Genomic DNA, 72,089 nt, shown 5'->3' on the forward strand with positions numbered 1-72,089 from the left:
TTGTGGATCTGTCAATGGAGTCAAGCCAGTAGTAACAGCGATAGCCTAAATCACCTGTTAGGACAAAAAAAATTAGAACAATATAGTAGTATTAGCTGGTTAATTAACACTTACAGGTAACATACCCAACAACTATACCTCTGGCATTTGGTCCATTTCCAATTTTGCACAGAGGGATGAATTGCTAAGGATGTAGGCATCATGGCTCGAAGCAGGATAGCCAGTGACAACACTCATTATTTTTAGTTTTGAATCACAGACCATCTGCACATTCATGGAATATGTATGATGTCTGTTTGTAAAGATACGTGCAGTATTCCTGGGTGGTCTCAGCCCAATGTGTGTGCAATCTATATCTCCCAGAACATTAGGCATGCCTAAGAGACTACAGAAATCTACTTTAAGTTTGTACCAGTGTGACTCCTGGCTGAGAAAGCAGATGTAGGTGTTGCCGAGCGGGAATCAGTGCCCACATGACTTGGATCAGGTGCCTGCTAAAGGTAGGTTGGGAAATACCTATCACTCTACCTGAAACTGACTGAAAGGAGCTAGTAGCAAAAATGCAAAGCACACAGCAGCTTGTGCAGGCCTGATACGGCATGTGACCGTGCAGTGTCTGGCTCAAGTTGAGTCTTGATGAGGTCATACAGCATCATGATGTTGGAATGTGATGTATGATCTCACCAGCAGACAAAGCATTGAGGTTTATGACAGTGAAAGAACCTAGGCCTGCATAGGTTGCGTGGTACCTCATGAAGCTGCTGATTGATGCTACTGGGTTCTCTCAGTCAGATGGTGATTTGCATACTGCAGGTAAGTGCACAGCATAGCATAGCCGTGAGCAGCCATTATTCCTACAGCCATACTGTCCCACATGCCTTTGGGAACATTTAAAGGCATTACAATCAATTTCCAGCCAGTAGAATGGTGTTTAGAAGCTCAAATTGACTGTCTCTCATTATTCTATTCATTTAAGGATTTGAAGTTCGATTTTGAGTTCGATTTACATTTGATTTTCAAATCAAATGTTAGTAAATGAAGGGATCCTACATTCGACTATTGGAAAATTTTGATATTTTGCAGAAATTTGATTTGTAATGAAATTCAGTTTTCTGTTCAATTTGACATTCAATTTGGTCTTTAGTAAATTTCCAATATCAAAATCTAATGGAAATCGAACCCAAATTGAATGGCAAATCGAAATGAATCCAAAATCGAACTTTAGTAAATATACCCCCTGATCCTCTGGGATGAATTGGAGCGACAAGTGTATTCTAGGCCTACTCGACCTTCACCGTCGCTGCCTACTCCATTTGCCGGGCTCCGGATGAGATTTTGTTACCAGCAGGTGCTGGGCAGCTCCTTCCCTGCAGCGGCAGCTGGCGTCGGGAGCTCACTCCTGAGCTCTGCCTTTTGGCTTCAGCAGTGGGTGAAGGGAAAGATGTCATGATGTCTCTCCCAGAATGCCGAGTGCAAGGAGCAGCCGGACGGTGGCGGGTGCAGTTCGTGGGGCTTCAGGTAAGTATAGTGTTGTATGTGTCCATCTGTCATTTTGTGTAAGGGGCACTACTACTGTGGGCATTGCATAAGGGGCATTACTACAGTGGGAATTGCAAAGGGGCACTTCTACTGTGGGAATTTCATAAGGGACACTACTATTGTGAGCATTGCATAAAGGACACTACTATTGTGAGCATTGCATAAGGGGCACTAGTACAGTGGGCATTGCATAAGGGGCAGTTCTACAGTGGACATTGTATAAGGAGTACTACTACTGTGCGCATTTTATAACGGCACTGCTACTATGGGCATTGCGTAAGGGACAATTCTAGTGTGGGCAATATGTATAAGAGGCACTACTACTGTGGGCATTATGTGTATAAGTTGCACTAGAACAGTGAGGATTGTGTATAAGGGGCACTACTATGTGTCGTAAAGTGAATAAGGGACCGTACTATGGCGCTCGGTGTCCCCTTGGGCAGGGAAGGGAGCAAATTTATACTATGCAGGGTGGCGTCGAACACCCTAGCACCGGCCCTGAATGTAAACATACATGTCAAATCTCCATTGAAATCAATGGGGCTCAGTGAAATGAATAAGAAAAACATTCTCTAAAGAGTATTCTAATATCATCCAAATGGTTTAGTTATAGATTAGTCAGATATTTGAGCCACACACTGCAGGTGTCAATCTTTTCCAAATGATCCTACTTTTTGTGCTTTTCAGTACCACTAAGCTCCCCATCAGTATTAACTGACTTTTTAATCTCATTAATAGAGTTTTGGAAGTTTTATAATGAGGTCTTGATTAATTTGTTAATTACTTTGTGTGATTATGCTAAATATTGAAAGCTCCAATTATACAGATTACATTTTAGTAAGATGTTAATATTGGGCATAATGAAGGTGATAACAATTTTATTAAACACTTATTAAGAAGAATATCAATTGGAAAAAAGACAAATGAGGCTGCTGGTAATGAAAAATGCTCGATCTTTTGGAATCAACCAGATGACACCAAAAGGGTGTAGCATTATTTTCTAACTGGCAGGTTTGGATAGTAATAGAAAACGAATACCCTTTTCACACTGCCAAAATAGCCTGGGTTATTGCCAGGTCAATCCAGATGGCAGCTTGGTGTGAAAGGGTCCCTAAAAAATAATAATAAATAAAAATAAATAAATAAACTCCAAACAGGATAGAAAGCAGGTTTGGACATGGGAACAACCCATGCCTAAAATGAGCTGATTGGTGGCTGTGGAGCCATCACCACCCACTTTTTATGACCTCACAAGTTTAGCAGGGTAGACCTGAGTTCAGTGTGAACAGGGCATATCCAGGAATAACCTGGGTCAAAGATGAAAATGTAAACGGGGTTATGAATTGAGAGCTTTTGCATCTGCATACACTTTAATGAAAATATTAGAATACTATATTCCAGAGGCGTAACTAGGGACTTTGGTGCCCAGGGCAAGATGAAAAGTGGCGCTTCCCCCCAACTGTGTGCTCCCAAAAAATGGACATGGACCCATGCCACAAGGGGAGTGGTCACTGAAAAATGTCAACATGACACGCCACCATTTCTCGTCACTCTGGCAACATTCCTTTCCATTCCATATGCACCTTAATGCCCCCAGTAGTAGTGCCCCTTAAGCAGTACCCCCAGTAGTAGTGTCCATTATGCAGTGCCCTAGCACTGCCGCTTATGCAGTGCCCCCAGTAGCGCCCCTTATATAGTGCCGCTTACACATAAAAGACAGACACACACACACACAACACTATGCTTACCTGAATCCCTGCTCCAGCACCCACCGCTGTCCTACTGCTCCTCCCACTTGGCACTATGGGAGAGACATCATGACATTTCTCCCTTCACCCACTGCAGGAGCCAGAGGACAGAGCTCAGGAATGAGTTCAAGCCTCCGGCTGCCAGTGCAGGGAGGAAGCTGCCAGGAGCTCGCGGGTAAAAATCTTTCAGTGGGCACCTGGTGCAGGAAACAGGCAGCGGCACCACCTCTCCAGCCGGGTGCCAGCCTTGGGTGCAGCAGCTAATAAGAATCTGCTTGTTTCTTATTGGTTGCTGCTGGTTGCTCGCAATCGACACTTTGTACACTACTCCAGACCACATTAACCTGGACGTTGGGTGGCGGCGCCCCCACACACACACCACCGAGTTCAACACAGCGTGTGCCCCGCTCGATCCCCTCTGGTTAAGCCACTGACCCATTAATTTATTTCCTTGTACATTTGGTGATTTAATAAACTGATCATCATTTCATCTTTTGGATATTTAACATGCAGAAATTGGTGATTATGTGATTGGGATGTCTGTAGATTTCCTTTAGAAAATTTGGAAAACTGGTGATTTATAGGTTGATTTGTTTGTAGGTTATCAGGGAACTTATTTGTAAATCACTGCAAAATAATGATTTCTATCACAATTTTAACAGATTCTCATTGAGTAGATTACCCATTCCACCCTACAGAATTTTTCAATAGAATAAAAGGCAGAAAATCTGATTTACATAAAAAAATAATTCCCCAAAATGATGATATAATATGGATCTGTGCTGACAATTACGTGCAACAATTATTCTATTAATTATATCTGCTACCTGCTCTTATAGTGTGGGAAGACATATAGAAACCCAGTTATCAGAAAATATTGTAAATATCTAAACAGATAGGGGTATATTTACTAAAGTGAGAGTTTTTAGAAGTGGAGATGTTGCCCATAGCAACCAATCAGATTCTAGCTATTATCTTCTAGAAGGTGCTAGTTAAATAAGTAGAATCTGATTGGTGGCTATGGGCAACATCTCCACTTCTAAAACCCTCGCTTTAGTAAATTTGCCCGGTAGTATCATAGGAAAAACATAAGTCAGTACAAAACCTTTTGGAAAGGTTAAAAGAGCCATCTGTGTCTGTATACTATTTCCGAGTTGTTTGAAACACAATGAGGAATTTCTTGGTTGATTAATGCACTGAAATGGGAAAGATAGGCTTGTTTAGATGTCTTCACTTGCAGTGTTGTATACATGAAATGATTCTGTGTATCATACTACAGAGTATTATCTTGACCACGAAACACACTTTTGTATAACAAGAAAATTCTGTATATACAAAATAAATAAATTAACTTTGATTAGCATTCAGTACCAAATATATTTTACTGTCATTTCTAGCATAGTAATTTTTACACATTGGAAGTTAGATAACAAAATTATGTTACTTTTCATTTGAATCTGCAAATAAAACTATTAATAGATATAGAATTTATTGGGAAAAAAATAATTTTTAATAACAAACAGGAGGGACAAATTGTTCAAAGTATCTGTCATGTGACAGACATTCACAGAACAAGCTCAATATTTAATCTGTGTATCAATATACTGTACAAGCAATTAGTGAAAATTGCTCTGTATTTTAATTCATACTGATCAATGTTTTTATCTATACATAAAATCAAGTACTGATAAAAAATATCAGTTAATAGCAGTTGATGTGAACTATGACCCCTTCCACATGTGTCAGTGATGTCACTACCAGAGAGTTCCAACATACCATATATCTACAGTCTCCTATATAACTTATCTAGGATATTTAGGAATTATAAATAAATTAAACATTTACATTTTTTTTTATAATGGATCTTATTTATCAAAGTTTGTAGAAAGACAAAGTGGAGAGAGATAAAGTACCAACCAAGCAACTCCTAACTACTTTATCTCTCTCCACTTTATCTCTCTCCACTTTATCTCTCTCCAATCTTTGATGAATCTTACATTGCAATTACTTCAATTATTTTCAAACAGGTATAGCAACAAGCTTATACAGTGGATTGTGGCAAACTGTATTTCCAGGAGTTTAGTTTATAATCCGTAAACAAACATTCCTGTTCTTACCTTACTTGGGTGAGGGATTCAATTAGATGCAAAAAGTTTAAGTTTTCACACCCTTCACCCGAATGTGCCACTTTTCGCCGCTATCGCATATGCAGGTTTTCTGGCAATTCTATTACAAAAGACGCAAAGCGGCATTCACCCCCAAAAAATACGTGCATAAAATGGGGAAATGTGCCTGTACCCCCCCAAAAGGTAAACTAACATTTGGTAATAGAAGTGTATTATTGGGCAACATCAAAGGGTTTGGGGTTTTTAAATTGTGTAAACAAACAGCCCTCCAAAATACCTACCACACTATTTTAAACCCACTTTTCAACACTTCTTACATCTTGATCCCAAAAATTACATTTCATTATAAGGGGGAATTAAGTTAAATAAAAAATTATTTTCGACTAATTAGTCATTGGCAAGGAGGGGTTCTGAACCAAGTCCCCACATTTTAAGCCCAAAATAGGGGTTTACACATTTCTTCATCTGCACTTAGATGGTGAAAACAGTTTGCTGCTTTTAGTTGGGCAAAGTTTGCATGTGCGAAAAGCCGCTGCTAATATGATAGCATGATACGCATTTTTTTCGCCGACTTTTTGCCAAAACGTGGCTTTTCACAGCTAATGGAATGCGTCCCTTGATCATCAAACACCACCTCATGGTGAAAACAAAGACACTCCTGAACATCCAAACTTTGGGCCTGATTCAGACCTGATCGCACGGCTGCATTCGCAAACAGCCTGTCGATGCGAAAATATGCTAATGACCCCATACGCAATGTAACCGCAGCACAATAAGTAGGCACCCAACAATACATAATGCCGCCTGCTTCCCTTTACTTACGTTCTTGCAAGACAGCAAAAACATCGGTAACATAGAGAACCATTGGACCTACATGCACAAGTTGTGGTTGACCTGACCCTACTGCAGACATTGCTAATGTTTGTGTGTGTAACTAGACATTAGGATGCATATGCTGTCGCTCGGGCTTAAGGCAGCACAGACGGTGTAATGGTTAACGTTACTGCCTCACAGCACTGAGGTCGTGTGTTCGATTCCCACCACGGCCCTAACTGTGTGGAGTTTGTATATTCTCCCTGTGCTTGCGTAGGTTTCCTCCGGGTACTCTGGTTTCCTCCCACTCTCCAAAAATATACTGGTAGGTTAATTGCTGGTAGGTTAATTGGCTCCAAAACATAAAATTAACCCTAGTGTGTATGTGTGTGCGCATGTGATAGGGAACATAGATTGTAAGCTCCACTGGGGCAGGGACTGATGTGAATGGCCAACTATTCTCTCTGTAAAGCGCTGCGGAATATGTGTGCGCTATATAAATAACTGGTAATAATAATAATAATAATAATAATAATAATAATAATTATGCACGCCTCTGAAATAGAGTTTATACGCCCAGGCATGCGTTTCTCTGACATCACCCTCAAATGGTCAGGTCTTGTCAATCACTGTATGGAGGCTCTGTGTTCTCGCTGTTGTCGATTCCCGATTGCAGCAGCCGGTTCGCACATGTGCACTGCGATGCATACGCATGTGCAGAATGCAAACATCGACAGTCTGTGTGTGAACGCAGCTGTGCGATCAGGTCTGGATCAGGCCCATTATCCATGAAGATCATGAACTTATCACGGATCCTATGTTTTTGAGTTAATTATCCTATTTGCTCATCCGAACAAATAGGATAGGGTGAAAAAACAGTGATAAATGGGGATTATCTGTGAAAAATCAATTATTTGCCCATGAAAAAAATATCAGGGCTAATTGGATACTGCCATCAGTCTTCATAATTGAGGGCTACACCTCTCTTAGTCTCCATCAAATCTCTCAATTCTAAATGTTCCCACTTAGAAATATTAGATTTTTCTGGAGATTTTCTCTCTTAAAGTTGTTCAAAGTTTTCTAGAGTAATTTTATAGAGACATAAACTATTTTGTGGTCAGAAAATAATTCTGATTTAATTTTAAACTTAGTTTTGGGTTGATAAATGTTGATGGGATGTTACATTTCCCTCTTCCCAGAGTTCTTTTAACATGGGTCTTCCCGCCAAGTTCGGTTTTCATAATGAGGTAAAATGTAGTTTTGCCAGAAATGTCAGATCTCATGTGGTTTCAGGTGGTTTTAGGGACAGAGACATTTTATTACAAGCTTAACTGACCAATAAGTAGTGTGCTGTGTCTGAGTGAGCTGCCCCCCAAAGGAGAATTTTGTTTTGAGTGTAAAAAAAAAATGTCTACTTATTCAGTTTAGATATTTAAAGGGAAACCTGTGTGTTTTTGAGATGCGGCATAAATAACTGTACTTACTGTGTGTTGTGGCCTCGTAGGCTGCACCATAAAATAATAAAACTTGAAAATATATATTTTTTGTGGTTTAAAAAAATGATCAAGTGGTTTAATTCAATATAGATATTTATGTGTTTTTAAAAGGCAGCATATATTACTATAATTACTGGGTTTGATGTCCCTTTAGCTGCACCCCAAAATAATAAAAGTGGAAAATAGAATTATTTTTGTGATTAGAAAAATCTCAAGTCTTTTGTAATTCAATTTAAATATTTAAAACACTGTGTGTTTATGAGATGCAGCATAAATTACTGTACTACTAGGTGTTCTGGCCTCATCAAGTGCATCCCAAATAATAAAGGTTTAATAAAACTGCAGTAATAGATAACAGTCCCGAATTTACCTATCTCATTGTATGTTCACTTGGTGTGGTAGGTACACGTTCAAGTACTGTTGCCTTGTCCTGGTATAAATCAATCATGAACCACTCTATAGAAGAACGGGAGCAACCAAGTACTAGTGCTGGCTGTTATAGTACTTTTTCAACATCTACTTTTAATGAAGGTCAACGCACTCCAAAAGGCACTCCAAATCCAAACAATGTTTGGCAATCTGTAAAAAAAATGACATCTAACTATGAAGTTACCACTGAAAAATTAAAAATTGCCAACATGCCTTACACCACATGCAGTGACAAGGAATGGCTCAGACTCAGACCGTGGCCTTTTTTTGTGAGTTGTCGTCCTGTTATTGCTCTTTTATGCATTAGAATGCCTATTGCAAAAGTCAGGGTATAAAAACAGTCAGGCATCTTCTGTAACTTTACATGAATCAAAAAGTCTAGATGTGTCACCTCTACAACAGGCAAATCAGTGCACAAAAAGAGCACTAAGGTTGAGGAACAAATTGTGTGTTCACAAACTTCATGAATTCCCGAGGAGAGTCTAAGGGTGTCCATGAGTGCTATGTGTAAGTCTGACATTTCTAAATTCTGACACTGTAAGCCTAGAGAAGCCTCATTTCACCATTTCTGAACCCTCTGCACATGTGAGTAGTAGTAAAAGTAATGATGATGGTTTAGACATAGAAATTGAGGATGCTATTTTGGAAGTGCAACAGGATGAGGGGATAATTGTGTATCTGATACAAATGAGGATGAGGATGATGATGTGTTGGACAAGAACAAGTTAATAAAATTCAGAAGAATGATGCTGTTTGTGTTGAAGTAAGATAGCCACTAGTGGTAGTACTTCATGCTAGTGATACCAAGCACATTGTCATGCATGGGAAAAAGACTGAAAAAGTCACCTCTTACATGTGTAAACATTTTTACCAAAATCCTGAAAACATTTGTCATGGTATCTGTATCATTTGTAGTACCAAAGTAAGCAGAGGTAGGGATGTTAACCATCTGGGCACCTCCTCCATTGTACATTATTTGCAGCAAGTTCAGTCAAGTTGTTTATCAAAATCTGGAAAAACATGTATAATAACAAAAAGTCCAGCATCATCAACCAGCAACATGGATAAATACAAGCACATGCAGTCTCCATCGCCAATACCTTCATCATTAACCTCCTAATTAGCAATCAGATGTAGCCCTGCATCCAATTTACAAATGCAAACTGACTCCCCTAAAGCAATCCATGATTCCCAAAAAGAATCTTTGCGCACTAGGGCTGCTGCTGCTGGGGTTGAATCTTCATCACAAAAGGGGACCAAGAAGACTAGTAGTTTTGAACAACAATTGACTGTGAATTAATCATTGTAAGAGGAATCAAGTATGACAAGCACCATTCTGTTGCACAGCAGATCACTGAAACTATGAAGGTTATGTTAGCATTAGATATGCATTAGATATGCAACCAATATCCACCATCAATACATCTGGTTTTAGCCGATTAGCTAAGATTATGTGTCCATGCTATCAAATTACATCTTGATTTTATTTTATCAGAACAGCAATCCCTCACCTATATATGAACATTAAAAAAAGCCATTGTACCAAATATCAACTACTGATATGTAGACAATCAGTATTGGTCAAACCAAAGATTACATGACCATGACAGCCCACTGTATATCACCTTCAGCAGCAGTATTTTAGTACACAATGCCAGCTCACGCACAGCCAGGCAATTCTCTGTATCACTGGCTTCTCTAAAGACATAATGGTGTCAATGTGTTGGAAAATCTCATGCTTACCCTGCTAAGACTCTACGTAAGATTTATTATTTCTGATAATGCAAATACCATTGTATGATAATTACAACTGAGTGAATTTCAACAAGTGCAATGTTTTGTACACACAATACACTTGGTGGTTCAGAATTTTTTTTTAAATTACAAGTCTATTCAGAAGATGCTGGCTGTGGCATTCTCGGAATTCATCAACCATATGTAGAACATTGCAGCTACTGCAAGAAAACTTCCATTTGCCATGCCACCAACTGAAACCAGAGGTAGTAAACAGGTGAAATCTACCCTTTATATGCTTCAGCAACTGGAAGAACAGCAACAAGCCATCATAACATAGACATCAAGCCATGAGATAGGAAGAGGAGGGACAATTTACCACCTTACTGCAGCACACTGGAGAATACTCTGTTTTATGCAAGCTTCTGAAACCATTTGGAATTGTAACCAATGAAGTGAGTTCAGACATTGCCAGCCTGAATCAGGTCATACCCTCAATTAAACTGCTGGTAAATCAACTTGAGAAGCTTAACAAGAAGTTGAAAAGAAGCAATGCCACTAAGTTTGTTGGGTTTGTAGGTAAAGTTTTTTTTTTTCACTTTGCCAGGACCAAAGGGTATACAACCTGTTACAATTGGATTAGTATATTTTGGCTTTCTTTTCAACTGATAAAGATCTTAAGAGATGCAGAGTGCTCCTTGAAAAAGTTGGTTAGGTGTGTGGGACACCGTTTTAGTTGGACAGACAAGTTGGTCATTTAGATATTTGGAGGACAATTGGTGTTATGTTTGGCCAGCTTTATTGGAAAGGTGATCAAAGTTTCATAGCCTTCAAATCTAAAGCTGGCCATACACCAGACCAGCTTTCCTCAAACCATCCAACCGTGCAGCTTGTCTGTCCAAATAAAATGCTGCTCCACATGCCAAACCAACTTTTTATCAGACCAGCAGACCAGCCAAATTCTCTCCAACTTGTAATGTCACAGAAGTAGGCAGACAGTGTCTGTCTACTTCTGTATGTTTTGAATACATAGGATATAGGTGGGTGTGGTTAGGGTACAGAGAGAGAAGTCAGGAAGAGGTGGGTGAGGTTAGGGTACAGAAAGAGGTCAGAAGGAGGTGGGTGGGGTTAGGGCACAGATAGAGAGGTCAGGAGGAGGTGGGTGAGGTTAGGTTGTAGTGATAGAGGTAAAGGGGAGGTGCAGTATTGCTTGTACTGGAGAGGGGGGCCTGAGGTACAGTACAGTTGCAGAGTAGTAAGGGCAGTATAGTACAATACAGGGCAAAATAATGAAAAGTGATTAGGTCAGCACAGTACAGTATAATATTGGTTAGGGCATTACAATACAACTCAGCTGCCACTGATCCCAGGTTGACAGGGGCAGCCTGGTAGTGTGGACTTCCGCAGCCTGCCCTTCATCCCCCACCTGCTGTACCACCACTGCTACTGCCAGGAATCATGGGCTAGTAGGATCAAACTGGAAGTGATGGACTTCTGCAGCCTGCCCCTGACCCTCCACCTGCTGTACCATGGCTGCTGCTGCCAGGACCCACTGCTGATAAAAGATGAGTGTGACAAAAGTAGGTGGAGACTGCCGGCCAGTGTTCGCCTACTTATCGTTTAGTTGGGAGGAAAGTTCCCCCTACACTAGAATGATTAGTTGGGAAGAATCAACCTTGCTTGATTTTCCCAACCAGTTGGAATTACCGTTTTTTGCCAATTTTTAGGCGTGTGGGAGCAAATGAATGATTATCATTTGCTCCCACACATTAAATGTTAATCATTGCAACTAGCCAACTAGTTGGCTGGTCGGGACGATATCATTCTAGTGTATGGCCAGTTTAAGATTACCTGGTACTCATATCACTAAGGAAGACCCTGAGACAAATTATGATTTATGGAAGGGGAACATGAACGAGTAGGGTTAATTTGTTAGTATGCAAGTAGTCAATTAAGAAGATAAAGGGTTGGGATTGGTTAGTATCTCTTGGATAGCATTATGTGCTTTGGAATATAGACATGTTAGAAATTATCTGAGAAGGCAGTTTGCAGTGTGACAAGCATCTACCAAGTTTCTGTACTTTGGAATAACCTGGTGCTGGGAAAATTAATATTATCCAAATTCCTTTATGTTACAGAAAAAGTGTGTTGGTTCCAGAGAGTATTAGTGATAAGGAAGCCCCCAGTGTTATGGAAATATAATACAAACAAAGGAAATGGGTTGAAAAAGAGAATAATAATAGAAGAGCTTTACCCAAATACTCTTATAGAGTGGATGATGGTTTTTTGTATGACGGACCTCCGGAGCTTAAAATCTGCACTTCTGAGAGACAGACAATAGTTGCAAATACTTGCTGAACTCAGGAGACATCACACACTTGTGGGGTCAGTTAGGTGAGGAGAAATGGGGCTAAATGTTTAGTGGTTTATAGACATATATTTACATGTTATGATCAAGGTGGGATAGTTCAGTGATATGCAATATTTATGTTATTATGATACAGAATGCTACTTGCCTTCTCCATTTATATAACTTTTGTGGCCAATGTAAATATAAGCAAGTGTTAGTATCAGTTAATGGAAACTTCACAACTATACATTGAAGTTTATCAAAATACTGTAATTCCTCAGGATAACGGCACAGTAGCGTTTTCTGTGCTCAGCATATTTCAGCCACAGGATCAGGCAGCATAGTACTGTACTTTCCTCTCCATGTACTTGCACATTACAAACACAGGCGGCAGTTCTGTGAGGTGTGCTTTGCTGGTAATTGGATTATGAGCACAGCAGACCACAAGCTAGAATAACATACTGCATCCCTCAGGGATTTATTAGTAAGGAGTTTTTCACCTGACTAATTCTCGAAAGACTTGTATTAAGTTTTAGATTTCTAGGAAATATTGCTGTAAACTGGATTAATAATAACCAGTACTAAAATATTTTCTGTGATTAGAGTCCTGATATTGGGCTCCGTGTCTATTATTGATACAAATAAGAGTTAGATTACTTCACATTATATAATGTTTTATTTATACATTGTTTTTATTTGTTTGATGTGCAAATATTTTGTTATTTTAGTGTGCCCTGCATGTTTTTGGTTCAAATTGTTATAGTATCTGTTTTTTAAAGTTAGTCTTGAGTACATTTTACATTATAAAGCAATGAGTTTTATCATATATTGATTTCTGTCTGATGCAGAACTCTACACTCAAGCCTGGCTTAGGGCCTTTATCAGTTCACAGATCACAAAGGAGACAAGCAATATTAGTTTGTGTTCGGGGACATGATGGGGAGAAGCACATATCAGAATTATTATGATCCTTCTCCAGATCATTACTATAATTCTTCTATGGAACCTCTTCTACCAGCAGAGATTCCGGAACTGCTGCCCTCCTGCCCATGTGGGGAATCACAGTACAGAACGTCAAACACTGGGCCTGATTCACTACGAAACGGAATTCTGCTTATACACATTCACCGCAGTTGCTAATATCAGTGGTGCTATTTAAATGTGTGCATTCACATTATGAACATAGCCAGACATAAGGCCGCCCACTTCCCCTTACATCCGTATACTAGGGAAACATAGCAAAACGATCGGCAACATCGGACCCATATGTTACAGACACAAGCCCTGACCTTACTCAGAAATTGCTATCAGCCACGCACACTATCAGTGCTATGGCTGCCTATGGCCAAGCAGTGGATAATTTATGCACGTTCCTGCAACGGCATTGAAACGCACTGGCACGCCTGCGTTAGCCTGACCACCCCCCTGTAACCACCCACAAACGGCACTTCTTGCCATTCACTCTGCTCTGGGTCTGCATAGCAGTTCCCATCACAATTGCTAGTTCGCATACCCATACACATGTGCAGAACGCAACAATTGACCGATTGCGTGCGTCTTTGCAACTGCGATCCGTGATGAATCAGGCCCACTGTCAGGTACTTTTTTCTCTTGCTGCTGTTAACCCTGCCAATATATTTCTGTGAGTGGTCTCTGTGGTACCTTGACTTGGAGAAGAAGATCGTCAGCCACCAATCTGTAGGCAATTTATTTTACTGGTGGTAAAGTTCGGGGACCTTACTGATTACTTTCAGTTTCACTCTGTATGCATTCTGGCTGGGAGCAGGCAGGGACAGAGCATGCAGCAGCTCCAACATGTTATCCAGCAGTGAGAGGTGTGCGCTGCCCCAGGACCAGCACATGGTGGAAGAAGAGGAGGATTTTTCTTACAGAAGATGAGAAGTCTCAGCACAATGAGAAGGTGAATTAGGTAAGGTAGTGTCACATATCTAGCTTCCCTGTTGTGGAATTACACTTTGAATAACTCTTACCAGGGCATGGCTGCACTTGTAGTTCCATTGCAGGTGGAGAGACACAGGTTGCCTAAGCTGAGTATTCTAAATCAAGGGAAGACAATGTGTGGGGGATGCAGTCAATATCCTGACAGTCTGGATGCCGGCCCTTAGAATACCGGCAGTGGAATCCTAACATCTATCATAATCCCTGCACCAGCATCCTGACCGCCAGCATCCTGATGGTAAGTACTGGGGTTCGTGGGAGGGTTAAGGGTTACGGCTAGGCTAATCAGAGCCAGTCCTGGTTGCAAAATACAGGGGACAAATGATATAGGGGTCCCCTAAAAAAACTGAATTCTCCCATAGAAAACTCCCGAGGGGGGCATGGTGTTTAAGAGGCTACACCTCAAACGCTATTGGAGGTACCAAGCTGAAATTTGGCCTGGGCAGGTAGAACTGTCGCTTGGTGCTGCATGCCAAATTTCAGGGAAAAAAATAAAGAGGATTTGGGAGTAATCTAAAGTTCCAACTGTCAGTATTTTCTGACACTCAATTAGGACCACTATTCTGCTGTTCTCTATTGGGGATTTTTGGGAAAGCATAACTCAGGGTATGAGGTGAATTAAAGTTAAATGTGCCTATCCATTAGGCGACCTGAAAGACTGAACATCTAGAATTCAGTCCTTCAGGTCGCCGGGTGCGGTGCCCGCACTGAACTGCATTCACTGAACATCTTTCAGTGCCCCGACCTCCTTTCTCGGAACATGGGGAACCTGACAAGTGTCGTCAGGTTGACCAGCATGTTCTGTAGATAGTCGGGGTCGGCAAGGACACAGCGTGCATGTGCATCGCTAGTCCTTGCCGGGTACTCATTACACGACTTTGTGAACAATGCGACCAAAACCTCCTGGTTTTGGTCGGATTGTTCAAAAGTTATGTAATGGATAGGCCCCTTTAGACTTGGGGTTTGTTTTATAGGTAGCTATTGTTCCAGGGTAGGTGCTTTTGGGGTTTAGGTAATTGAGAATGTTACACTTTTTAAACTATTACCTCACGAATCCGCCAATATAGAGATAGGTGGATGGCATTGCGGGTGGTGGTGGTGCGGGCTGCAGGCCCTGGGGAGGTAACAGTTTAGAGAATGACACAAGTATTGTTTTTCACAAAGTCTGCTGCTTCAGTTTTTATGATGGCAATTTGAAGAGTGATCAGATGAATTGCAATTAATTGTAAAGTCCCTCTTTGCCATGACAATGAAATGTGGGCCTGATTCAGACCCGGTAGCAAGCGCTGAGCGCTCGCAACCGGGTTGATGGTGGCCCAGAGCACATGCGCATGACGGAGCCGGCTCCGTCGTGCGCATGCGTGAGACCAGGATAGCGATGGCCAATCCGTCGCTCCGGGTCTTGCACCAAAGGGGGCGTGCTGTCGATGTTGAGTGACAGCACGCCCCCTTTGGTGGGCGGGCCAGGGGGTGGCTGCCCAGAAGGAGGTGTTCCCATGAGAACGCCTACTATCCGGGGGCAACCCCAATCTGTTAGAGCCGAAAGCTCTCTGGGGCTTGCGGCCACAAGACCCTACCTCAAGGGTCTCATCGCAAGCCTGATGGTCTTGACCATTGCGACCATCATCCTGGCCGCTCGCATTAGCTGTGGGTGGCAACCCACAGCAATGTGAGCGGCCAGGAGGCCGCTCCATAAAAACAAAATAAGACGCCCTGATTCAGAACGAGCGCTCTGTCAGAGCGTCCGGCTCTGGATCAGGGCCTTGATCCCAAAAACAACATTTCCAATTCATTTTAGCCCTGCCACAAAAGGACCAGCTGACATCATGTCAGTGATTCTCTCGTTAACACAGGTGAGTGTTGACAGGGACAAGCTTGGAGAGCACTCTGTCATGCTGATTGAGTTAGAATAACAGACTGGAAGCTTTAAAAGGAGGGTGGAGCTAGAAATCATTGTTTTTCCTCTGTTAACCATGGTAACCAGCAAGGAAATACGTGCAGTCATCATTGCTTGGCACAAAGAGGGCTTCACAGGCAAGGATATTGCTGCTAGTAAGATTGAACCTAAATCAACCATTTATCGGATCAAGAACTTCAAGGAGAGAGGTTCAATAGTTGTGAAGAAGGCTTCAGGGCACCCAAGAACGTCCTCAAGCGCCAGGACCATCTCCTAAAGTTAATTCAGCTATGGGATCGGGGCACCACCAGTGCAGAGCTTATTCAGGAATGGCAGCAGGCAGGTGTGAGTGCATCTTCACACACAGTGTGGTGAAGACATTTGGAGGATTTTCTGGTGTCAAGAAGGGCAGCAAAGAAGACACTTCTCTCCAGGAAAAACTTCAGGGACAGACTGATACTCTGCAAAAGGTACAGGGTTTGGACTGGTGAGGATTGGGGTAAAATTATTTTCTCTGATGAATCCCCTTTCAGATTGTTTGGGGCATCTGGAAAAATGCTTGCCGGAGAAGAAAAGGTGAGCGCTACCATCAGTCCTGTGTCATGCCAACAGTAAAGCATCCTAAATCCATTCATGTGTGCAGTTGCTTTTCAGCCAAGGGAGTGGGCTCACACAGAATTTTGCCCAAAAACACAGCCATGAATAAAGAATGGTACCAAAACATCCTCCAAGAGCAACATCTGCCAACCATCCAAGAACAGTTTGGTGACGAACAATGCCTTTGCCAGCATGATGGAGCACTTTGCCAGAAGGCAAAAATGATAACTAAGTGGCTCGTGGAACAAAGAATTGAAATTTTGAGTCCATGGTCAGAAAACTCCCCAAACCTTAATCCTATTGAGAACTTGTGGTCAATCCTCAAGAGGCGGGTGGACAAACAAAAACCCACAATTTCTGACAAACTCTAAGCATTGATTAGGCAAGAATGGACGTCAGTCAGTATGTGGCCCAGAAGTTGATTGACAGCATGCCAGGGCGAATTGCAGAGGTCTTGAAAAAGAAGGGTCAACACTGCAAATATTGACTCTTTGTATAAACGTAATGTAATTGTCAATAAAAACCATTGACGCTTATGAAATGCTTGTAATTTTACTTCAGTATACCATAGTAACATCTGACAAAAAGGTCTAGAAACACTGTAGCAGCTATCAGGGTACAGCATTACCTACAGAAATGCTCAGGCGCACGGCTATGACCCTGTGGTTCTCTGTCTGATGTTAAGTACATGTTTTCATTATTGGAGCTGTTCATTGATGTTTTCTGGCCTTTTTAATAAGGCACATTAAAGTTTACTGGAATTTTTTGCATCTAATAATGGAGTGCTGGCCTGTCTCTATGGTTTGGAGATCACACATGCATGTCTAAATATTTGACCTGGCACCTTAACACTATTTTGGAAGTGTGTGCAGTTCTTTTTCCTTCTATATCTATCTATCTATCTATCTATCTATCTATCTATCTATCTATCTATCTATCTATATATCTATGTAAATATATAAAAAAAACACACACATGCAAGGAAACCCCGTAATACAATCCCTGTGTTTGCCCCTGGCTGCACACTGTTGAGGGGGAATACTGAGCGGTGACACACCCCACAATCACCACTGTACTGTACCTGCTGGCATCGACAACTGTGGGCTAACTGAGGGGGAAGCATGGAGGACACACACACTGTGTATCTTGAATACATAAACATATATATCAGCTTCCTAGCTGTGAACAAAAGAGGAATAAGAAATATAGAAATTGGAATAATCCATGTGGCCATTAAACCCCCTTTCCCCCCTTAAATGAAAAGGATAGATCCACCACTGGCAGGAACTGCACTCCCTCCTCATGTTACGTTGTCAAGTGCACGAGAGACATTCCCCTCCTATTTATTTTTGAGAACTTCTGTGAGTTGCTTTGGTACCCGCGTGAATACTTTTTCTTGTACCCCAGTTGCTCATGAATGATGTTGTGCACAGCACCCACTGAGATGTTCAAGTTCATCAACAATATCACTAACTTGAATGTGTCTATCCTCCTGAATCAAAAGACCTTCAAAGCAACACAAATTGTCATCTGTCGCTGACATATATAGGCCCAATTGGGTCTTTATCAATCGAGTTGAAACGCATCGGCACCAGTAGTTGAAGGTGGTCATGCATAGCAGTGGGATCACTGATTCGTTATTGCACCAAGGAAAGCTACAACTTCAAAATTTGCCCTATTTAGAGAGAGGAGGAGAATTACAGCCGGGTGGTAATTTTGTGAGGCGGCAATAAAGTGGAACCACAGTCATGGGTTTTAAACATCATGCCAGCTCAATTTAATATAGCCGAACACTTGCAAATGTCCAGTAATCTGACCTGCTCCTGTTTTGTGATAGGAAAAAAGACACCGATTTTTTTTATGAATGACTGAGCTCCATGTATAAGAGAGAAAAGCAGAGGTTTTTCAAGATTTAACTCTTAAGGGCTGGATTCAATTAGAGGCGAAAAGCAGTGATCGATAAAAAAGTTTTGCCTATTGACGCTTTTTGCCTGTTTGCGTCTTATCTCCAAATTCAATTCCGAGACCAATTCGCCTTAAAAACCTTAGTACACCCCAAAAAAGACATGTAATTTCTTTTGGGGGTGAAAATGAAAAAAGGATAAAAAGTAGCAAAATAGGTTTCTTGGGGGGCTGTATGGATGGGCCAGGTGTAATTAGGATTGCAGGTACATGCAGTAGGTGGATTTTTCAAATTTTGTAAAAGTGCACTTTATAGACACAAAATGATGCTTGCGCCCATTTTCAAGTATCCCAAATTTGGCTGGACTGTTTATTTTCCAAAAAATACTGTTTTCTATCATTCTTCACCCCTTTTATAAATATGCTTCTAGAAAGCTTTCAACACAACTTAAGGACACAAAGTACGTTTATAAGGGCTAATAGTACACATCTGTAATGATTTCCTGTGTCCGTGCATCTTATTTTGGGGTACAGACTGATTGCCCCAATCTATTCAGTACTTTCCGCCTGTCACTCATTTGCATATTTGCGTTTTCACCTGTTCTGTAATTGAATAGGGTGAATCGCGAGGACGTGCATGCTGCGCAATTGGGGCTCAAACAGACGTATGCGGCAAAAAGTACAATATGCGAAAAGTTTCTGACTTTTCGCATCTAATTGAATACAGGCCCAAGTATGTTTTTTATTTAACTTTTTATTGGGAATTTCTGGATTTTGAAAAAATTATATTCCCCGTTGTGTGGCACTTGGATTTGTGTGATGTATCAATATATTTGATGGTACAAATGAGGTTTATTCAACCCAAATAGATCCTCATATGCAACAATACAATTGAAATTGAAGAGACACTGGGGTATATTTACTAAAGTGCTGGTTTTTAGAAGTGGAGATGTTGCCCATAGTAACCAATCAGATTCTACTTAACATTTATCTAGCACCTTCTAGAAGATAATAGCTAGAATCTGATTGGTTACTATGGGCAACCTCTCCACTTCTAAAAACCCTCACTTTAGTAAATATACCCCGCTAAGGTTTGTTTTAAGTAAAGGATTAATTTGTTTCCATCATGATCTTGAGAACATTCTCAGCACTGGATGCAGGATGCCTCATATTTTTTTCATGTACCATTAAATGAAAGGTAGTAAGAATAGATGGGTTAGTATGGGGTCTTTTGCAGAGGAGTGTGGAGCGCCCAAGTAGGAGAACTGTGGATTTTCATTTCTCATTTAATGGTGTCTGTGACTTTACTTCACTTTAAGGGGCCTATTCATGATCACAAATCATTCCGTTACACATGCAGGAACTCTAGTTTGTGCATGTTTTAATTAATGAGCCCATTCATTATTAGGGGTTTGATAGGGCCCCTAATAGTCAGCAAACTCCGAAAACTGAAGCAGTGTTACTGAGTGCTTTTGGAATAGCTGTCCCCAGCCTGAAGCAATACTGAATCATTTCTGTAATTAAGTATCCACCACCACAAGTCGTGGTGAGTTGGATACTTAACCATCGGGGGCCGGCCGTCCCCTGATGATGAATAGGCCCCTAAAAAAAGTAGGTTGCAGCACTTAAGCCAGGGATGGGGAATGTCATGCCCAGGGGCCGTATAAAGCCCGCGGAATCATTTGGTCTGGCCCCCTGAGCTTTTTTCTGCTAGCCTCATCTGGCTAGCAGGGTGCCTATAATGGCACCCTGCAGCCAAAATCTATGCAGCAGTGCCACCTTGATAGAAAAAAAGTGGCTCTTTATAGAAAAAAGGTTCTCCACCCTTGACTTAAGCAATTAAAAATGTCTCCTGGTAACTCGTGCTACAAATTATGCTGTAGATTAAAATGCAACCATAAATACTTGTATTATATCAAAAGTTTACACTTGCATCAAAATATGCATTAAAAAAGTCTGAGTCTATGCATAATTGGTTAAATACAGTATAACTTAATCGCTTAGGGGGGCATATATCATTCTATATTTGTGGCTATGTCCCCGAAAACAACCATTTTCGGGGGTTAAATGCAAATATTTAGTATGCCCTGGATGTATTAAGGAGGGACCAAAGCAAATATCTCCGATACCTGCTGCGATCCCTCCATTCCCACAGGCAGCCACATAGGTTACTGGGGGATGAGATGCTGCAAGACTTACCAATATCCGGAATGAAGATGACGGTAGCCACTGTAGCCTATGGGCTACACACTGCATAATTAGCCGCCGCACATGTGCAGTCAGCGGGACTGCGCATGCGAGGCAGGCCCGGCAGCTCTCTGGCACATCGTTGGGATGGGCTCCATTCGGAGCCCCTCTCCCTGCACATGCCGGATAATACATCCCGGGCCTATGATCGCATCTTGCAATGCGATCATGGGCTGTACTGGCATAGCCAGATTGCATTGCAAGTGCAATCATTAATAAATGGGGATCTTAGGGGCTCATTTATTAATGATCACTTTTGTATTGCAATCAGAGCATGTCAGCACCGCCCATGATCGCATTGCAAATTGCGATCATAACGGCCGGATGTATTACCCGGCACATGCAGGGAGACAGGCTTGGAAAGGAGCCCGTCCCTGCGATGTGGCCAGAGTGCACTCAGGGCTGCTGCACATGCGCAGTCCTGTGGACTGTACATGAGCGGCGCCCATTGCCGGTGGAGGGTTCTGGGAGATCCCTCCTCCGGCTGATATGCGGTAAGTACGCTTAGGCTACAGTGGCTAATTCTATCTTCAGATGGCGTTAGCTGCTGGGGCCAATATTGAGAATGCTTTGCATTCCAGAGATACCTGCTGCGGTCCCTCATTGATACATCCAGGGGATACCTAATATTTGAGGTAAACCCCCTAAAACGTGTGTTTTCGGGGATTTTACCTCAAATATTCAATGATAAATGGGCCCCTTAGTGAGGTAGTAAGGAAGTAGAACACAAGAGCAACCCAAAGGTTACTTTGACAAAAAGAATATGCCATAGAATTTGCTTTATACGCAAAGGTGTATTTTCACAATATAGTTTCCGATTTAGAGAGTAATATAGCCTTTCATTGTAAGCAAGACTGGAATTAATAATGATGGGCACTACTCTTCCTACACATGTATCTGCGTGGATGGTTGATTGATCACACACACACATTCAACTCTTCATTTAACATGACTGTATGGAAGGGTCAATTTCGTGTTTGGCACAATTGCTACATGTCCCGAATGTTATGCATGTGAAGATATATTGTATGTTTATACTCAATTGTTAGGACAATTTAAAGCAAGAATATACATTTACTGCTCAGACATAGCATAGTTCAATACAAACAACAAACATACTGAAGTCAATTAATATTTTTCATGAAGAAAATTATAACAACAAAACCAGCATATAATCAGACATGAAAAAGTTGTCAGACAGTTTTCCTGTTCATTAACCCTGTCATGTTTAATCAAAATAACTAATGATTCTATATAACACATGTAGCATAGTGAACATTATTGATACTCCATAAACCTATGTAAAGCATATTAGCAATCACATACTATCTAATCTTGTAGTTGCTAATAAGTCAGGAATAAAATAGCTGGACCGATATACTGTACAAGTATTGTCTCATGCAGGTTGATGGGAGCTCAGAAACGCTAATTTAGTATCAATGTATTGCTTCCATAGGTCATGTGCAGAGAATTATATAGCCAGCAAAACGTGACCTATGTACAGCCTGCAAGTACATCTCTAGCACAGCATGCTAATCTTACCATATTTAGATAATATATACTGTTAAAATGACTTACATATTTAGCTTTGGTCAGTGTGGCTCTGAAACGCAAGGAATAGCAACCTCTGTGACATTAATGACATGCATGTTCTCCTGGGGCTCATTGGGGAAAGGACAAAAACATCTTAATTGGCTGCCTTTTAAATATCATTTAAAGGGTCTAGTTTCCTATAGCTCTCCGGTGGAGAAGGTGTTGTGTCAAACTCTATTACCTTGCTGTACGCCTATCCCTTAAGTTACAAAAAAATGGAACCATCAGCAGAGGTTTGAGAGGTCGATAAAGCTTTTAGATTTGGAGATGTTTTCAGGGGAGCCATTTCCTGCGGCTAAGAGTTGTTAATGGAGCTTAAGGAATTATCTTATGACTCGGGCTGTGAGAGCAGTTTATTTCTCCGCTGCTGTTCCCTTGTCGAGGCTGAATATGCTGCTGTCAGAGTCGCTTAATGAAAAGTAACGCGTCGCTGATTACAGTTTTATTTGGGCTCTATGTAAAAAGCGCTGTTAATTTAGCATCTTCTCCTCTGTGTATTTGAATTTGCCATGGCTGAATGATTAAGAGTCTCTCAGTTTCAAACTCTGCTTCTTACCACTTTCGTCTTTCTTATTCTTTATTCAACTCTGAAAATCTTGTGTTATGAGCTCTTATTTGCATGCTCTACAGTTATATGGGTACTACCAGAGAGCCTTCCAGATCAGTGTCAGCACCAGCATCAGCAGACGTACACTTATTTAAGTCAATAATCGATGGGGTCGTTGTGCACTTGTTTTAAATCTCAATCTCTCTCTCTCTCTCTCTCTCTCTCTCTCTCTCATCTCCTCTCTCTCTCTCCTCTCTCTCTCTCTCTCTCTCATCTCCTCTCTCTCTCTCCGTCATCTCCCCCCCTCTCTCTCTCTCCCCCCCCAATCTCCCTCTCCCCCCCCCTCTCTTTCTCTCTCTCTCTCTCTCTCTCTCTCATCTATTACATTACACTATTAGAGCTTCAATTTGAGGCTAGCTCTTATTTAATGCTCCAGTTGGAAAATGTGTGAATAAGACAGCAGCTTATTAATTGATGAGGGACAAGCTTATGGGCTGTAAGAGATAGTACATAAACCCAGAACTGTATTTAGAAATCAATAAAATCCCAATGGTTTAATATGTGAGGTTTTTCTAAATCATATTGTCCCATGTAGCTATCAGTTTTGCAGGGTTATGAGGGTGGGTGAAGAAACACATATACTAAGTTTATTAACATTTACAACTGAACGCAGATGTCAAATAATATTCTAGAAAGCATTTAGCTTATTGTGCTTTATTTCCGACCACTATCGCATGGGGTTTAAAAAGTAATCTGTGTATGAGCATTAATATCACTGCTTAATATTGTTTTTATATCCGAGGCGTCTTCATCTTCCAGTTATAATTGAGTAAGCGGCCTGATAATATAACTGTAGAGACTCATTACCAAGAAAGTCTGAGCACAATAGAAACATCTGCAAGGAATGAAACAATTAAACTCAAATGTTACTTTAGTGCCTTTCCGTTTAGAACAGAGTAAAGGGTGTAAATAGCACAGAGACTGTTCTGTAAATATTTAACTCTTGTGTGTTCTAAGCATATTGCTTTCTTTCAATTTGTATGCTGCATATGCATTTAGATAATAGAAAAGATAGATAGATAGATAGATAGATAGATAGATAGATAGATAGATAGATAGATAGATACACAGACAGACAGACAGACAGACAGATTAGATAGATAGATAGATAGATAGATAGATAGATAGATAGATAGATAGATAGATAGATAGATAGATAGATAGATAGATAGATAGATAGATAGATATTTGATACAACAGGCCAATATTTGAAGGACAGGAAACATAAGAGTTAACCGAGCAGTAATCCATGCCTATTATGTAGTTGGCTATTATAGGGAAACTAATTTATATACATTATATATGTGTAGTTAAACAACAGGGATTTGATACATGTATAGATCTACTGTATATGTGCATGTTATTATTGTATATTCCAAAGGCAACAGGCCTAGCGCGAGTGAGAAGCCAAGCCAAGTATGACTGGATGATGTTACGTTGTGAATGGTGACAGTAACTTTGCTTAAAAGTCGGCAAATTGTTTAGCATAATGTACAGGAAGTGTGTTTAAATTAGAGCACTACTGACCAGGATAGCACTAGGATTCGTACTTGCCCAAGCAGCCTCCAGCAAGCCCTCTTCTCCCAGGAGAGTACACTTTTTGCTATTACTGTCAAGTACCCTTGACTCTCTTTTTGCCCTTTTATCCATTACAAGAAATTCGAGTTCTCCTGCCCTTTTCACTTGCAGACGTGGCTTTCTGTAAAGCCTCCTCCTGCCACTGAGATCACAAGGTACAGATCCTTTAGAAATTGAGGGGTTTACTGTCAAAATGAAAATTTCACTTCAAATTATCTTGGCTGATGCACGTTTTCCAGGGCCGGGGGCTTCTCCCTCTGCCTTTTGACAGCTAGATCAGCGGAGAGGTTCAGTGATCTCGATAATATCATCCAGGGGAGCGAAAGTCAATACAATGACAGTTTATATGACTGCATACAATCCAATTACAGCTACCTGAACACAAGTGGAAAGAATCTGATCTACTGCTACCATCTAGATTCTTTAATTGCCAGTCACAGATACATGAAAATAAGTCTTCCCAAATCATTGTATTTATGTGAGTAAGCATTGTCACTTGCAATTAAATGTTATGTGCCCCTCAGTGTACACACACACACACACACACACACACACACACACACACACACACACACACACACACACACACACACTATAAAGGTTCCTGAAATTAAATGCTTCACACATTCTTAATAACACATTGATCATATTCACTATACCAATGTGTATATTAAGCTCTTTATGTGTACATACCTTACTTGTATGTCTGCACTATCATTCAGATGCTTAAAAGACTTTGATGTGTTCTTAGATTATTAGAAAGAAACTTGGTGATTATCTCCAGTCACTCGTAAAAAAGAAGGAAAGGAACACCGCAGTCTTCCTCTCTCTCTCTCTTGGCTGCACTCTTATTTTAATGTCAGAAACGGTAAATCATCTATCCTGAAGTGTTGAAATATTCATGCAAGTTCATGGAATCCCAATATAAGCTTAGGGAGGCATTAGACTCAAAACGGTGGTAAAAACATCACTTTGGGAGATGTGAAGACATTGTCAGGCACATCCATAGAGCTAGAACCGTGAGGGGACTCTTGCAAGATAAAAGAGCCCCAGCATACACTGCATATTTATACACTAATATCCACCTAACTGAAAGACATGGGGATACTGTATTTTACACCTGTTTAAAATACAAAGTGTAAAAATAAATATTATTGTAAATACACGAACACACACACACACACCTGTATATTCGCCCATTCTCAGTCCAAAGTAACACACTGTTATTATTATAAAGCGCTGCATTTCATCAACATCACACTGTTGCGCCATTGCTGACTGTGCAAGCAGACAAACTTTGCCCTTAGTATCTCTGAAACAGACAATTTATTGGAGTGAACAAATAAAAAATGCATTTTTTGTACGCCCAACATGTGCATTTGTGTAAACTTGAAAGGAGTGCCGATTGTGAATCACTAATGACGAAAACGCGAAGAAAACGTCTCGATGATTAATTGACTAATCTAGCATGCTCTTCAGATGGTATGATCACCGAAATTTCATTTCTTGTTGCTTTTGTAAACTTTTGAGTTGTAAACTGCAATTACTCCAACACATAGCATAGTCCGTAGTTTTAGGTATGGATATAATTATCACAACACCGAGACTGTTTAAGAAAAGGATTTAAACAAAAAATAAGGGTTGAACGTAAATAGAAATAACAGTCAATTTGACGAGTTTACTTAATAACAATCCGATTTGATTGTAATGTCCTCTGCTACAAAGTCTCATAGATTCAACTTTTCTAGAAAGTTATGTATGTTATGAGCAGAACATTTTGCTTCCAGATTTGGGGAATGCGATAAATTCCTTGTTTGTGTCATGTCCTTTAGACATATTACCAGGATTGCCAACAGAACGTCCTAAAGAACCAGCTTCAAGAATGGCTCCTTTGGTGGTTGCCCAAGAAACGGAGGTGTTGGTGAGTGCTTGGTTCAAAGTACTGTGTCTAAACAATGGGTCGTGAAAAACTCCATCAACCCAGTTTCTGAGACTGGTTACAGGTGAATCCTGGCGTCTGTCAATAACACAAACTGGAGTGGAAACAGCAGAAGAAGAAGAGGAGGATGACGAAGGAGATGTCACTCCCTGGTGTTTTAGCATGCATGATGGATACTCAGTTTGATTTAAAGAGGTGGCAGTGTGAGCCAGGGACCATATTCTTGGTTTGGAATCCAGAAGCTGATGACTTTGCTGCTGAAAGCACAGTTTGGATTCACAGCCTCTCTGTCTAGATCTCATTAGGTCTTGTTCACATTCATCAACAACACTTTTGAGGCAGTTCTTAGCCCTGTCAAGTTCCTGGTCTACTGAAGAAGCTGTTAAAGGCATCTTCAAAATAACATCTTTGCAATGGTCACTGGCACAATCTCTTGTCCTCATTTGGTGGCCTTCTTGGGATTGATGATGAAATGGCTGCTTTAACTCACATTCAGAGCTTTCAGACTCTATTGTGTCAAAGTCATCAAGGTCACTGAGTTCTAGGTCCTTGTCTTCTCTTTCAGTGCTTTCCTCTGCTAAGACAAATCAACAGTGCAATTAAAACTCCATTTATACCACTATATTGTATTTAGAGCAAATCATCATCATATTTGTATGGCTTCGTAAACTCCACAGCACTGGATAGTTAGCATAGTAAATCATACAGAAACAAATTCTATATAAAAAAACAGAAAAAATGAGAGAGGGGCATAATCTTCTCACTTATGGAAGTGTATAATCTAGAGCTACCAGAGATATTTATAGCTTCTACATTATTCTACAATTATGTGAATAAATATACATTAATAACATTTCAAACACCCTATTAAAAGTTGTACAAACCTTTTAAGACTGGGGAGTTTTATGTTTATGCTCTTTTGATGATACAATATGAGTCTTATACAGTATAATGATAAAGGAGGCTTGTTAAACAACACCAAACTAATGCACAGTCTAAATTATCATGATTTTGAGTACATACAAATAACAGATGTTATGTCTCATTTCCATAGTACACAATTTACAAACCTTCTATCTTTTTCTCATTCTTTATGTTGTCCTTCGAAGATTCATCTTCCTCATCATCTTCATCTTCATCATAGGGTTTCTTGTCATCTGAAGACTTGTTTCTTGGTGGCCAGGTCATCTTGTTCTCTTTCTTGAGCCTCCTCCTGGCATTGGCAAACCAGGTGGAGACCTGGGTGAGGGTCATCTTGGTGATAATGGCCAGCATGATCTTCTCACCCTTAGTGGGGTATGGGTTCTTCCTGTGCTCCTGCAACCAGGCCTTCAATGTACTGGTGGTTTCACGTGTGGCATTCTTCCTGCGAGTACCTCCGTCAATAGTGCCATACCTGTATGAAACATTATCAATGCTCATATTTTACACACATCTTTCTCAAATTTTAGACTATATATGTGCTAGAAAACACAATGATAAATGTAGTGTGAATTATTGCAATAAATCCATTAAAAAGATAACATATAGAGACTATCACATTTTTGTGTAACTCTGTGGTTAATATCTCAAAGAATGTATGTCACATTTCCTTGGATGTCTGAAGCCTGTTTTAAGAGGATACATTTGAATGACCTCAGGGTATAACTGTTAATATAAATATTTTCCTTCGCACTCCTTTATTAGCCATGTCTCAGGCTTTTGTTGATGAAATTGTAAAAACGTATAAAGACAGTGGATTGCAGCTGAATATTTAATGCACACCATACTGAAAGGTCACCGGCACTCATGTGGTCTTAAAAAAAAGGTTGAAATGGCTTAAGTGGTTTTGTGCTGCTTTAGGGATAATAGACGCAGCAAGGTAAAACTGTTTTAAATCCCTTCAGGGGAAGCAGATGCAAAGCATTGCATAGCACTGAACACTGAACATATGAGATTGCTGAATTATGATTCACCTAATACCAAGGCATTAGATGGAAGGTGAGAAGTGTTAAAGTGCCATACATTCTTACTGTATTATGATGTTCCCCAGCCATTAGAACTTCTTAATGCATGCAATGAAAGGTGGCCAATACCCTGTGAAACTCCAGCAATTAATACACTTCTTTGCAGCAAACAGAGCTGTATTCAACATTTAATAAAATCTTGCATAACATGAGATAAATATAGCACTTATTAGACCTTCTGGTAAATAATAGTAATTGAAAAGTAGCTGAAAGCGAACTTAACTGTATTACTGTTTTCCGAACTAATATACAGTACAGATAATGTGATAGAGAGAGAGAGATAGACTAGAGAGGTAGAGACAGATAGTAGATAGATAAATAGATTGAATGATTGATCAAGAGAGAGAGAGAAAGTTAGAGAAATATAGATAGATAGATAGATAGAGAGAGAGAGAGAGAGAGAGAGAGAGAGAAAATTAGATAGAGAGATAGATAGAGAGAGACAAAAAAATTAGATAGAGAGATAGATAGATAGATCGAGAGAGAGAATTAGATAAATAGATAGATTGATTGAAAGAGAGAGAGAAAGAGAGAGAGAAAGAGAAAATTAGATAGAGAGAGAGAGAGAGAAAATTAGATAGAGAAATAGAGTGAGAGAGAGAGAATTAGATAGAAAAATAGATAGATGTAGATAGATTTTTCTTTCCTTCTGAATTCTACTGTGCATGGTTTACGTTAATTATGTAGACATATACTGTAGGTTTATTCACAACAGCACAAAAAAAGTAAAATTTCCAAATGTTTATTTGCAAGATCCTGAACACCTCATTACACAGAAAATTACATGGATATACAGGAGGTGCAAATGTCACATGGATATACAGGAGGTGTAAACATCACATGGATATACAGGAGGTACAAACGTCATATGGATATATGGGAGGTGTAAACATTTGCACCTGATGATGGGAGGAGCTCGGCAGATTGGGGCACATATTGCTAAATACAGAATAGACTTTTAGTTTACACAAAAGTAAAAAAAAAAGCTTTAGTTTTGCAGGAATGGAATATTTAATGGAGATGGTGGAGTGGAGAACACATACTAAAGGGAACATTCTTCGATTGACTGGTAGGTCTACAGCATTTTTTTTTATCAGGCAGAATGACCTGATTTTCCACCTGTTGAAGATGATGGTGTTAAGATGATGGTGTGAACCAGGCCTTGTTCCATATATTTTAGGGCCTGCTAAGAGTTGCATACAGGTCAGCCGAGATGTATGCATCTATGTGATCACATTGCTTCTACCTGCATGCTTGCTGTCATAGCACCTGATTCAGAGGTGTACAGAGGCTGCACCTTTGTATTCAGATGGATGTGCAATACTATTTTAATTGCCTAGGAGGCACCTTGTATGAATAGACCCCTCCTACCGGCTCCTGTGAACCGCTGCTGCATTTGAGGATGCAACCATCAGATCACTCTGCATGAACATAAGCCATCTGTGTAACCCTCAGGTTGCTCAGGACAGTCATGAAATTCATGCTGCTGGGGCTAGTGAAGCTACGCTGGAAGATGCGTCCCAATTGTGTATGATCCTGGCCGTCTCTGCCCCCCCCTGCCCCCAAATGGCGGCTGCATATTAATTATCCTGTGGCTTAAGGGCACTGTGACCGTCATTGCAGACACTGATCGGCACATGCACAGTACAGATCCTCCACATGTGTTGATCAGCAACCATCGGAGTTGCATGCAAAATATTGGGTTTGCTCACAAATCAGGCCCCTAGCTGTCATCATTATCAGTGTGCTTGCACAAGCCCTATACCTGCTACAAGAGATCCATCTGAAAATTGATCGCTGCATATGCACAACTATTCTGACTACACCTCCTTAACACGTACGTAATTTAGCCTATGTCCGAATGCCCCGCTGCCACCCAGTTATCACCCTTCATTCACAACTGAAAATTTTAATTTAGATTTGTACACTGGGCTTCAGAACATGTGCAGTCTGAAAACAAGCAAGATCTGTCTGCAGTACGATGTGTATACAACTCTGTATCAGTCTCCTTAATGCATCTATGATGAAAAGGAAATTTCTAGGTTCATTTCGACCAAAGAAATAAGACCCTTCACAAACACACAAAAAGTGACACAATACAGTCAAATTGTCCCCGGACCCATTCTTAATTTAGGGCATAACTGAAATTAAACCAAGAAGCACTTTAAGAAAAAAACATAATAGTTAAAATTAATGTAGCACGTGGGCTTAAAGTGGTGGTTGTAGTCACATTCATAATGTCGAAACCACAATGTCGACCAGCGCTGTAACTAGTTCTATGGCTGCCCAATGCCAGCCCCACCCCTATGCATGTGACATCATGATGATACACATAGAGGACGGAGCTCCGCCGGCACCCAGAACTCCAGCAGCAGTTCACGGAAAGTCTTCCAGACTCTCCAGGCAGCAAACAGGGCTGGGTGCCTGCCTGTAGCATCCAACTGGTGGCACTGCTGCATTGATTCTGAATGCAGGGTGCCATTCCAGGCACCCTGCAAGCCAAAAGCAAGGGATGTGGGATGGCGATGGTGCCGCCCACAGAGCCTCTGCCATCCGTTCGGTGGCACCGGTCACACATAGCTAGTTATGGCCCTGATATCGACAGTTATAATGTTGATATTGCTGAAATATTGACATTGAACATGTTTACAATGTCCACATGTTAAATGTTTACATGTAAAAAGACGACATTCTGCAGGGACTGGAAAGGTAGGCTTAGGCTGCGGCAGCAAAGGTGAGGGTTAGGCAATGGGAGGAGAGGGTTATGGATTAGGTAGAGGGTTACGGTTAGTCTACAGGAAGGGAGGGCTAGGTTAGGCACTAGAGAGAGGGCTAAGGTTAGGCTACAGTAGGGGAGGTTGGGGTAAGGCACTAGGGGGAGGGTTATGGTTAGGTTATAGTAGGGAGATTAGGGTTAGGCACTAGAGGGAGGGTTAAGGTTAGCTGTCAAGGTTATAGGTTAGGAAATACTCTCTAACAGAAGTCATCAGGATGCCACCCGGAAAGGCACTGCTTTAGCCACTGAACCTGTCGTGCCAGGTAAGTCATCACTAGACCACCAAGAATGTTTTGTTGACATTTAACAATGTTGACATTTCATGAGTGTCAACATGATGAATGACAATGTGGTCTATGTGAACATTCCAAGCATGTTGACATGGTGCGTGTTGACATCACAACCATTCTGAAATTGTAATGTTGACATTATGAATGTCAGCATGATGAATGTTGCCAAAATATATCACATCCTTAAAGTGGTTTAAGTTTAGTATAATATAATTGCTTCTACCATGGGCATTTATGGATTATCCACAAACCTCTAAGTGTTGATCGAATTCTCTTTTACAGGACTGTGCCCAACATGTGGGTACACATTTTTTGCAGTATGCAAATGATGCATATAGAGCTGATTGAGTTGTAGAAGGTCCTCTGTTTTAAAACTGGAAAGGTAGTGAGGTGTGTGGACAGAAGGTGAGTCTGAAACCATTTATCAACATGGTTAAGATGATTTCTAAAATAAAGTCTCATCTTTATAACATACAAAAGGCATTCGGAAAACAGGACGATTGCTGGTCCACAGGTATACAGTACTATCTAATTTGTTGTGCATTATGACTGGATTTGACAGATTGAATGCCTGTTCCATTTATGTTGTCTTTCTTATTCTTATAGATTAATTAAATAGTGTGTCTCATCAATTTAGCAGATGAAGGAGAAAAATAACAAAAAATTAGGCATTTCTAGTAAATTTAAATACTAGCATGATAAATGGAATTACAGGCAACCTTTGAAAATAGAATAAGTAAGTAGACTATCTGTAAATTGCAGCCATTTAAAAATCTATAGTAACAGATTATTGTAGATAGTTACATAGAATAAAGCCTTAGAATACTTATGATTAAATATACCTGTTCTTATTTGATTATTTATTATTTGCTTCCTCCTAAACCTGTCCCTCAGATGTTGGCCTCTATCTACTGTCCCTCTTCTCCTTACACATTGTAAGTGATTCCAGACAGATAAATAATATCCCATTCACAGCATTAAGCTTGTTTGCTCTCAGAAAATGGATGGCTCAGATAGACTACTGCACAGATTTATTTAATAAGAAACAAAATTTAGTTTCAATAAATGCTCTAAAATCAATGTACTTGAATATTCTCTAATATTAATGGTGAGATGTTCACCTTAAGGATAAAATATACATATGTGCTTAATCATGTGAAATAGATGGTATATCGGTACAGATTGCAGAAGTTCTACCTTCTTAAAAAAAAAGATAACTATTGATAGCTCTCTTCACATGCAATGTTATCACTGGAGATAATATCCTCAGGAATGTGTCCTCAAAATCAGTGTGATAATTGAGGAAAATCTAATCAAAATTGGTTAATTAAGTTTGGGAAATCCATCAAATCCATCCAGTATGTGACCTCTACATGCCTGTGTATCACCTGCCAATGTAACTACCATACCCTTATGTAATCTATTCACTTGGCCTTGCACCAATAGGCAGAGATTTGTGTAAGTTAAACACCTACATGTTTGGCCAGACTGGAAACAAATCATTTACTGCTCAGACTCAACAACAGGATTGGGTTATGTGCGGTATAAGAACAGGTAGAGACAAATGACATCATATTTTGCACCCCAGTCATCACCATTAGGTAAAACATTAAATGTAATTTCTTGTATTTTCTTCTTTTAAACCTGACTAGCATCACTATAACAGCTCTGCAATTCACACAGTCATTACCATGACTGTCCTTGATGTAGCGCAGGATATGGGTTCACAACTCATTAGCTGACGAGTAAAGAAAATGCAGTATAGTATAACATTTAGATATAGTAAGCTGCAAATTCTGCACATTGCCCAACACCCACAAAACTTCACAAATGCTGCTCCAGCTATTTCCACAAGAATGAATATTTACTGAACATTACCCAATTTGTCATGGTATAATTGTGTATATTTACCAAATTCATCTGCATCCTATCCAATCAGGTGTAGGGAAAAAGACCAGTCATGTCAATTTCCCAAATCTGTTATAACAGTTTGGAAGTGAAGACAAATCCACATAAATCTATGTATTTGATAAATAGCATGTCTAGTTGTTACAATAAAACTGTCAAATATGTCATATTACTCATCATACAGTATCTTACAGTGAATTGTGGACTATGGAACTATAAAATATGCAAAACAAATAAAGTAGAATTTATTTTAGGCTCCTCTGTGGGTTTTATTTGTGCAACTATTTACAAAGGGTTTAAGTTATTGTTAACTGTTAGTTATCAAACTAAATTGCACATTTTAATAATAAAAATGTATTTCCAAGTCTTAAGAATAATTCACTGAAATAACTTTAGAAATACTACTACCTTAATAGAATATTATAGTAATGAGAACAAATTGGTGGATTTGAAAGGATATATATCCACCACTACCCTCTAAGTATAGTGGTTGGTATAGGATGTAGTCAGTTTGCCAGCGGATGGGATGCCGGCTATTGAAATCCGGTTGTTGGAATCCCGACCAGGACTATACATAGGCAGTTTAGATACCGATGCCGGAATCCCAACAGCCGCCATCCCTATCATAATTATAGAGGGCCACATTAGCTGTTAGCTGCGGGGGGTGGGGGTGGGGGGCTGAGGGTTAGGTTTAGGCACCACAGGGGGGGTAGTGTTAGACTTTGGGGGGGTTAGGGTTAGGCACCACTGGGTGGGGTTAGGGTTAGGCACCACTGAGGGGAGATTAGGGTTAGGAACTATAAGGGGATGGTTAGGTTTAGGCACCAATGGGGGAGGGTTAGGTGTAGGCACTAACGGGGAGGGTTAGGGTGCTGGGTGGGGAGGGTTAGGGTGCAAGAAGGGAGAGTTAGGAGGAGAAGGCAGGAGTGTTAGCATACTTACCCGACCCTCGGGATACTGAGCATTGGGATGCCGCTGTCGGTATGGCCCCAAACTTTGGAAATATCTTGTCTAAATTGGACAAATTGTCTGACAAAATCACCATGGGTGAAGCCAAAGTAACAGTTATCATTGCTCTCATATACACAAATGTGCTCTTCCTGCACATGTGCACTGAAATAGGACTACTCTCATATATTTACACTCTAGACATAATAAATGAAATTTTCCAGTGTAGAGTGAATAGATCTATATCAACTATGTACACAAACCCCTAGCCCCCACACAACACTTTCTTCCCTCTCCCACCCCATATCCTCCCAGTGCCTAGCTGCAGTCACTGCCTACTCCAACAGTGACTGCATGAAGAAACACATATTGGGTCTAATTCTGAGGTCGGAGAAAACCAAAAACAAAAAAGTAACTGTGTACCTGAACCAACCATGTAGCAGTGCGATGGGTGCAAATACATTTATTTATTGTATTTATTTATTTACTTATTTCTTGCATGTGGGGTAAATACTGGCTGCTTTTGCATGCTGCCTACAAATGCTGGACAGGTTTTTTTTTGCACAGCAATTACATTTCAGATTGGACACACCCCTCCCAAATATAAATCTCTCTGCACATTTTCTCCCCACCAGCAGTGCAACATGGTTTTGACCTAGATCCACTATTACTTGCTATTTTTTTTACTTTACACCTCTGAATCAGACCCAATGACACATATGCTTCCTCCAGCTATTGCCATTGTTATGTGATAGGAGGGAAAGGTGGGCTATTTTCTCTCCCTCGTCTGGACCTGCTTTGGCTCTGCTGTAAATCATTGCTCTCGTCACATAGTGACTGATGGAGGAAGAACACAGTGACATGTGTCACCATGTGCTTACTCCTGTAGTCATAGTGTGGGATAAGAGGTGAGGGATGGTACAGTTGTAGAACAGGGCCAAATAAGTTAGCCCACTGTAAGAAGTTATTAATTTAACCCATGGTGCAGACAGCTAAATTATAAGGTTTAAGAGGCTTACTGTAAATGTACTGAAGGTTTCTCTGCTACTTAGTCATATTCCAATAATTTCCTAAGTAGTCATTTGAGATTGTGTTTGATTGCTCCACTTAACTTTGACTATGAGAGTAAATTAAAAAGCAGTAATATTGAGGTGCCCACTGCTAAAGGCTGTGAAATTACACTTCTGTGACAGTTTCTTCAAAATATATGGAGTTATATAGCAAACACAAAACACAGACCCTGATTCAGCTTCAGACAGAATAGCTAAGCTGCTCGCAAGCAGCTTAGCTATTCTGTCTGTGCTGATATGTTAATGCAGCAGGAGGCATCACACATCCTGCTGCATTACGTATCCGAGCTGCGTTGTCCAATGCAGCATCGGATACTCTGCGGACCATCGGCCGGCTAAGGTGACCCATGGGGTCGTGCAGCCGGCTGTAGCAGCTGTGAGGAAGAGGCCAGAAAATCTTTGTCAGACGACGGACCATCAGACGACGGACCAACAGCGGCGACACACCTCTGTTTCAGAGAACAAAGGCCATCGCGGCCCCCTCCTTGCCCCCAAATGGTAGCAGACTGTCAATCACTGACATTCTACTGCCAGTTTTATGTGCGGGAATGCAGACCCGTTCTGCACATGCGCAGAACGGGTCTGGCGCCTGCGCAGATTTCTGAAGATTAGGAATCTGCATTCAACAGTGCACTAATATGCACTGCTGAATTAGGCCCATAGACCACAAAACTCAAGGAATATGCGTAATAACAAGAGAAACATTGACAGTTACTGTATATTGGTGGGTTGGGCCATCACAATCATACAAATGCATACTCACACACACCACTGCACTAAAGAAGTGAAGTGTGAAGCGCTATTGTCTAGTGCCACACATAACTCCCATATCACTGGGACCTAAAACAAATATTTCACTGTACAAAAAAGTAATGTTTATCCCTTTTATAAATGTGCTGAACTATTTCCCTGTCATGCTTATTATGTCTAACCTATAATATGTTTTGTATGACTTATTTGCCTAATAGAAACACAGATTCTCTGAGTTGGGGAGAACTTGAGCTCTTAGTAAATCACCACTTTAGACTTAGGGGTCTATGTACTAAGCTTTGGAGAGAGATAAAGTGGATGGAGATTAAGTACCAACCAATCAGCTGCTAACTGTCATTTTTCAAACACAGCCTGTAAGTGACAGTTGGGAGCTGATTTGTTGGTACTTTATCTCCATCAACTTATTACATAGGGGTTGTAGTCTTGTTGATCCCATGGCAGATAATGGTATATTCAGTCACAGTATGATGAGTGCATTGTTACACATGATATAGTGCAATAAGTAATAGAATTATGTAAGTGAATGGTTTACCTGTCATATTGGTACTGGCTGAGGGTGTGATCATAAGGATAGTAAGCAGCAGTCTGGGCAATACCCGCATGTGCAGATCCAGTGCCATCTTTTGAATCCAATGTGTTCTGTAACATTAGATCGAGTATTCTTTATATGACAGTATACACATGCATTACTCTGTTTTCCAGTGCTCACTGTTATCAGACCAACACAGACACTGTTTAATAATATTAATAAAACACATACTGCTAAATACATGACAAATTAGCTCATTTTTGTGACACAATTGTATATTGCTTACTGCTTCTCTGGATATATAATAAATAGATGCATTATACATCCTCTTCCAAAACTCATTCTATTGTTAATATGTTTATAGATAAGAGAAACAATTCATACACATCTAATACATATTCTGCACTACAAAAAAGATAAAAGAGCTGACAACATCCATCTCATGCTGTCATTTTGTGTTTATCTTTTGAGAATAGAGAAGATAAATACTCTATGCTAATCTGCAGAATAGCTGTAATACTAGCAGATAAATGTAAGAGCAAACATCCTGCAGGGGTGTTCTTATTGTTAGATCTGCTCTACAATAACTGCATGTGTACTTATATGTCTACTCTCTCTCTCTCTCTCTCTCTCTCTCTCTCTCTCTCTCTCTCTATATATATATATATCACACACACACACACACACACACACACACACACACACACACACACACACACACACACACACACACACACACACACACACACACACACTTGTTTATACACTGTCTCTCTCACACATGCACTCTTTCTCTCTCTCTCTCTCTCTCTCTCTCTCTCTCTCAATCTCTCTCTTTATCACACACACACACACACACACTTGTTTACTTGTTTATACACTCTCTCACACACATGCACTCTCTCTCAATTTTTCCCTCTCTCTCTCTCTCCTCTCTAAATCTCTCTCTTTTTATCACACATGCACACACACTTTTATTCTCTCTCTCTCTCTCTCTCTCTCTCTCTCTCTCTCTCTCTCTCTCTCTCTCTCTCTCTCTCTCTCTCCCCCCCCCACCCCCATATTATTGAGCTTACCAGTGAATAAAAAGCAGATGCATCAGCACCATATGTAACATAGTTCCCATAGCCCTGGGAGCCTGTATAGGGGTTCCCGTAGACTCCTAAGGCAGCTGCAGAGTTGAGTTCATGCCTAGCTGTGGCCAGTAACCTGCTCTCGTATACAGGACAATAGACTGGAGTCTGGGCAGAGGCTGCAGCAGCTGTATCTGAGAGAGTCCTTCCACTGGATTCACAGCAGGTAGACAATGAATTGGTGGTCATCAGCAACTAGAGAGGAAAGGCACACACCATCAAAACTAGCAAAAAAACCCCAAAACGCTCCAGTCCATGAACAAATCTCTAGTCATCTTTCTCTTTTATAAGAGCTATAATAAAATCCTGTAAATCTAAAGAGTGATGTGTTATGTTTTACAAATGTTGGCAAATATATTACAATGATAGGATAAAATAAAAAAGTTGCATCTCCTGCAAATGTATTTCTCCTAGATATGCGTAACATTGTCATATCTAGGAATAATATAGTATAATGTACTATCGTAGATCAAACTCTTGATAAAAAATTGTATATCCGGCTTTACAAAATGAATGTACTCCCTTGTAGGACATGAAATACTTCCTAGAACAGACACGACAGCATTGTACTACATAATCATTCATTTTCCTATCTTATCTCTATATCAATAGATAGCAATTCTATCTCACAACCAAAGTGATCTACTAAAGCTACTGTGCAATATTTTAGCCTACATAGTCCAGCAATTGGTCTTACCTGTGGCGTGGAAGAGTACGGATACCCAAACTGAGGATATGACATGTTACATAAACTCTCGAATCCCTGGAAAGACAAGAGAAGTGGATTCTGTGGCTTAGCTGCGCTCTCTTCTGTAACAATTGATTGGTGACCACAGGTTCCCAGATGCTTATAGGAGGAAGAAGAATACCATCTTTAATTTTTTTTAACCCTTTAATTCAAAAGTCTGCACAATATGCGCTTAACATCTTGAAATAAACTCAATTACTGTTGTACAAAAGAAACGTCAGGTAAATTGTAGTAAAACAATATTGCCGGAAATACAGCAAGACACAATAATATATGTAAAAAGCTTCAAAGGAAATGCAAGAAGCTTTAAACAGCGCTAATAGTGACGTCATAAAACCCTTTACTTCCCAGAACGTTTTTTTTATATACTTGGACTCTGTGCATCCAAGGGTGCAAAATACTGATATACAACGATTGCTTTTATGGATTGTTCAAGTGATCTTACAAGCTAATTATAGGTGTTCCTACAGCACTTGTGCAACTTGAGAAAATGAATGATTTGATTTAAACAATCACTGAAACACACATTAATGATTTTTCCCCCCTTACTCACTGAAGGGTGGTAAGCACTTTTAATTAGAAATTAATTAACGAGCATCTGTTTCTTTCCACTTCACACTAATAATTAGTCTCAATTACAAATGAGAGCAATGTTGGGGCATAAGTGTTACTTTACAATAAACTCCAAGGGCTGTAAGATTGAACTCAATAGACAACTTGGCATCTTACGCATTCAGCACACTGTGGGGCTAGCTGGCAAATGATCTTCTCTTTTATTTATTTTCTGATAGATTCAATTTCAAATCCTCGTAATGAAAACGAATTCCAAATTCTAAGACATTAATCATTTTTATCCCTGTGATCAGTGTATTTGAATACTGAAAAAGTAAGCGAAACTATATTTGCAGGCGACAATAACTGGAATTTAGGCAACGTTCCATTGTGACATTAATTTATTTGACTATAGTGCACTCTATAAAGCAACTTTAAGTAGTAGTGGATCTTTTTAGTAGTTTGTATTCTTGGCATATACTCCTTAAACTATACTCTTCTAATTACTAGCAAAAAACCTTATATGCTACATGTATTATTTGGGTCTAACGGCTCTAACCTGATGTTCATTGCATAGTTTTCTGAGTCCACTTAACAAATGCAGCCAGTGAAAAGCGTTATCACAGGATGACATAATAATTACTAAAATATTTGGAAATAGAATATTACTTTTAGTACTATGTAGGCGAATGGAAAAATAACACTTTATTGCCATATATAGACTTTGCAGCACTAGCTATGATAAACTGGTTAGATGAACATGTAAACGCTTTCATTGAACTGAAGAGTGCAGTGCCTTGCAGTGTGATCTGTCGGAGAAAGGGTTACCTATGACGCAAAATAGACTTAAATCAAAAAGTGAGAATAATTAGTGAAAGACATGTATGCCCTGACAGGATGGACCAGTACAGTTGAGGTACAATTCTTCTATCCAGAGTGTGCTGACTTGCTCAGATAGCTTCCTGGGTTCAGACATGTGGATAGCCCCAGGGTCACACTCTAATTAATGACGGTGTTCTCTTCTTTTCCCCAGCTGGAAGACTGCCTCCCAGAAACGAATCTGCCCACTCTTGACAGCTCGATTGAGGGTGATTGATGACTATCTGGAGACCACTGTACACCTAATATAATATATACTTCTTAATTGCTTTAATTTACAGGCTAAAATACTTGTCCCCGGATTACATTTAACTATATAGCAACATGGAAGGATATCAATTATATCAGTAATGCAATTCATAAACTTGGACTTTATCAAGTTCAATGGACATATTTATGTAGCTAGTCATGCTGAAAGCTCAAATATAAGAATACATTATTCACTGCACACTAACATATAATTAACATAATACGTGTATTTATTATTCCTTAAAAATGCAATTTATTGAGTACAATAACATTGTGCACATAATATATTTACATAAATGAGCATATATAAATATATATATATATATATATATATATATATATATATATACATATATAGATATAGTATGTTATCAGTGGTTCATGGAAATATTCAACATAATTTATGTCTATATTACACTTGATTCAACCAAAGCAGCGGGGTCATTAACATTTAAAGTGACGATACGATAAGAGATCCTATTCTGAGACCACTAATACAATTGACTCCTGATAATAGCATATGTAATCAACACAGCTGACAAGCATGGCATTTTAATAAGTGTCTTGCTAGGCTACAAACAGTCTGATCTACATAACAAACCCTGTCAAATAAAAATTCATTGAGAAGCTAGTAACATTGAAATAAATACGAAGAATGCTAGTATAGCACTAGTATAACATGTTCACATTAGATTTTTCAAGATCAATGTTGAAACTTCGGATTATCAGTGATAAATTAACTTTATCGATATGGGTGATCCATAATCATTTCATTGTAATTTATGTTAGTTAAGAGAGAAACTTTAAATAAAAAATTCTGTTATTGTTTCCAGGGAATGGTCAGGACAATAATTTCAATTAAATTACCATTTAGCCTTTCATTTTACAAACATATGGTACATTAGAGCCTGTCTATAGCATAAGGTTCTAGCTGGGGCCTTTGAAAACTTGTCACCTAGAATCATGTTTTGTGATACTCGTCTTAAAGGAACTTGAGTTCTGTTAACACACATTTTAACCTTCCTCTACACTAATCTTGATTACACATTTATAAAAGGTACTGAAGATACATAACCACATGTGACTGCACTTTCCATGGTGGACGGGACATTTTTCAGTTTACTACGATCTGAACATTTGTATTTTTTATAGGACTAAAGAAAACACAACTTAAATGTCATACTTTGATAAATCTCATATATATGCTGACAAATATGTAAACTCCAGTGTTCAGTCTAAAATCAGACTGCAAATACTTGTACTCACTAGTACGTACAAGCAATAATCGCTGCTTGTACTCTGTCTTGAGGTTACATTTTGACAAACATTTGTTCACTTCGTATAGACAAGTAAAGTTGCTTTAGGGGGCTGACAGTATGCATTTCCAGACTGTATATTCATTTGCCCAAAATACATACAGAATGGACATTACCATGGCATAAAAATAGACAAGTAGACGAGATACTGAATGTAAATAAACTTGGTGGTTTCCTAACCTAGTCTGATGTATTAATTACCTGAACCTCATCAGAGTCTTATAAAGTTTTCATGCATTTACCCTGCTGATAATAGACAGGCAAGGTAACAGATATCCACTTTAGTAAACTATTAGGTTTTTAACCGTCGTAACCCAAAGGCAGTAATTATAGATCACTGTAGATATATGCATATCCCGAATGAGAGTGAAGTGGAATCTATGTCTTCTTTACAGTCATTGAAACTAATATTTGCTATTTCCATAAGAGTAATTGGGTAAGAATCATTGTAAAGAGGAGCAACAATATGGTTACAATAATACAGCAAGATATATACGAGAGAACCTGGTGTCATATCTCTGATTACACTAGACTGCTGATTTTAATCTTCACCCCTATAATCTCTGTTGTTATTTTAAAGTAGCACATGCTTGTCACTTTACCTTTGGTTGCTGCAGATTGCATCTAAATCCTCCTCCTTGCTGGCTTTCCCGAAGACTAGAGACTTCTCGCCTGCACAGTCTCACTCGGTAGGGAGCTGCATGGGAGTAATGTAGACATTTCTGTGTGTATCATACCTGACGAGAGTGGAGTAGTGCTCTCAGTCCCCAGGCACCGCAATCACTTCACTAACCCTCTGTACTGGAGTGACGTTAAACTGAACAGCTCCACTGAGCACATTCTCCTCACTGATTAACGCTTCTCAGCACCAGCACATCACAGTTCCTGGGCAATATTCAGCTATACAACTTTACTTTCTTTCAGAACTTCAGCAAAATAGCTTCAATACACTATTTTGAACAGTCTATCTATCTATCTATCTATCTATCTATCTATCTATCTATCTATCTATCTATCATTTTTTACCATGTAGTAATATAATAACACAATACTTGGGCTCCACGATGTGCACATTACTGATATTATACAGCATCACCATTTCAGTTTACTTCTAAGCAGTTTACTTCTGTTAAGTTCATTAGCCACCATTTTGTAAGGATATATAAATTATGTGTTATTTATAAAACACCAAAAGGCCACATTTCACTTTCGTCAGCAGAGGTTTTACTGTATCAAGTGACATTATCAAGGCAGCAGTTGATCAGTTCTAACACTTTCTTCACAGTTGTCAGTAGTAACATATGGCCAAATACTGGATTCACTAGTGCACACAAGTGATTATGTATGTATGTATGTATGTATGTATGTATGTATGTATGTATGTACAGTATGTATGTATGTATATGGGTACGTTTATTGTCGCTGAGGATCACGATGGCAATGTGTCAGGTACAATACTTATCATTCCATTTTACTTCTGTAACTTTTGTAAGTACTATAGGGTGTTGGAAAATTTGTATTTACAGGAGGAAACGGATAGAACTTTGTATAGGAGACCAAACAGTTGGTAGAATAAACATATCTTGTAACCTACATAAAAAAGTTTACATAAAAATTATAATTTGCTATATTAATCATACTACCCATTCATATTTTCTGTGCAGTTACATACTAGTTGTTTACGTCCTGATGGGACATTTCCTTATTTATTTATTTATGTATTTATAGTATAAATGTTATACATACCATTGGTAACAAAGTAATGCATTTATAAGCCGCCAATGAGCCTATGTACTCAGCTGCCCTACCAGTCTACTTTCAGAAGTTCAGAGTTGATTTGTGACATAGATCAAGGTGTTTATATCATATTTACAGGACACAGACAATAAGCGGCCGCAGAACACTAGAGAACTATTCACATAACATAGCTCCCTACAAACCAAAGGAAACCAAAGGCTACAGTGCAATATACAGAAATGCAAGTTACAATACAGAACAGCCGAAATGGTTTTAAAATTACACTTTCCTCCAGAGTTTACATTACTGAGCCTAGGGTGAACCCCATCACTTTTGAAACCGTGTTGAGAACCCATATGTAATCTCTGAACAGAAATTCTGATGTAGCTACAAAGGCTGAGCCTTTATGGCTGAGCCCACATCATCTATCACCATCACAAACACAAATGATGACAGGCTGACAAGGGGCAAAATAAATGAAAGCTACTGCTGGCGTGTTATACTTGGAGCAGTGTATAGTGTATATTTCTTCCATGTACAGGTTCATGCAGTGATCACACAAATGAGCACCTGGTAAAATAAATCTGACAAAGAATTTTTTTTTTATAACGTTCATTCTACCCATGAACTTCAATTTGTTGTGTTGTCCATGACACGTACCAGCCGCAAGGTAAGCTCCATCAGAATCACCATTCAGTTCGCTTGGGGTTTCTATGGCTGTCCCATGTGTTTTCCATATAGCGAGAGGGTAAAGTGCCAACTCCCAGCTCCCCAGCCTTATGATATAGATCTTATTGTACTATAATGATCTCTACTTGATGTGTTTCTCAACATGCCGTGCACTTATGTATCTTACGAATATACCATAAGTACTGTAGCAATACAGTTCTAAGCATTTAGCACTATCAGATGATCGGTTGTAGCTAAAGTGCAAAGATCAGTCGTTGGGGTGAGAGACCCGCAGAGATGACTGATTCTGTTTGGCTGTAGTCGTGGTATCAGTTGTATGTAAAAGGTCAAGTTGGATGTTATTTATCAAGAATACACAGCGGGGTGCAAACAGCAAATCGATTAGAGGGGTTTCCCATGATGCACTATACAGTATATCAGTAGGCATTCCCTATACCTCTCTTCCCAGTATCACATTACTGTGCTATATTGCTGAGATGATTGCAGTTCATCCAGGTTCTAGTAGTATGAAGCACTTGTAAGAATGAGCTTGTCTAATAATAATGTGCTACAAAAGCTAATATTGCAAAGCTTCCCATGCACTGCCTCAAGTAAAAGGATTTACAGTGACTTGTTCAAGGTCACCATCTAATGACCCATATCTAATACACAGGTTGTTAAGACTTCAGTCATTGTCTTCTAACTAAACTGAACCTGAAAAAACATGACCTTCTCTATTGTATACCCACTTGTACTTGCTACTTTGCATATGTACCCAGCAATGGAAAAGTTAAACATCTACCATTGGGTTCAGATAGAAGAATGGTAACTTTTCTTTATATTTAGCATGTCTTACCACAGCCTACAGTATTATGGCCATAGTAATGAACTACCCATTATAATTACAGATTTATGGAAATGTCGTCAAAATACATAATATGTCTGTAACCTAAATACTAAAATGAATGCTCTGACTGAAGGACACGACTGTCGGTACTGCATTCTTAAAGCCCCCTAATATTTTTGAGCCGTGATGCAACAAAATATGCAGACTCCATATTAGGATCTTAAAACAACAAACAAACAAACAAACAAACAAACAAACAAACAAACAAACAAACAAAATAAATCAAAAAACAAACAAACAGCTACAACAACAAAACCCATTTTGCGAAAACTGTATAGAAAGAGAGTATCTGATTTGCACCCCATATGCAAAGCGGCTAATAATAATAAAAGACAAACTACTTATACAGCCAGGTCTGTGATGCTAAAGCACTACCTGAGAAAGCCATTGGTACTTTTTATTGCATAAACAATGTAATACAAGTGAATTGGTGTACTGGAAATGACTGAGATAAAAAGGACTATCCTCTGTGCGGAAAATGCTGCTGCTCTTGGACCTGACCACATTACAATATCTCATTGTGATTTACATTAAACTGCAGCCTCATTTTACACCCAGTGATTCTACTCATCCTTCTAGAACTGTTTGATAATCTTCTTTTCTCCCCCCAACCAGTCAGAGTAAGGACATAAGAAATCTGCAGCTATACACAATACATATCTCTTACACAACATTCTCGTGTTTATGGCTTCATTATCCCGAGCACAACTTCCCCAGTCTTGTACTAAGGAGAAAACATTTCCAAAACATAAATTAATGACAGCTTTACTTCATATCTGATATCCTAGCATGTAAACCACAGTTAATTAACCAATTAATAGACATCACTTTTGCATTCATTCTGCTTGTCCTTGTACAATATAACACAGTACAAATAATAAAATAAAAGATCTTACCGTCCTTTACAAGTGTTGAAGTCTCAAGAACAATGTCTGATTTTATTTAAACAATAGCTAGAGGCTGACAGTACTGCTTGCATTGACCAGGACATGACGCGTTTAATTATTGTTACGGTAAATCACTCTCCGCTATGCTACAGGAATTCGTTTCTTTAAAAAGAAAAAAAAAAGAATAAAAAAAATATTTTTCTTTTTTTTTTCCCGTAGATTCAATTAATTGAAAGAAGCAGATAAAAGGCGCATGTACTTAATGACTGAAATGAAACCCTAAGGGTTTTCTATCTCGAGGAACACAAAAAGTATCACTTCAAACAGCAACGCAGAACTTCGTGTCTTCATTGATACCTACACACATCCCCCACGACCTATTTTAATGACCTGGGTGCATTTATATTTAGACTCTTTTTTTTTTTTTTTTTTACTATATAACAATACATGAAATGTCTTATTCTGCACGGTGTCAGATCGCACAGACATTTTAATCATTGAGAGACTGCAGTGAAAATTGCATGAAGGTAATTTTTGGATTACAATAGCTGTAGCAGAAAATGCTGAGGCAGACATTTATTTTATTTACTATAAAAAGAAAAAAAGGTCATGGCATTCCTTACAGCTCCTTACAGCTTCTTTCACCCTGAATAAAAGAGCACATGACCTGTACACAAGACTTAATAAACATTAACAGAACTCAATTAGAGCAACAGTTACTGACCATCCACTACACCACCTGTTAGGATTGACCTGTGTTCCCTAAAAATGGGAAAATAAAAGCCTCTGCAAAGCACACATGAGGGTTATTCAGAACACTGAAAAATATATTTAATAGCTATTTTGTATTAAAAGGCTATACTCATTCAGATATGTCAAATTCATATGCTATGAGAATATGGGGAATAAATGAATTATGATTATATCTGTGTGTATGGAAAACTGCACAATGAGTCTTAATTTATGGATTTTAAGCTTAGTATTTCCTCTTCTGTATATGAGAATTTTTGCATAGTATCACTTCTGTGTAGGGCAGGTGATTATTAGGACTCTTTATCGATACATATGGACAACTTTATTTTGTATTTTAGACATTGTTCTTTACAATTCTTTTCTTAATTTGTGAACAACTTCTATTTCCACAGTATCACTTTTCTTGTGCACTATGCTGGGCACAGGTAGCATTACCAAATGGTCTGTATAATTTATCCTGTTATTTTGTTTTTCAATGTACACACTATCTTCTTGCTCCAAATGCCTTATCACATCTTCATCCTTCTTCAGCTGGGATGGTATTCCATTCCTACACCTGCTGCCTTGCTTCCCTCTTCCCCAAACCCTCTGCATGCAAGGAAACAATTGGAGGAGGAAGACTCCTGAGAAAGAGGGCTGACTGACACCCTGTCATTGAAGGAATAATGGACATATTTCCCAAAGAGAAATATGGAGACCTCATGGGACACTTTGCATGTCCCTTCACTGATTTTAATGTTAGTGATACAGAACCCTGGTTGTTGGTGATTTCTTAGAAGATACTTGACATTGTTATTACCAGTTACTTATATAGCACAAATGCATGGGGGAAAATACAAACTCCACCAAGTTAGGGCCATAGTGGGAATCGAATCCAAGACCTCAATGCTGTGAGGTGGTAATGCTACAAATCACACCATCCATGCTGCTAGTGAACTATCAGCCTTAGTGGAGGGATTATGAAATGTAACTACAAGAAATCGGTCATACGTACAGGAGCACACAGTGAACCTTGTGGACGCAACATACCCCACAGACTGAGTGACCACTGGTTCATACCATGCTAAGTTGGGGTTGGCCAAGTGTCTGGGATCTACAAAATGAAGCCTGTAACACAATTAAAGCCAACTTCTCTCAGCGGGATCTCTCACTGCATCTTCTTCCCCAGTGGTAATTTCCCCTGCCAACGCTTGCAAGAGAGAGATTATTATTATTGGTTTTAAGGTAAATGTAGATTGGTATTCTGATAGGGTGTGGTGTGCTCTTGGGTTGTACCTTTGCTATTGACTCTTTCCATTGTGATCTGGGACACATAAGGTTCCAGGGTATAGTGCTTGCTATAAACAGCTGCCTTTGTCAATAAGGTAAGGCACGCATAAACCTGGTACCCTCATAGGGACAACAGGGCAAAAAGTAGACAAAAAGACATGAAGAATACAGCAGACATGCTGTCTGTTGTTAACCAATGCTCCAAATTCTTATACTCTTATTCAATCCAAAACTCCCCTTTGTAGTATTTCTGACAAAAATAAGGGGCCAATTTAACAAGAAAATGTGTTATTTAAATGATGCAGAGGCCTATTCAACATACGACAAATGGTCCGATAACTATGCGGAAATGCTAGTTTCAGCATATTTAGGTTACTGGGCTATTCATCATCAGGGGTCCGATAGGACCCCCTGATATTCTGCAAACTCCAAAAACTGAAAGAGTTTGCTTCCCAGAACAAGCGTCATCTTCAGATGGCGCTTGTTCTCGGATCCCCTCTCCTTCCCATGGGAAAGAGTTCCGTGGATGAAAAGAGGGATTGGAGCCACCTCCTCACTACCTCCCCAGTGGGTTTGCACATGCGTGATCCGAGGTCATGCATTTGTAACTGGGATGACAGGGAGCAGGTAAGTAATGCAACTACAGAAGTAGCTGCGATACTAACCACGAGGACAACTGCTTTTCATCATTGCTGCGGTGTCACGTTTCCTCCGTTGCGAGTTAGATACTTAAGTATCCCTCGCAGTGAGTTCAATACTTCATCATCGCAGGTCATACGGTCTTCAATGATGAATAGGCCCCAAAGAAACAAAGTTTCCACATGTTTTATGTATCACAGCTATGTAAAAAAGGCTTAACGGACAAGCTAATGCAATTAGCCCGACAATGCCCGACAAATGCAAATACATCATTTCATTGTAGAGAGCAAGCAATCACTCTCTACAGGACTTACAGCTTTCTACTATGCAACAAGAAGAAAAATCCCTGACTGCTCACCTTAATTAGCGCCATCCGAATGTGGCATTACCTGCAGAGATCCTTATTTGTCCCTGCAGGCGGCTGCAAATCCCTTCACTCTCCTCCCCTTATTTGGCATAGTAAGACCAGTTATATATATATATATATATATATTTATATATATACACACACACATATATATATATATATATATATATAGCTCCACAGATAAGGATGGCACTCAAAGGATTTTCACAAAATATACAAAAGTGTATTAATAATTCATGCCAAATCCATCAACGTTTCGGTGTATTTCACACCGTCTTCAAGATGATATATTCATGTACAACATATTACACATACATAATGACACCTACGTATGTGTAATATGTTGTACATGAATATATCATCTTGAAGACGGTGTGAAATACACCGAAACATTGATGGATTTGACATGAATTATTAATACAATTCTGTAAATTAGCAGCTCCACCATTTTGTGAGTGACAGCAATCTCATTCTGTGAGAGTGCTGGATCTGCCGTTAACCACAGGGTGTGATGGCATACCATATTTGTATTGCGCAAGGAACACGTCCATTAAGGCGTCAGCCTTAATGATCGAAATTTCATTGCTTTTTGAAGTTTGAGTGGCAGAAAATCAATAGGTTTTGTGAATTTTCAGATCATGGCTAAGCAGCCTTAATGGGACATGTGAAACCGTAAGGTTTATTGTCTATGGAATTTCAAAGCTTTTTTAAAATGTATTAACTATCAGGGTTTGGATGAGCAAACTGGGCCACCTGCAGGGGAGAAGGGCAACAAAATGGTACATTAACGCAAGTGGAACAGGGGACAGCACACGGGAGGTTGGTTTGCAAGGTGCAGAGTGCGAGACAGCTGTAGGCGCATGGGGTAGCAGCAGCAGTTGTGGTGCAGAGCAGTGTCAGCGGTGCAGTGCAAAGGGGGCATCAATGGGTGACAGAGGGCTCATTGGTAAGTGCATATGCACCTGGGAAAATCAAATCAATAAGTCACAGATGGACGAATGCGGCAGTGAGATCTACGCATCTAAGTTAAACATTGAATGTGTAAAAAAAAAGCGTAGCCCCACCCCCCCAGAAAACAACCAGCACTGAGCTTTGGAGCCCCAGTACTGGTTGTGCTAAATACAGTGGACAAACGATGTAGGGGTCCCCCATATTAAGCACAACCAGCACCAGGCTTTTCAGAACCTGTCCTGGTTGCCAAAATACAGAGGACAAATGACATAGGCGTCCCCCATATTAGCGCAACCAGCACAGGGCTCTGAGCCGGTTCTGGTTCTGGAAATATGGGGGGGAAAAATGCATAGGCCTCCCTGTATTTTTCAGAACCAGCACCAGAGTCCTTCTAGCCAGGGGAGCCCTTTCACCGGGCTCCCCATCTGCAGCATCAGCCCTGACCACTAGTCAGCCCAGGCCAGGGATCCCTGGGGAGTTGGGGACCCCCCCAATAAAGGGTTTCCCCTCCTCAGGGCACCCCAGGCCCAGGCTGATAGCCCATGGCTATCCCCAGTACCCCTGGATGGTGGGTGCTGAGTTGATTTCTGTTGTGTGGTGCATATGAATATATAAATATTGTGTTTTGCAGTAGTACTAAAGGTTCCAGCAGGCATCCCCCGCATCCTGGCACTTGGAGAACCACAAGTACCAGCAGGCGGGGCACTAAGGGCCTGCTGGTACCTATAGTACCCCTGCAAAAGAAATATTAAAATAAAACAGACACCGTTTTTTAAAATATTTTATTTAGCGGGACCTTCTCCTGGGGGGCAGCAGCCGTAAGCTCTTTTTCCTGGCCGTCGCCCATCCAGGGCTTCCGCGGTGTCTTCTATCTTCGGCAGCTACTCTCTGCTGCCTCCCCGCCGCCGACTGAGTGCACTGCAACTCCTGCTGGCAGTATTTAAACCAGCCGAGGGGGCGGGGCGATGACGTCGCGAGCCATGATTGGCTTGCGGTGGCCATCTTTGAATTTAAAAAATGGCGCTGAGGCGCCATTTTGGAAAAGGGCACGCTCGGTTCTCACCATTGAATTCAATGGTGAGAACCGCTCATTGGCTGAAAGGAGGAAAACTCGCCTCTCTCAGCCAATGAGTGCTCTGCACCAGGATTTCTGGACTGAAATCCCACAGCGGAGCTGTCATTCAGGTAGTAGTGTCCTTAGAGGACACTACTAATGTCCATTGGCTCGGGTAATTCCTTTTTTTTTTCCAAGACCCAGGATTTGCCTACTTTAGAACGAAGAGGACAGATCTACACATAGGAGGAGGTGAGTATGGAATTTTTATTACAGGTACACCTTTGGATTACCTACTGGAGAAGAGGACAGATTGGCTTCAGGGATACTAGGTGAGTATGTGAGATACTGTGTGTATGTGTGAGTACATGTGTGTGTGCATATATGTTTTAATAAAATTATACTTTTCTACGGTGTGTGTTGTGTGTTTTTTCAATATTGCTTTTGTTGTGGAACTACAGCTACCAGCACACCTGTAATGCCTTGCATGCTTGCACTTGTGGTTCTCCAAGTACCAGTATGTGGGGAGGCTTGCTGGGTACTGTAGTTCCACAGCAAAAGCTAATATTTATATTTTCAAATGCAACACACTTTACATTATCAACCCAGAACCCACCGCCCAGGAGTGCTGGGGATAGCCCAGGGCTATCAGCCTGGGTCTGGGGTGCCCTGAGGAGGGGGTCCACTTTATTGGGGGGGTTCTGAACTCCCCAGGGATCCCCGGCCTGGGCTGACTAGCGGTCAGGGGTGATGCTGTGGCTGGGAGGCCTGGTGAAAGGGCTCCCCTGGCTGTGGCCTCACCCCCCCACTAGAATAAGCCCGGTGCTGGTTGTGGGAAATACAGGGTGGCCTTATGCCTTATTTCCAGAACCAGGACCGGCTCAGAGCCCTGTGCTGGTTGCCCTAAATAGGGGGACCCCTACATCATTTGTCCCCTGTATTTTGGCAACCAGGACAGGTTCTGAAAAGCCTGGTGCTGGTTGTGCTTAATATGGGGGACCCCTACATTGATTGTCCCCTGTATTTAGCACAACCAGTAATGGGGCTCCAAAGTCCGGTGATGGTTGCTTTTTGGGAGGTGGGGCCATGCCATTTTTTTAGTTTTTTTTTAAACACAGGCAGACAGTCCTGGTTGTGCTTTAATGCAGGGGACAAATGACAGCACCTTGGTTAGTCAGAACCAGAAAATATGGGGGACAAATGACATAGGGGTCCCCCGTAAGTTGTGCAACCAGCACTGGGCTCTGATCCAGTACTGGTTCTGGAAATACAGGGGAAAAAATGAGTATGGTCCCCCTGTATTCTCCAGGACCAGCACCGGACTATTTCTATTGGGGGGCTGATGCCACAGCCAGGGTAGCCCTTTCACCGGGCCCCCAAGCCGCAGCATCAGCCCTGACCACTAGTCAGTCCAGGCCAGGGATCCCTGAGGAACTGGGGACCCTCCCAATAAAGGGGTCCCCCTCCTCTGGGCAATCCAGGCCTAGGCTATCCCCAGCACCCCTGGGTGGTGGGTGCGGGCGGTGGGTGCCAGGTTGATTGTGTGATGTGGTGCATTTTAAAGAATATGTTATTTTGCAGGTGAACTATAGGTCCCAGCATGCCTCCCTGCATGCTGGTACTTGGAAAACCACAAGCACCAGCATGCTGGGCATGAGGGCCCTCTGCCACCTATAGTCTACCTGTAAAAAAAAAGTATTGAAATAACACAACACACTTTAATATTGTAATAATTTATTTTACAGGACTTCACCTGTGGGACGGCGGCCTTTAAGCTCTTTTACATGGCCGTCACCACCCCAGGGCTTAAACCTCTTTGCCTGGCGGGCGCCAACCCACCAGGGTTTCAGCGACTTTGGCTGGTGGGCGCCAACCTGCCAGGGCTTCGGCGTATTCGCATGGTGGGCACCAACCCGCCAGGACTTTGATTTGTTCACCAAGTGGGTGGCAGCCTGTGTCAGCTCTTTTTCATGACTGACACCCACTAGGACTTCTGGTGCCTTTACCTGGTGGGCGCCAACCTGCCAGGGCTTTGGCATCTTCACCTGGTGGGCGCCAACCCGCCAGGGCTTCGACATCTTCACCTAGTGGGCGGCAGCCTGTGTCAGCTCTTTTTCATGGCTTCCTCCCACTAGGACTTCCGGCATCTTCACCTGGCAGGCACCAACCCTCCAGGGCTTCGGCGTCTACACCTGGTGGGTTGGCTTCGATGTATTCACCTAGTGGGCGACATCCTGTGTCAGCTCTTTTACATGGCTGCCACGTACTAGGACTTATTGCGTCTGTCTAGGATCGCCAACCCACCAGGGCTTCAGTGTCTTTGCCTGGCGGGCACCAACCCACTAGGGCTTTGGCGTCTTCACCTGGCATGTGCCAACCCACCAGGGCTTCGACGTCTTCACCTAGTGGGCGGCAGCCTGTGTCAGCCCTTTTTCGTGGCTGCCTCCCACTAGGACTTCCGGTGTTTTCGCCTGGCGGATGGCAACCCACCAGGGCTTCGGTGTATTCGTCTGGTGGGCGCCAACCCACCAGGGGTTCAGCGACTTTGGCTGGTGGGCGCCAACCTGCCAGGGCTTCGGCGTCTTCGCCTGGTGGGCGCCAACGCACCAGGGCTTCGGCATGTTCACCTAGTGGGCACCGACCCGCCAGGACTTTGATTTGTTCACCAAGTGGTTGGCAGCCTGTGTCAGCTCTTTTTCATGACTGACACCCACTAGGACTTCTGGTGCCTCTGCCTGGTGGGTGCAAACCTGCCAGGGTTTTGGCATCTTCACCTGGCGTGCACCAAACCACCAGGGCTTTGACATCTTCACCTAGTGGTTGGCAGCCTGTGTCAGGTCTTTTTCGTGGCTTCCTCCACTAGGACTTCCAGCGTCTTCACCTGGCAGGCACCAACCCTCCAGGGCTTCGGCGTCTACACCTGGTGGGTTGGCTTCGATGTCTTCACCTAGTGGGCGACATCCTGTGTCAGCTCTTTTACATGGCTGCCGCGTACTAGGACGTTTGGCGTCTGCCTAGGATCGCCAACCCACCAGGGCTTCAGCGTCTTTGCCTGGTGGGCACCAACCCACTAGGGCTTTGGCATCTTCACCTGGCATGTGCCAACCCGCTAGGGCTTCGACGTCTTCACCTAGTGGGCGGCAGCCTGTGTCAGCCCTTTTTCGTGGCTGCCTCCCACTAGGACTTCTGGTGTTTTCGCCTGGCGGATGGCAACCCACCAGGGCTTCGGTGTATTCATCTGGTGGGCACCAACCCACCAGGGCTTTGGCATCTTCACCTAGTGGGTGGCAGCCTGTGTCAGCTCTTTTACTTGGCTGCCATCCACTAGGACTTCTGTGTCTGCACCTGCCTGGTGCCAACCAGCCAGGGTGTCGGTGTCTTCGTCTGGAGGGCACCAACCAGCTAGGGCTTCGGCATCTTTGCTTGGTGGCGCCAACCCACCAGGGCTTTGGTGTGTTCGCCTAGTGGGCGGCAGCCTGTGTTAGCTCTTTTTTGTGGCTGCCTCCCACTAGGTTATCTGGTGTCTTCGCCTGGCGGGTGCCAACCTGCCACGGCTTTGGCGTCTTCACCTGGTGGGCACCGACCCACCAGGGCTTCGACATCTTCACCTAGTGGGCGCAAGCCTGTGTCAGCTCTACTTCATGGCTGCCACCCACTAGGACTTATGGCGTCTTTGCCTGGCGGGCGCCAACACTCCAGGCCTTCAGCGTCTTTGCCTGGCGAGCAACCACCCACCATTGTTTCTGGCGTCTTCACCTGGGAGGTGGCTGTGACCTCCCCAGAGCTTCTGTGGTCCTCTTCAGGTGCTGCCACCTCCAATGACGTCACGAGTCGTGATTGGCTTGGGGTGGCTATCTCCGCAGTCGAAAGCCAATCACGACTCATGATGTCATCATCAGTGGCACCCGGCAGCTGCTGGACCGGCGCCTGTTCAGGTGTCGGCGGCGGGCCTGGATCCGAGAGGATCCAGTCCCCGCCAGCCATTTTGCCTAAGCGTCTGCCTAGGATCGCCAACCCACCAGGGCTTCAGCATCTTTGCCTGGTGGGCACCAACCCACTAGGGCTTTGGCGTCTTCACCTGGCGTGTGCCAACCCGCCAGGGCTTTGACGTCTTCACCTAGTGGGCGGAAGCCTGTGTCAGCCCCTTTTCGTGGCTGCCTCCCACTAGGACTTTCAGTGTTTTCGCCTGGTGGATGGCAACCCACCAGGGCTTCGGTGTATTCGTCTGGTGGGCACCAACCCGCCAGGGCTTTGACATCTTCACCTAGTGGGCGGCAGCCTGTGTCAGCTCTTTTTCGTGGCTTCCTCCCACTAGGACTTCCGGCATCTTCACGTGACAGGCGCCAACCCTCCATGGCTTCGGCATCTAAACCTGGCGGGTTGGCTTCGATGTCTTCACCTAGTGGGTGACATCCTGTGTCAGCTCTTTTACATGGCTGCTGCATACTAGGACTTATGGCGTCTGCCTAGGGTCGCCAACCCACCAGGGCTTCAGCGTCTTTGCCTGGCGGGCACCAACCCACTAGGGTGACCCACAGCTATACGAGCGTCCAGGAGGACGCTCCATTTTTATGGAGAACGGCCTTCATTCAGAGCGAGCGCTCTGCTCAGAGCGTCCGGCTCTGAATGAGGGCCTTAGTCTCACATGCCATCCTGTGTCATAGTTGGTAAGAAATTCCACTATTAGGATGTGTGAAAAATTTTCCTGCTTGCATATATCTGCAATTGACACAGTTACCACGTTTGTACGCACCCTTTTGCAAGCTAAGCCAGCCTGTAGTAGAGTTCACTCTCGGGCTGATGTCAGAATGTACAATCATATCTCCAATATTGCTGCTGCATTTAAAGCAAAATAGTGGGGTGTGTTCACAAAATTCACTCATCACAGTATCTGTATGTATGATATGCCAGTGCTTTTTTAATCACTCCTGAAGAAATAGAAAACACCTTGCTTGAAAACACCAATCGGTTCTCATTTTTAGGATCTTTTTTAGTCTCCAAAAGAGCATCTCGATCCAATCTCTTACAGCATTCAATAGCCTGATGGACTTTGTCTCGGTCATAGCCACGATCTATGAAATTCAGTCCCATTTTTTCCAGAGCCCCTGGCACTTTATACGCTTCAGACGTGATAAGCATCACTCGTATCAATTGTGAGAAAGGAAGTCCTCTCTTAAGTGGCCTAAGATGAAAACTTGAGGACATAATGTCACAATTGGTGCTCGAGGGTTACCTGTATCAGGTGATGAACTGGAAACACTGGAGGCCGGCTGGACTGGAACCATGGGGGACATGAATAGCTCTTTTAATAAAAGAAGTGGGTAGCAGTGAGAGCTGCCTTGGGTGATGAGTGACTGGAACTGGAAACTTGAGAGGTTGGAATGAGACCAGAAGGAACTTGGAGGGACCGGACTGGGACCGGCAGGTAGGCAGACTGAGCTGGTCGGGGTACCAGTAGAAGAGCTTGCAGACGGATGGTAGCGTGGAAGCTACTTGTTGTGGCTTGGGAAGCCGTGGGTAGATGTGGAAGCGTGGAAGCTACTTGGAGCAGCCTGGGAGCCGTGGGCGAGAGGTGGTAGCGTGGAAGCTACTTGGTGCGGCCTGAGAGCTGTGTGGAGAAGCTGGTAGCTGGGTAGCCACTTGGAGAAGCTGGTAGCGTGGAAGCTACTTGGAGCGGCCTGGGAGCCGTAGGTGAGAAGTGGTAGCGTGGAAGCTACTTGGTGCGGCCTGGGAGCCGTGTGGAGAAGCGGGTAGCGTGGGTAGTCACTTGGAGAAGCTGGTAGCGTGGAAGCTACTTGGAGCGGCCTGGGAGCCGTAGGCGAGAAGTGGTAGCGTGGAAGCTACTTGGTGCGGCCTGCGAGCCGTGTGGAGAAGGGTAGCTGGGTAGCCACTTGGAGAAGCTGGTAGCGTGGAAGCTACTTGGAGCAGCCTGGGAGCCGTAGGCGAGAAGTGGTAGCGTGGAAGCTACTTGGTGCGGCCTGGGAGCCGTGTGGAGAAGCGGGTAGCGTGGATAGTCACTTGGAGAAGCTGGTAGTGTGGAAGCTACTTGGAGCGGCCTGGGAGCTGTAGGCGAGAAGTGGTAGCGTGGAAGCTACTTGGTGCGGCCTGCGAGCCGTGTGGAGAAGCGGGTAGCTGGGTAGCCACTTGGAGAAGCTGGTAGCGTGGAAGCTACTTGGAGCAGCCTGGGAGCCGTAGGCGAGAAGTGGTAGCGTGGAAGCTACTTGGTGCGGCCTGGGAGCCGTGTGGAGAAGCGGGTAGCGTGGATAGTCACTTGGAGAAGCTGGTAGTGTGGAAGCTACTTGGAGCGGCCTGGGAGCTGTAGGCGAGAAGTGGTAGCGTGGAAGCTACTTTGTGCGGCCTGCGAGCCGTGTGGAGATGCGGGTAGCGTGGATAGTCACTTGGAGCGGCCTGGGAGCCGTGTGGATAACTGAACGTAGCAGGCTTTACAGATAGCACTGGTCTAGGAACCAGCAGGAGCATGGGACACACTGGAACTCAGGTACAGCTACAGCACAAGTTGTACACCACAGAACGTAACGAGATGTTCAAGCACTGAGTGCTATTAGAGGAGGATCTATGTACCAAGAGTCTGGCAGCGATTGGTGGATGCAGACAGGTGGTCTGGCAGTGGCATTCAGAGTGGAGCAAGACACAGCATGCAAAAGGAGTATACATCTCTGCAGCTCTGAGAATCAGGACAACACCTGTGATTCCAATTAAGACTAGCAATGCTCACAGACAGAGCAGGGTCCAGGTGATCAGTTTGGCTAGGAGAGCAGTCTGCACACACAGAGATATCACAGCCAGCATGATTCAGCCAGAGCAGATGTCCCAGGAGAATTGCAAACACAGATCCATGGAGCAGCTGACAGAGGTAAGTCTCAAGGCAAAAAGGTGACAACTAGACAGGATCGTGACACGTAAGAAGCGTGTTCTTGTCAGTAGATTTTTTAAATGCTGGCCTCGTCTCTGGTTGAACCCCTGGTGGATCTACAAGTGGACGGTTTTATATATATATATATATATATATATATATACTGTGTATATATATATATATAAATATATATATATATTAATATTAGAAATGAACGGGTTCAGATCTAAGGGATCCGAACCCACCCGAATTTCAGGGATCCAGGGCGATCCGAGCAATGCTGTCGGGTGTCGGGTCTGAGGTTTTGTATTGAGCGGGCTTAATGGTGATTGGCTGAGAGAGCTGTCTGTCACAGCTCTCAGCCAATCAGCGTTAAGTCCATTGAAAATGAACACTATAGAAGAAGAAGATGGCGCCCACCATCCCCACCACCTGACACCGCTGGCACCCCCCGCTGCCGACACTGCCGGCACCCCCACTGGAAGCATCCGCTGCTGCCAACACCACCACTGCCGACACTGCTGGCACCCCTGCACTGCTGCCCCACGTACTGAGGACACCGTCAGCAACCCCCACACTGCCAACACTCCCACACTGAGGACACCAGCAGCACCCCTGCACTGCCGACACTGTCAGCACACATGCACTGAGGACACCGCTGGCACCTCCGCTCTGCCGACACCGCCGGCACCCTGCACTGAGAACACCCCTGCACTTCTGACACAGTCAGCAAACCTGCACTGAGGACACCGCTGGCACCCCCGCTCTGCCGACATCGCCGGCACCCTGCATTGAGAACACCCCTGCACTGTCGATACAGTTAGCAAACTTGCACTGAGGACACCGCTGGCACCCCCGCTCTACTGATACCGCCGGTACCCTTTACTGAGAACACTGCCAGCATCACAGCACTGCCATTCCATGTACTGAGGACAATGCCAGCAACCCCCACACTGCCGACACAGCCAGCAAACCTGCACTAAAGACACCGCTGGCACCCCCGCACTGCCGACACCGCCGATACCCTGCATTGAGAACACCCCTGCACTGTCGACACAGTCAGCAAACCTGCACTGAGGACACCGCTGGCACCCCAGCTTTGCTGACACCGCCAGTACCCTTCACTGAGGACACTGCCAGCACCGCAGCACTGCCATTCCATGTGCTGAGGACACCGTCAGCAACCTCGCTCTGCCGACACTGCTATCACAGTAAGTGCACTATTGGTGTATCCAACCCACACTGTATAACACACTGTATCCGTGTTGGAAATTAAAAGCTGAACTGCCACATGTTAGTGACGCCCACTGTGTTACTTAGCTTAGTCAGCCAGCTAGCTTAATGCAACCTTTTGGCCTTAACTAGATTAAGCAAATAATATTGTGAGGTGGTCAAAAATGCTTGGAAATTACTGGAAATAAATGTTATTGAAGTTAATTATACTGTATGAACAAAAACAGGCCCATTTTATGTGATTTTAGCTGTTTTTATGATTTTTTAAGAAAAAAATCCAGATCCAAACCCAAAACCGAAAAGAAAACACGAAGGTGAGGTTTTGGCAAAACAAATCCAGATCCAAAACCATGGGGGATACAGATCTAAAACCAAAACCAAAACACAGGGGTTTATATATATTAAAGATGTGAGATCTCTAATACATATACAATATATATTAGAGATAATTTTATTGTTAAGGGGCACTTATCTGATAATTGGTGGTTCCAGCACCTTCTATTGGACCTTTGTACTGTGCTACATATAAACTATGATTGTAATTTATTTGATATAGGGGCAACTACTCTGGTTTTATTATAAGGTATAATTAAATCTTTTTATGTAGAATGGCACAATATTAATATTAATATTTCTTGAGGAAATACTGGTGGAAAATTTTTACTTTGTTTTGTGAGTTGTGATAAAGTTTATGTAAAATTCTGTTAAAACTGAACTATAATTTCCCTTATTTCTATCAATAAGAGGCATTTGTATGAGGTAAATTAATAATAATCATGCAATAATATAAGTGAATTTAATCTATTAGAAATAGTTCTGCATAAATAAAATAGTAATGTGCGATAAGAAAATATATATTTAAAATAGAAATAACTGGTTATAGAAACAAATATTTATTTTAAATCTTACAAAATGGCCGAATGTAATTCCTTACATAGCATTTGAATAAAAGATCTGATCTTCAATCGAATAAGTTTAAAATATTAGGTAAATAAAGTATATTTCCAAATTCTCCTTAAAGATGGCTGACAGGGCTGCAATGTAAGTATAGACAAGGTTTTTAGCTTTTGCTGAGTGTAATCAACAGGCACCCAGATGCTTCTTGGAGATCGCGGGCTATAGATAAAGACATGCATCTGTTACTAGCCGATGATGGTCTCTGAAACCATGGAAGGGGTCCAAGAGAAGTTGGCAAGGTGTTAGCTGAAATAATGCCCCCGTGTGATGTATGGGACATTTCTCGGAATTCAAGAAGACTCTGAACCTATTAAGATTGAGTTGCAACTCTGGAAATTTGCATAGTAGCAATGAGAAATAGGGGATGTCACTTTAAATTCTTGGAGATGTAGATCGAGAGGGACGGTTACCTGGTGACTCTGTATACTTATGAATATTGTAATGAGCTATGCTATATAAGGTGACTGATATAATGAGGAGATTAGGCATTCAATTCTGAAGTCGAAACCATGGTGCCGCTGTGTTGATAGCTGCTGATGTCATTGCTGTATATATAAACAGAAAAATCTTACCTTTTACTTCTTGTGTGGCGCACCATTATTATCACTTTGATAATTTGGGAGCTCGTCCTAACATTATCTGAGGGCCATCTGCTCACAACAAACTACAGACCACAGCTTATTTCTTCCATTGATAGACAGAGGAGATCTAGCAACTTAGCTGCAGCACACCGAAGTAAGCAAGGCTTACTTTAATTTTAATTATCATTGCAAAGTCCCTCTCTGTGGCAATGTGTGAAAGACTGTCCATGCCAGATCGGTGAGAAAGACCCTCTGCTTAAAGATTGAACCTCTTTCATGTGATATATATGACCAGGGCCACCATCAGGAGGGGACTGCCGGGACTGGAGTCCGAGGCCCGGACCCTGGAAGAACTGTGGGGGGGGGCGCTCCTACTGCTGGCTGCAAAGCCTGCATCCCCACACTACCCCTTTAACAAAAACCCATCCACTGCCACCGCCCGTCACCGCCAGCCCGGTTCCCACTAAGTAATTGGAGGCTGGCCTGCTCCACCAACCTACATCTACAGGACACGCTGCTGTTCAATAAAGTTTGCTTTGGATGCGCGCCGGAGGGAGAGGTCGGAGGAGCCAAGACACCAACGAGTGAGGAACAGGTCTGCCGGGGGAGAAGAGGAGAAGAAGGGACTCGGAGCCTTTAAGGAAATAAGATAAGTACAGTAGGTGGAAAAAAGCTGGGAGGGGCGGTCTGATCTGGTGCAGTCATATTTAATCAGGGGGAGAGAATTTGGAAAAAGCTGGGTAGGGCAATGGTCTGGTACAGTCATATGAAAAACCAGGGGGGGCGGGGGGATTGTGAAAAAGCTGGGGAGGGCACTGGTCTGTTACAGTCATATGTAAAACCAGAGGGTGGGGATTGGGAAAAAGCTGGGGAGGGCACTGGTTTGGTACAGTCATATGTAAAACCAGGGGCGGGGATTGGGAAAAATCTGGGGAGGGCAGTCTGAGCACTGTTCTGGTGTAGTCATATATTTAATCAGGGAGGGAGAGATAATGGAAAAACATGGGGAGGGCAGTCTGAGCACTGAGCACTGGTCTGGTCTGGTTTAATAATTTTTGGTCAAAATATCTGTACATTTTTTTTATTGTGTTCAATTAAGATAGCAGGGGAAGAGGGGCTGGGGGAAGGAAAGGTTGGGGGGGTGCTGCCTTTTTTGTCAGTCCCGGGCACTCACATTTACTGATGGCAGCCCTGTTTATGACTACAAATTAGTAATAATCCTAAAACTTCACTGTTGAAACATTTTGTTTCCATGTTCTCATAGTTTTAAATTTGTTCAGGAAGCTGAAGCTTTGTATTGGTTTATGCAATTTTTTCTTGCATATTCTCTTATGTTGGAAGTGTTGTGACAAGTGTGTTAGACTGAAGCAAGTGTTACAGGGAGAGCCAACATTCAGTGGCAGAGGCCGACAGGAGGCAGCCACAAATAATTCATTTGGGACAGACTTGTCCGTTTGGTTCAAATTCAAAGCTTGTTTGCACTTGGAAGTTGCTCCCAGGGTAAAGGCTCAGACTCCCTGGGTTGACCTGGTCTTGTTACATGAGGGAATGTGCTTACTGAAGTCTAATGAGTCCAACATTACATCATCAGTTACACCACGTGCACCACCGCCGTATAACCTTGCTGCATCAGCGCCAGTGTCTATTTACCCCTTGTTATGTGAATGTACCACTTCTGATGAGGAAGCAGATACCTATGTAGAAGTAGAAGATGTACTTATACTTACAGAAACTCCCACAAAGATGATGCCACCTACATCTGACTCTTCTTCCATCAGAAGAGGATGCAGATGCCCCTCTAGAAGAAACAGTGGTTGCACCAATTTCTGTGTCCACTGCATTTTCTCCATCTACCAAGGGGCCACAAAACATCAGAGTAATTCAACGCAGAAAGAAAAAGAAGAGAATTCAGTGCACCCAAAATCTCAGGGCACCTGGTACTCCTTTAGATCAGGTAGAAAAATAATCACCACTGCTGCTACCTCGGCACGGTCACATGGCACTTCAGCCCCTAGATACCACCGATCCACATTTAATGCCTTTTAGAACAATGATTCCCTGGGGGAACAGGGAAATCCCAGTCGCATTGTGGTTATAGATGTTCCCTGGGCACGCACTGAATTATGCTTGTTGCTAACTGACTTTCCTAATCCTAGGACGGATAACAGCTTCTTGTAAATTCATTAATAAAATAGGGCATGCCCATGAGCCAACTTACAAAGATTGGAGATCCTTTCTGGGGGCTGCCTTACCAGAAGAAATCAGTAGAGCAGCCACCTGGACTGCAATGGACATCACTACAGATGTCCCTGTTACTGCCCAGACTAAGCTAACAATATTACTAATATTGTGGCTTAATGAAATATCCTTTTCCCACAAAAAGTTGACTAGCAGAAACTATTTACCATTAGGCAAACACACCAAAAATCAGCAAGAGTTTATTGTAAAAATGCTGTGTCAGAGATGAAACATTTTACAGGCATACAAGATGTAGACACCAGTGGCACGCATGCTATGATGGCTACAAGTATATTAGTGGAGGGTATTTTAGATCCTATTAAAGCCAAAAAAAACATTCAACAAAGTAAACTACTTTACTTGCAGCTGCACACATTGCAACTACAACAGAGACAGCTAAGGGTTACACCAAACTGTAGGCTGGAAGCACTACAAGTACATGGGAAGCCTACCTGTGCTATCCCTGCAGTCACCAGCTTAAGATGTAAAAAACAAGGTCACATGAGCAAATACAGCAATGTACCACCATGAGGCAGACAGGCATTTCAGGACCCTATGCATCAAGCATTTCACACACAATCAACCTGGACCTCAAGAATGGACTTCAGGATGGCAGCATGCCACAGAAAACAACAGCCACTTTAACGGCGGGTGCCTCTATGACACTGCCCATGAATGACCAGGGTCAATGAAGCCTTGGATATCTACAAGACAGTCTGGGTTTACCTCGACAACCTTTCATGTAATAGGCACAATGGGCCTGATCAACCCAATATCGTCCTCTTTCTTCACTGCAGAAATCAGCTGAAACATATGCATAAGTGTTACACAATTAGTAACAATATAGTTAATATTTTCATTGCAATGATACCAACAGCATATCCTACATTTAACCCATATTTTTCTAAATTCAGAATGATGCTATACTTTAAAGAAAATTTTTGGAGGACTTTCTGTTTGTTTTGGTGGCCATAAGCCACATAAACATTGATTAATGACTTTTCTATTTTTGTTTTTTCTAACAGTACAACTCCAGAGTATAAAAATATAAGCATTTATATTTACTAACGTAAAAGGTACCTCTACTTATAAACGTGCAGCGTGTGTAAGACAGAATGACTGTGCGTGTGGGTATGAAATTAGTGACATTTCTCAGCTTGTAAGAAAACAGAGAGGGCAAAATGTAATAGGGTGTCTGTTTTGGTAAATTGCGAGTTTGGTGCTAAACTCACAATTTTTCACAACTCTCCAATGTAATAGGATGTCTGTTCACTAAAACTCGCATTTTTCACAGTTACTAAAACTCTCCATTCTCAAACTCGCATCCAGATGTTTTCACATTGAAAACAATCAACTCGCCCAATGTAATAGAGTATCTGTTTCAGACTTGCAAAAAAAAGTTTACCAAAAGTCCCCAAATAATAGACCTGCTTCAGGCTAGCGAGTAGATCCAGAGCAGGTCAGATTAACACAGAAACATGCACATATCCATGAGATATGTACATGTTTCTGTGTGTACTTATGTTAAATGGTTTTAAATAAAAAAAAATAACATGCACCCTCTCCCCAAAGCATAGCCAGCCCCAGGCTTTATAAAGCCTGTTCTGGTTCTAATAATACAGGGGCCAAAATGCGTAGGGGGCCCCTGTATATTAAGAACCAGCACAGGGCTTTGTTGAGCTGGTCCTGGTTCTGAAAAATCAAGGGACAAAACGAGTAGGGGTCCCCCGAAAATTCCAGAACCAGCACCGAACTCTTTCTAGTGGGGGGATAATGCCACAGCCAGGGAAAACCTTTCACCGGTTTCCCCGGCCAAAGTATTACCCCTGACCGCTAGTCAGTCCAGGCCGGGGATCCCTGGGGAGTTGGGTACCCCCCCAATAAAGGGGTACCCCTCTCCAGGGCACCCCAGGCCTAGACTGATAGCCCGGGGCTATCCCCAGCACCCTAGGGCGGTGGGTGCCGGGTTGATAGTGTTAGTGTAAAGTGTAAAATTTAATTTTCAATATTGTCTTTAATTGTAGAACCACAAGTACCAGTAAGCCTCCCCTGCATGCTGGTATTTGGAGAACCACAAATACCAGCATGCGGGGCACTACGGACCCGCTGGCACTTGTAGTTCCACAACTAAAGAAATACGTAAATAAACAAACATACACCGTGAAAGTATAATTTTAATAAAACATACATTCACACTCACACTCACACATACTCACCTAGTATCCGAAGTAATCCATAGGGGTGTACCTGGAAAAAAAAATCCATAGTCACCTCTCCTATACGTCGATCACGTCCTCTTCTCCAAGTAGGCAATCCAGGGGTTAAAATAAAAAAACAAAAAAAACCCGATCCATGCCGGACACAGCAAAGGTATGTGTGCCCCGTCAATGAAGGGGCCGCCAGCCAATCAGGGAGCATCTCCGTCGGAGCAGCTCCCTGATTAGCTGAATGCGGCTAGCCTGTGTGTTCCATAGACGTCTATGGTGAGAAATCCTCATAGACGTCTATTGTGGGAACCGCTACATCGTAGCCGCAAGATTAATTGAGGTTAATCTTGTGGTTACATCAATGATACAATGTCGTGATGATACAATGCTGCTCCAACGGAGATGCTCCCTGGATTGTGTTTTTCATGTTTGTCTTTGTGGCCCTAACTGCGTGTGCATGTTTTCCCTGTATTTCATATTTATTCATTCTCCTCATATCTGCATGGCCATGTTTTCCCTGTATTTCATATTTATTCATTCTCCTCATATCTGCATGGCCATGTTTTCTCTGTATTTCATATTTATTCATTCTCCTCATATCTGCATGGCCATGTTTTCCCTATATTTCATATTTATTCATTCTCCTCATATATGTTTTTTTTTGTTTTTTTTGCTGTGCATTTGAAATTGTTTTTGGGCGTGGATTTGTGTTGAAACTAACCACAATTTGTTTCACATCTTTTAGGGGCCCAGCGAAGACTACGCCGTCAGCGTCCGGCCAGACGACGATCACGGCCACTCTCCCCAACCCCCAGCCAACACTCCAACTCCAGTCCTTCCCCTATTCCCCACTCCTCCCCAGCCTTCCTACACCCTCAGCCTGATTTTTCGGGCCTCCTTCCCCTCCGTCCCAATTCCCCCTCTCCTCCAACCACCCCTCTTAGAATGACCCCCTCCCCGGAGGCGGTCATTACCCCGCCCCGATCTTTGGGGAATGGACCCACCTCCGAGGAGGACGATGGAGGGCCTCTCGGAGCTGGCGTTGGGTCTTCCGGTATGTTTTTCTTTGTTGTTTTTTATCGTCACAAACTGTTTGTATGTAATCATGGGTGTTTCCTTTTTTTTGTTTTTTTGGCTAAACTTTTGTGGTTTTTGGCGATTGCCTTTACCTGTTACTGCTGTTTTCAACATACACATAGCACACCTGTCGGAATTTGTACATAGGCCTTGTATTTTTGCCCTACACCATTTTAGTTTGATGAGTTTTAATGCTGTTTTTTTTTTATGTTTTTTGTGGAGTTTGGTTTTGTTTTGTTTTTTAATGTGGTTTCACTATTGTTGTATTAATCCCCACACTTTTCTCACCCACAGAGGAACAGAGGCGTCGGGCAGATTTATCCGCCTGTGTGGCCCAGATGCACACCAATATCATCGGGGTGCTGGTGGTCCTTGACCGTATGTCGGTCCTCCTTAGGGAGTAGTTTTTTTTATTTTGGACCATTATGTTAATAAATTGTTATTTTTGAACTTACGTTCTAGCTCATTCGTTTTTTCTAAAGCACATATTGTTTACCCTGACTTAAGAAGACTGTTCCTGCAAGGATTTCAAATTTTTAACACTAAGAGTGTGTGTTTGATTTTTATGTCAAACAGCCACAAGAAACACCTAACAGTAACAATCTGATTTCCCTTTTTTGGTCTAGTCACAATTAGATATTTCTACATTTTACAGGTTCCTAGTTGGTGTGCAAGCTGCTTAGGCCAATCTTACGAAGCAAAATGATTGTACAGGCTTCCTTTTGGTGTTGTTTTGGACCCTGAAAAAAAAAAACATTTTATCTCAACTGGCGTCAGTACTGGATTACCCCTTAGTCCAATGTAACGTGTGTGAACCTGGTTACACTTGCTGGTATCGTTACAAAAAATGTACAACATTTCACTCTCAAAACATTTATTATCAACATAACTGAAAAATCAAAGTGGTCACTCACAAACAAAACACACAGTGATAATATGAAATACAACACATACCAAAAAAACAACATCACAAAACAAAAAATCAAGAACTGGTTTATCGAACGACCATGCCAACATGATTCCACAAATATGGCGTTGCAATAAGGGTTCCAGAATATATCCCCAAAATGTCCACATACAGGTTTTGTAAGGGTAGCAGGAAGTAGTCATCGTTGGAGTGCCAAAGATTATGTGAAAAAACAGAAGATGGAGAAAATAATTAACCAAAAATTTGATGTTCTCAAACAAAACCAAACACATTAGGTAGCAACACTGTTTTGTTTCCAATAATTACCTAAAAAATCTGGCCACCACATCATCGCGTATGGCCCCCCCACATACTGACCTCCGACCAACCTCGGGGGGGCCATCCTCGGGTAAGGCATCCTCTGGCTGCATTGGGACACCACTCCTTATGGCGATGTTGTGAAATATCCCACACAGGACCACAATTTTCGAAACCATATCCGGCAAATACATGAGTTCGCCACCAGAGCGGTGGAGGCATCTGAATCAGCCTTTTAAAAGGCCGATACAGCGCTCCACCACTTGCCTGGTGGCTGTTAGTGCAGAATTATACTCACTTTGTGGCCCTGGTGTGGGAGCCACATAAGGAGTGAGCAGCCAGGGCGTGCAAGGGTAGCCACTGTCTCCTGTGAAAAAGAATAGTCAACATCAGACTCACTCTGTATGAAGCTTAACATTGTTATGTACTAAAGGTTTCCACTTACCCAGAAGCCACGCATCACCAGCTTGTAGGTTGGTTAATTTGTGCCATATCCCTGATTGCCGGATGACGAAGGAGTCGTGTGCACTTCCTGGTAATTTTGCATTCAGGGACAGGATCTGGAGGGAGGCATCACATACCACCATTACATTGAGGGAGTGATAGTGTTTACGGTTTCTAAATATTGCCTCCAGCCGTGCTGGAGGCTGAAGTGGTATGTGAGTACCATCCACAACCCCTATGATGTGTGGGAAGCCAGCTATTTGGTAAAAATTGGCCTTAACCACACTAAGGGCACCCATATCCAAAGGCATTTGAATAAAATGATGGAGGTGCTTGAAAAGTGCCGCCATCACTGCCCTCAGGATCCGGGAAAAGGAGGATTGTGAGATGCCTGCCACTATTCCCACCGTTGTTTGAAATGATCCTGAGGCACAGAAATGTAACACTGCCATAAATTGCGTAAGTGGTGGAATTGCTGTTGGACTGTCAATTTGCCGCTCAAGATCACTCTCTATTAATGAAAGAGTGTCTATGATGATTTTTGGAGGAAGACGGTATCGTCTTAAAACCTCATCATCCGGCATTTCAAAAAGGGTGACACGTGTTCGAAATATCTGGGGCCTTGCACGCCTACGATGCTTACGCCTGGGACGAGATTGAGGTTGGTCGGTTTCCGGGAGCAGGGCCAGAACAATCCGACCCATATCAACCTGAAATGGCAACATTGGAATGTCAGGTTTTTTACACCACCCATTAAATTAAAAATTAACTTAGCTTGAAAATACCATCCATTGATGCTTACATGCCGGGGTATTGTCATGATATGTTGTAACTGCAAATAATCACATCAAAAATATACATCATTTTATGCTGGCCATGTCATTTTCAAAAATTGAAGCCAGAAAATAAATAAAGGGGACACACACACATTTGGGCAAAACGCCAAACGACATTGCGCACACTACTTCAAATAGAGGCAAAATGTAAGCAAACAATGCTCCCGAAAAAGCACAAACAATTTTAAGGGATGAATAAACATTTCACAAAGCGTTAATTACTTCGCAAATACAAGTCAGAATAGTAAGTAGTAAAAATGCGCTAATTAGTTCGCAAATTCAAGTTACAACAACGCCGCGTAAATAAAAATTAAAACAACACAGAGTTTGATTTTCCCGAAAAAAAGTTACATGTGTAAGGCCAACCAAAGTTGCGTAAAGATAAACAAGAACATTGCCAAAGCAGTTTAACAAATGAACTTACCAAGAGATAATATCTAAGAATCCTGAACAAAATGTCTTTGGGGCAGAGCCAAAATAAAACCTAAGAGAGATGAAATGACGGGAAAAACTTATTAGAAAAATCCACACCAGAATGAGAGACAAATTGACCCAAAGTTAGACTTCCCCAAACGTACCAAAACTGGAAACGAACAAAAAAAAAAAAAAGGGAAAAGAAACGAACGGAAATCCAAAAAAGAAAGAATCCAAATAAAAAACTTCAAAACACGCAATCTCCTACACCAGCCAACAATCAACTCCAACCAACGTAACCTCCAACATTCAATAAACGCCACCTCGATTCGAGACGCACCAAGCCATAAATAGTGTTTCGTTTCCCGCACAAATTAAGGAGGGATCATAGGAACGCACAATCAATGATGCGGCCGCAAAATAAGGACGCATGTATAAATACGTCATGAGACAAAAACACAATTCTGGTGTATTTCTTGTTTGAAGCTCACACATGGCTACAGACCAGGGAAACAGTCAGGCGGTAAGTATTTCATGCATTTTGACTCAATGATTATTTTAAAACATAATATTGTGCAAGTTGTGAAGTTGACAATTCTCCAAAATTACACACATAGGTGAGGAGGATGACATGGAAGAGGCTGCTGGGCCCAGTATTCCGGGCAAAGCTGCCAAAATGAAAAGGCAGCCACAATTCACAAGAAAGGAGATGGAGGTATTGATTCAGAAATATGTGGACATCCTGCCACAGGCAGACAGGAATATGAGTGCTAGCCAGAAGTGGAGAATGTGGGAAGAGGTAGCCGTGGATGTCAATAGGGTGGGTGATTATGTCCGTCTAGCCCGGGATGTCAAACGGCGGTAAGTAAACACTTGACCACCATAAAACCAAAAACCAAATCAAATAAAAAGTAATGTTTCCAATTTAACCCGCAGATGGGGCGACTTCAAATATCGCCTGAAATAAAAAATGGCCGACAGGGCTAGGCATGCAACGGGGACAGGTGGAGGTCCCACCCCTGTGTCATTGGAGTTGACTGATTTAGAAGAGCTGGCACAGGGGTGTGTGCAGCCGGTGGAGGTGTTTGGCGTGTCCAACATGGATACGGACATGCCAGACTTTGCGGCTCCTCATGTTGTCCCAGGTAAATGTTGTGATGTCACCAACTGTGAAATGTTATTGTGCCAATATGTAGATTCTAATGTGAGTCTTTTCTCATTTTTCCAACAGAGACACAGGCGGATGAGTCTGCTCCAGAGGGGAGCCTTGGCCGCAGAATTTCTGCTGGCTCTGCAGGGGAGGAACCAGTACATCTGGCTGAGGACCCTGCAGAAGCCAGTCCAGGGTAATCCCCCTCGCAGGTAGTGTCCCTCCTCACAGAACTCAATTTTAAATCGGATTTCCATATGGAGATTCTGCAGAGGATGGACGCCAGTCTGGTACGGGTGGCTGAGGCCCTGGAGCAAAATGCTGCAGCCAACGTGAACATTGGTCAGGCCCTGGCGGAAAATACCAGGGCCAACATCCGCATCGCCACTGCCCTGGAGCAGCTTGTTCGCCAGCACATGGTGGAGCCGACCTCCCTTCCTGCCGGAACATCAGGATCCTCCACCTCTGGCACAACATCAGCCAATCCTCCAAATGTGCCTAGCCCTGTGCCTAGTCCAGAGGCCACAACATCTGCCTCTGGACGGGCCAGCCCGATGACATCCCGGACCCGGTCTGCGCCCTCCCTCCCCCAGCCAAACGGCCGAAAAAACGGTGACACCATTGGCTACTTTTCCCACACTCCTTCTGTGCTTGCCTCATATTCCTTTCTGCCCAAAACTTCCCTCTCCTTTCTTGTGAATTGTTTTTAATTTTGGATTTGGCGTTTGCACAAAAATTAATGTTTGCATAATTAATAAATATTGTGGAACACTGCCAAAAATGTTTGAGTTAAATATGTATATTTTTTTTTTGTGGCTTACCAATAAATTTACCACAAATGTACGACTTTGTATTCTGACATTATTGTAAAAATGGATTACATTTAATCCGGGCACACAAGCCAACAACGTTGAAACTAAAAAATTACACATTGAAAAAAAAGAGCTCGTTAAGGAACGTTTAAAACATTACCTAAGGAGGAAAAATCACCTTGCAAACACAAAATGAGGGACCAAACCTAAACATGATGACATTATTGTTACAATAGTCCAAAAACGAACACATTGCGGCCAAAATACACCCCCACAAATGTACGCTAATTGATTGTGTAATCCAGACATTAGCAGCTCTGATTTCCACCTGCGTTCGGTTTTGTGCTATCCACAAAAACTGCTTTCCAAACACATACCAAGCTGGTTTTCAATCCAACACTAATTGAGTTTCTGACAAGCCGTGATTAATCGATGCTACATCGTGGAGTCCCGGGACGGAGGAGAAGGCCATCGCCACTGTGGTCGAGTTATCCAGCCCCTAAGCTGTGCAAGCATTTTGAAGGGAAAGAGGATCATCGAGTGATGTATGAGTTGGTACGAACACATTTGACGTTCGCATTTGATAATGTATGTACGCCCCAAAAACGCCTCGCCACGCCTGCGTTTTTTCATCTCCACCCCCGTCAATGCCCAAAAACGGACTGTTCTGTCAATCACATTTGACATGTCACTTCCTGTACGCTATTTGACGAACGAGACAAAAAAAACACGCAATCTGCCGTACGCACATGCGCAGTGTAACACCGACGCATGCGCGGTTACTCAACATCGGAACGCAACGAGCGTACTGCTGTTAACGAACTGCTCTGAATCAGGGCCTTTAACTCTTCACACTTGAGAAAGAAAAAACTTAATTAAGATACTATTTAAATAAGAGTACTGTGAAAAGTCTTTATATACCTATGTAGAATGAAAATGTAACAGATGTACAGGATTAATATTAAAAAATTTTGTTTTTGAAGCAAGTGTACTATTATGTGTGGACATTCAATTAGTACGTACATGTGTCTGTACAGCCACAGATGGGGGAGATACATACAGTAGCATACTGTAATTTT

The 72,089-nt window shown here is 42.0% G+C and overlaps 1 protein-coding gene across 2 annotated transcripts; it reads right to left on the reverse strand.

Annotated features, from left to right (window-relative positions):
- Window positions 1-25,936: 25,936 nt before the first annotated feature.
- IRX4 (iroquois homeobox 4) lies at window positions 25,937-42,439 on the reverse strand. Of its 2 annotated transcripts, XM_088476347.1 has the most exons (6): window positions 42,332-42,439; window positions 38,683-38,832; window positions 37,929-38,180; window positions 36,856-36,962; window positions 27,625-27,950; window positions 25,937-27,131 (listed from the first exon to the last, which is right to left on the reverse strand). In XM_088476347.1, exons 2-6 carry the CDS (start codon window positions 38,725-38,727, stop codon window positions 26,377-26,379), a joined length of 1,485 nt encoding a protein of 494 aa, XP_088332473.1. In that variant the 5' UTR covers window positions 38,728-38,832; window positions 42,332-42,439; the 3' UTR covers window positions 25,937-26,376. The 2 variants fall into 2 exon arrangements, with proteins under 2 accessions (XP_088332473.1, XP_088332472.1); XM_088476346.1 differs by lacking the exon at window positions 42,332-42,439 and having other exon boundaries at window positions 25,937-27,128; window positions 38,683-38,809.
- Between the last annotated feature and the right edge of the window lie 29,650 nt (window positions 42,440-72,089).

Source organism: Taudactylus pleione, unplaced genomic scaffold (assembly GCF_031769625.1).
Source record: "Taudactylus pleione unplaced genomic scaffold, aTauple2 ptg000186l, whole genome shotgun sequence".
NCBI classification, from domain to species: Eukaryota; Metazoa; Chordata; class Amphibia; order Anura; family Myobatrachidae; genus Taudactylus; species Taudactylus pleione.

Excerpts from the sequence above, each read along its gene's own strand:
- IRX4 (XM_088476347.1), bottom strand. The coding sequence starts at position 38,727 with ATGTCATATCCTCAGTTTGGGTATCCGTACTCTTCCACGCCACAG. Across the intron at positions 38,181-38,682 it reads CGTACTCTTCCACGCCACAG|TTGCTGATGACCACCAATTC; the intron begins GTAAGACCAATT and ends TTTCCTCTCTAG. Across the intron at positions 36,963-37,928 it reads CATCTGCTTTTTATTCACTG|AACACATTGGATTCAAAAGA; the intron begins GTAAGCTCAATA and ends CTAATGTTACAG.